We start from the raw sequence: 50763 nt of genomic DNA on the forward strand, positions 1-50763 counted from the left end.
CCCCGTAGGTCAAAACCCGCAAAGGTCCTGATATGGCGCCAGCTCGTTGGTCACAGCGATGCATTCTTCTTTACGATTCATGATAGGACTTTTGGCCGTGATATAAAACGCTTCCAATGTTTTTCGCGCTAGAACGTCTGATTCGCGTGCCAAGATAGTGACAGCTATCTTGAAAGGGGTGTTGTCATGACACTGTCTGCGATGAGCACCTAAAGGGGATGATGTTTTTGATTTTACGAGCCCGTCTAGGTGCTCCTTGACGCGGATACATAGTGATCTTCCTGTTTCGCCAATGTACTCAGCCCCACATAACTAACAGGTGATTAGGTAGATAACCCCCGATACCACGCAATCACCCTGCCTCCCGTTTGGACAAACGATGCAATTCGGTGTCTCACAAAGTCTGTCATATGCGCGATTGCGGACTAGCTGCTGCTTCAGGTTTACAGGTGGTATGTCCACTACTCTGACTGAGTCTTGCAGACCCGCCTGTCGTAAGCTTGCTCGCACTGCATTGCTCATGTCATCCGAAATAAAAGGAAGGCAGAAAAGGATCTTTGTTGCCTGTTCTACCCTGTGGCACCGCGGCTCAGTTGCATGGCTCCGATTTGAATGAGATACATTTGCTGGGTACCCATTGGACTGAGCAATGCGGTTAGCCATGTTTATGGAGGCAATGCGCCCTTGAGCTTCAGATGAAACCGTTGCCGCTGTCTTAAACATATTTTCAATGACTGACTTTTTGGTTCTCCAGGGGTGCGCCGATTGGTAGTGAATCAGAATGTTTTTACAACTTGGTTTTCGATTTTGATTCGAATCGAAAACGAATTTATCTTCGTTTCGTTGATAATCATTCTGATTACATTAAACATCAATAAACATCAGGAACAAGTGCTAGTCCAACTTGATGAAACGTGCAAAATCGATTTTCAGCTGAACTTGGACAAAACGATGTTCACGAGTGGACTGATTTCTGATGCACCGCTCAACGATACTTACTCCAGGTGCGCTTATCTGAGTCGGGAAATGAACATGACGAACGGCCTGACCCCGACCGGGCGGGAGACAACGGGCGGCTTGGGGAGCTTATAAGATTATCGCGAGCATAGAGGACTGAGAAAATCCTGCTCCGTATTCATTTATTCAACACCACAGTTCTTCTTGCTTTGACCTGAGCTCCAGGTAACCGGCTGTTTAGCAAACAAGGAGAAAATGTGATCAGCATCAAAGAACGCGCAACCGAAAGGCTGATGCAGGGGTATTCCGCTTTGCGCAAATGAAAGAAGGGATTTGCAAAACATTCCTCGATAGAAAATAAGGACCGCTCCCGCGTATGCTGAGGTATGTAAGTAAGATTAGGTGGGCCTGGTCCGCGATGCTTTTTGAAGGCAGTCGTTGGAGACGAACTGTGAGCGACTAGATACTATATCATATCGAACTCGCAACAGAAAAACCGCTTATCCGATAGCCAGACCTCTTCGCGAAGTCCTCCAAAGAAAGGAACAATATGCTTCGGGTAGACAAGCCTCTGAGCGAACCTTGCGCGAGATCGGGACAAATTAAAGTATTACTGATGCCCGTTAGAGCAAATCGACGAATAACGGAGGCATCGATGATACCAGTGTTCAGCGAAAATGAATCCAGTTCTTTCTAAGAGCATCTAGATGTGTGTCTCTGTTTTGTAGCAAAGTTGGACGTTGAGAGAGCACTGAAAAAGTTATCCTACTCTGCGGAGGGGCAGCAGAGCATTCCCATACTACTAATTAGTTCCAATCTCCTACTTTTTTTTTCTAAAATCCGATTTTTAAGAGTAGCCACGCTGCATGCTCACACGTTTTTTTCTTCATATGTGAAAATTCGGTTTTTAACAATCAATCTTCGACTCTTTTTAATTTTATCTTCCATTTGCTGAAACTTGTATGTAATTGTAGAAGAATTTTCTATTCTGACTCGCACAGAACGCCGTTAGATGATGGAAAATAACGATATTGGGATCAATTTGCAAATACATAGATGTGGGAAGGTTAATAAATAGATACGAATAAAGAGGACAAATAAATATTTGAGGAAAGAGGCCTGAACGAGATCTGGGTAGGGTTATATGTAGTTTGCAAAAATGACGTTCATATTCGTGGATTACACTCCTACCATCCCTATCTATTTGTGTAGAGATCCCAGTTACTTGATACGTTATCTTTAGTGAGGATTTTCGCGCTGACCTCCTCAGGTTTCGTTCCCGTTCCAAGAGATATCCGATATATCTCAGGAATGCGAGCCGTCTAAACGAATCGCACCTCGGCAAGTAGCGCTTTTTTCCGGAACAAAAGGTTCTGGCTACAAAAAAAAAACACATTCCACTGCTAGAGGGAGCCTATCAGCAGTATCTCAGAAATCTTGAGTAATTTATCTAAACTTGAAAGAAAAAATGTAATAAAAACTAGACAACGTTTACCAGAAATGCTTGAAATAAATCATGAAACCAAAACAAATTCCAACAGCTTATAGGGAGCAGATCAAATTTTTTTAAAAATAAATTTTAAAGAAAAAAATTAAATTAATTGAAGATTAGTGTTTGAAGGATAGTTATTTTTAGAGTAGGGTGCACCTTTATTCTGGAGGAAAATGACGGGAAAAAAGCTGTTCCAACACCATGTGTTAGCTGTTTAGAAACAATTTACGGATTCCCGAGCAATTTCTGCTCTTGTTCCCGGATCGGCTTCTTTTTTTCTTCTGCTGTGGTAGTGTCGTTCGGAATATGCATCCCCAATGACAAATGATATAGCCAGCCACCAAGCACAGCTCCAACTAATGGTCCGATGATAGGTGCGAGAAAATATGACGGATAGGGTCTACTGAAAAACGAATGTTTAACCTGGAGGAAGCCTTCAGGCAAGTTTGCGAAAACAATTATATATATATACATATATATATTAGTAACATATAATACTGGTCTGAACGTGATTTGAAAATATCTCTACGGCAGTGTATAGAAAAAATGCGAAACACTTCATACATATCCACAAATGAACCCCGGATGAAGAGGGCTGGACCGATCATTATGTCCAACGATGCAACTCTTTACACTCGTATGTACGACGTAATAAATCCGTGACACGATTTTAGCAATGAAAATATTTCATAAAATAACTCTTTGCATCTATCCGTGTGCATGGATCCAAGTTGTGCAATCCACTGTACAGCCACAAATCAACCCAGGATCAGGAGCGCCGCACCGATCATTTTGTCCAGCGATGCAACTCTTTACGCTCGTGTGTACGACAAATAACAATGCATGAAGACATTTTAGCAATGAAAAAATTTCAAAAAATAACACTCTGCATCGGTCTAAGTTGTGTCGGGTCCAAGTTGTGTCATCGACTTCACACCTTTTCATTTAATCGATCAATTCAATTGTTCGGGTGGTTGCCTCGTTGGATAAACTGATCGGATAAAACACCTTCTACAAGTCCACAAATCAACCCAGGATCAGGAGCGCCGCAGCGATCATTTTGCCCAACGATGCGACTCTTTACACTTGTGTGTGACGTAGTAAAAATAACGATTTTGACGCGATTTTAGCATTGAAAATATTTGAAATAAGTCATTGTATCTATCCGTGTACATGTCCAATCCACTATACAGGTTTTCATTTCATCAATCGGTTCAATTGTACGGGTGTAAGGGGTTGCTTCGTCGGATAAATTGATCGGATATAGCGCAGAGTGCAGTACATTTTTGTCTTTCTATGATCAAAGTGCTTAAAAATAAGCTATACGTGTGGAAAAAAAATCTGAAGTAATCATACTTACCTGAACACTTCTGAGCCATGTGTGAAGTATGAGAACAGGCGAGGTCCGAAATCACGTGCCGGATTGATAGGGTAGCCGAGATTCATTCCAAAGGCTGTACCAATCATCATCACAAGGAATCCGAAGATCATCGGATGCCATACCTAAAAATAATTCTAACAGCTCCGAGCAACCCTATTATCAATTTCATCTTCACCTTCGGCACTTTATTTTTCTCATCGATCACAACGCATAAGAAGAAGGCCAGTATCCCGGTTCCGATGATCTGAATCGTTCGATTATCGGAAAAATTAGAGAAAATTCGAATGTAGTCTTATCTGCCTGAATGCATCACTCGAACCTGATCAAGATAAGGACTGAACATGTTTAGATACGGAGCCGGATAACTACAAAAAACGCCAGCGGTTCCTGTAGGACCAGCAACAGCTCGGATCCCATTGTCGTACTGATCGAAAGATTCTGAATATTGAAGTGAAGTAATATAAGCTTCGTAATTTCCGCATCGGAACCGTACAACCAGGACAATCAAGTCTGACTTGAATTTTGCACTTAAGGGCGTCACCCCACGAATCTGAGATGGTACGGATTTCAGGTGGGGTATTCTTATAAGGGATAGTTGATCATGGAGAGGAGGGTGATTCCGTTAATTTCTTCCTAATTGCCGTAAAAAACGGCCCGGAAGATGCGGCGCCGCACAAGGCTGGTGCGCTTCAGTCGAACTCCTTGTAGAAAACAGTGCGTCAGAACGCCCAAAGCCGTATCTTCCGTACCGTTTTTTACAGCAATTATTAGAGAAATTAGAGAAGTCCGTACCACCTCAGATTCGTGGAGTGATGTCTTTAAACTGCTCATGTGGAGATTTAGAATGGTTAAAATACTAGAAAAAGTAAAGGTTTTAGAAAAGATTTTTTGAAAAGTCGGGGAGTGGGGAAAAAAGATGCAGAGACGGGTATCGATCAGCCAATTGGGTTTCCTTATTTATTTATTTATTTATTACGTTCAAAAGCGTGCCAAGATGACGATGTGACTTATGTGACTCTTTCCTCCAACCAACCATATAAAAATGAGTGTACGGTGCTAGAGAGCAACTTCCATGACATGGAACCATGGATAACAAAAGAAAAAAAAATCGAAACGATAGGTTTTTCTGTGGAAAATAATTGCACAGCTGTGATTTTTACGAAGTATCAACTTTTGCAAAATTTCCAAGGTTTTAGAGAAATTAGAAAAACCAATAAAAAACACCAAAAAGTAAAAAATGTATATAAAACAACGCTAATTAGGTAAGAATGAAAATATTTAAGATACCGTAATAGTAGTAATACATGCACATGGCTGCTACGAATGCTCCTGCCGTTTGAACAAATGAGTAGAGAATCATCCATAATCCAGGTAAATGTCCAAATGACCACATCAATAAAGAGACTGCAGGATTAAGATGACCTCCTTAAAAGGTTAAATTCAATTTAAATTCAGTTAATTATATAATTAATATTCTTCTAATTATAAAAAGTTTATATTAAAAAATTGGATGAAATAAATACCACGCCAAATAATGGATTAATAATTGAATAAATAATAATAAATAAATTTTTACCTGATAAATTTGCGGTTGCCATAACACAAAACATTATAGCAAAACCCCAACCAATATTAACTCCTATCCAAGTGGTTGTTTTCTCATGACCCAAATGAAATTGTGCAACATTACAGGTGCCTATAAACTTTAAAAGGAACAGTTTAAAAACTTCAAACCTCTGAAATATAAATTTTTAGAACTAATGAAACTTACCACAAGAAAAAATGTCCCCACAAATTCGGCGATTAAATTCCGACAGAGCACATTTTTTACACCACGAGATCGTACGCGGCTGAGTAGAGTCGTGGTGGTCATCCTGAAAACAAACCTAATTATTCAGGAAGATCAGAAAATCACCCTCAGTTTAGGGCAAAAAGTCGAAGTGTTAGTAGAAATATATTTCCTTAGCAGAATTACACTTACAAAATTACAATTATGAAGCTATCAAGAAGAAAAAGGAAAATATTTGCGAAAAACCTAAAATTAAAAAGTTCGTTACTCATAAAGGATGAAGATTAAAGTTTCTTTCATGTCGACCAATCTCTTTCTGATGTGTCAAGCTTTTTGCAAAAGCGCTGATAAAAATAAAACATTATTTGAAGGATAATTAGTGGGTCACAATCCAGAAAAATTCCAAAATCTAATTGGTGTGACGTCAGTCGTTGAAGTCAAAAACGTTTAGTGGTAAGTGTTGCAAATTACGCAAATTACGGAAGATGCATTCTGGATGTTCATCTTGCAGCAAAAAAAAAACTCCTGAGAGAAGGGAAAACGCATTATTTGTCGCTTAAAAAATTGCAAAAAAAATAATAGAAATTTTTAAAAGAATAAATGTATTGTTCATTCTGAACTGAAAAAAGAAAAACTATTTTGACCTTAAAAGTCAGACAGTCTAGTAAACACCAATCATTGAACATTGTAATGGAAATGGTTATGAGATAAAGTAAACAGTAAACTTTCTCGGGATGACGAAAAATTACACAAAAATTCCCCGAAGAGACATTGTAATGTCGCGTGTCACGTCGCCGCTGTTTGTCATCCGGGTATTTTATGTGGGAGAAAGAAGGTGCTATTAGGAGCTTTTTTGTTTGGAAAAGAAAAAAAAAACATGAAAAAGGATGTAAAGTTGTTGATTTTCCGACTAAATAAAAAATTTTGGAAAAAAGTACAAATTAACTGTAAGCATTCATAGATGATTCAATACTTTACGAGTAATTTCTTTTGATAGCTTGCTATAGCAAGGAAAAAGACATTAAAGACGTCTGGCGTAGTTGTCCTAAGTTTAATTATTTTATGACCATGTTGAGATAAACGACAGTGTCGCACTAAAACAAACAAATCAAGTCAAAGTCGTCCTTACGACGCCAATAAAATCATTTTGGTGATCACTGATCTCTATTCATTTCGGGAAATTTAGAAAATTGATTGTGACTGATAAAAATTTGTGTTCCAATTCTTCTACAGTAATTTGTGTCTGGATAGATTTTATTCTCTGTGCTAAGTAATGGATCCTGCTAAAGTCTGGATATGATTTTCTTCGATGTTACTAAGAATTATGAACAATAGTGGGGCCAAGAAGCGACAGTCAACTTCTATCACGACCCATCCGAAAACATGAGGATCCAATCCTCAAAAAAATAAAATTTCAGCAAGATAATGTCTTACTGCCATTTTTCTAAAAGTTGTGAGACTGCGTTATCTACGATCGTATGCTGCTTTTCTTCGAAAATAGGATCTAGGGGACCTACTGTCGTCGTTCATTGACAGAAAGCCGTTGCTGAATGAGTTTCAGACTGGTCACTCTCAAATAGAGGATAAAAGAGGTTGTTCTCCTAAAAGACTCAGAAAATATTCTATTTCGAGAAAAACTAGCGACGCCACACAGAAATTAGTTTCTCGACTATTAATTTGAAGATAAAAAAGACCGATTTAGCCGAGTTTGGACGCGAACATTACGAGATTTGAAGGGATTAGATAAAGTTGTTCATGAGAAAACCATGAGAAGCTCTCTGGATCGAAACGAGAAAAATTAGAAATTAAAGAACTGAAAAATTTTAAAAAATCGGAAATTATAGAGCTCAATAATCTCCATCATTTAAATCAAATTAGCCAAAAACTATCCCAGGAAAGAATTCCTGGAGATTAGAATATTAAACAGAAGCTGATATGTAACTAGATATGAAGACCTATTCGTGAGGCAAAGTGTCTACTGAAATGTCATAGAAAATCACATACGATTAGATTAGCACTGAATTCTGACATAAAAGGGAGTTTGCTGGACGATGACGTAGTATGGAAAATCCGAGAAAATTCCCGATTTATGGCGAACAAGTGTTTAGCTCGAAATCAACTCCAGTCGCTGCAGGAGCTTACAAAAAGAGATTTTTTCAAAGGATTAAAAAACTAAAACAAGTTTAATTCCATACGAGGACGTATATTATCAAGTTATCAAAAAACTTTACAGCATAAAAATTATTAAAACCTTCTATAGCTCAGTTAAAGTTACAAATTAAATTAATTAAATTAAAAATCTGAATATCGTATTTTCAGGCTCCCTTTAGTATTTGTACCTACGAATCCACTGTGCTAAGGGAAAAAAAGTAGCAACTGCTGTATCAGGAATTTAAGATGGTCAGTTCAAGGCGATTCAACTGATGATAACGGAAAAAAAAACTGATAGCATGATCAGAAATGATTTGTGACCCTGCTCGTCGACCCGACTCGCAAATGTTTGCTTAAACGTAAGTCCCCCATTGATAAAAGCAATGTAGAACTTTAACCTGATTTTCAATTTTTCCAACTATTTATTTTAGATTTGTCTCTACTTTTTTCATCGAATTCTCAGTATTTTTTTTGTGTTGGTCCTCATATATACATACTCGCATTATTCTCTTCATATCCATGAGATGCAAAGTTTTTTTTTCTTTGAAAGTACAGCCTCTACACACTGTTTATCCACCTCTCCAGAATAATTTACCGGAAATGATATAGGAAAAAGATTTGAAAAATCATGAAACAGCTAAAGCGTAGCACAGGATAGGATTTGCTCTAAATTTTCCCTTTTCGTAACTTTTTTTAAAATTTATTTTTCCTGCAGAAGTTGACCTCATAACTAATATCTAATAATAATAATTTAATAATAAGTACGCCGAAACGTTAGCCAGAATAAAGATCGACAACAATCTTGGTTCTGCTTTAAAAGTAGTACACAATCAAATTTAATAATAATTCCCAAGTTTTCTTTTTTTGAAGGACAGCTGCAACCCCTCGTTTCAGGCCATCCAGGAAATATTTCTGCCGTTGTTGCTGAGTCACATTTATGTACTAACTTTGCAGATGACTACTCCAAACAAGACCGGAACCGCATGCGTGATCGGCGCCGGAGTCTCTGGTCTCACAGCGATCAAGCATTTGTTGGAGTACGGTATAGAGGTGGTGTGTTTTGAGAAATCCCAGCATATTGGAGGACTTTGGAGGTACAATGATGGAAACAGAGAAGGTATGCGTGTGCAATGGATACGAAAGAGGAAAATGGGGAAAATGGTGGAAAAGAAATACTAATCTGGGCAGCATAGTGAATCCAGAGTTACTTTTCTAGGATAGAAAGAGAGAAAAAATATTGCGAAAAAGAGGACGTCTGGTCGATCTTAGATTTTTCCAGGTTACGGTTCCGTTATGAAAAACACAATTTTGAACACAAGCAAGGAGTTTGTGACTTTTTCCGACTTCGACATGGATCCAACTTTACCAAATTTCATGCCGAATCACCTCTTCTACGCCTATTTGCTTGGATATGCTGAACATTTCGACCTAGCAAAACATATTTGTTTCGGGACCGCTGTGAAAAGCGTGAGTGATACGATTTATAAGGAGAATTCATAGATTCTACATTGAAATGAATTTTATCATTGCTTTTTTATGCGCAGAAGTGTTTTTTTTTGCACCATAGCCGCTGTAATTATATACTCACAACTTTTTTTTCGCACTCTTGACTTTTAATTTTATTATTTTTTTTATTTTTTAAAATTGCGTTGAAACTCTTTTTATCTCATATCTGCCACGTTTTTATAATAATTTAGGTCAACTATGCTCCAAACTACGAAGAAACCGGTGAATGGAACGTTACGGTAGAACGGTATGGAGGAATCAAGTGAAGGCGTGGAAAACCAAAACTCCTCAAAAAAAATTTGATGATTTCAGGAATGGTAGCGTTCATATGGAAACTTTCTTGTATGTGATGGTTTGCGTAGGTCATCACGTCTATCCGTATATGCCGACGATCGATGGATCCGATTTGTTCAAGGGAACATTCTCGCATAGTCATGACTATAAGGCACATGTTTTCGGCTTTTTTTTGTTACTCTTTTCCCTTCTCTCTCTCTCTTTCTCTTTCTCTTCTTTTTTTTCTCGTTTTAGCACGTTTCTCCTAAAAAAAAGTGCTAGGTAGAAAAGAAATTTCTATTTTTAGCACGTTAGTTCTTCCGTTTTAGAGCGTACGCATTCATCTGTGCTTTTTTTCTCTTCCACGTAGAAAATTTTTAGCGTGGAACCTAATTAATTAACTACTAATTGACTAATTAACCTACCTAGTCTAATTCTTACATGGCTATACAGTAGGAAACCTTGAATTATCGTTCCGAATGATTCTGTTATATTCTTTCTTTGTGTTCTTTTCCACAGTACATAGGTGGTAAGTTTTGAGATGTGTGTAGTGTGCAATTGTTAGAAAAACACCCTTTCCAGTCCTGCATGAAATCCTAAAAATCAAAGTGGAAGCAATAATCCGTAAGAAGTTGCCATCTGCTCCGTTTTTCTAAATCTGTGGAATCTGGCGCACTGTACCGTTCTGTTGCCTAAACTCTTCTTTAGGAGTTCCTTTAGATTTGCGGTGATATTTAAGACTGAAAGATTTATTCTCACATGTGAGATTATTGAAAAAGTGAAGAAGGAGCCAAGAAGAGGAAAAGGTGAGGAAAAACAAAAGAAAAAGAGAAGAATTTAAGCGGACAATGTTGATCGATGAGGACGTGGGCAGTGAGTTGTATAGTCCCGACTGCTTGGGCCTTAGAGACCTTTAAAGGCAACGTATCAGGAAATTGAAGTAATACGGAAATCCTGGGGGAACTCGTAGAGTTCGTGTTGTAGATTGCGGAACCCAGTGTGACTCCGCTCAAATTCCTCTAATCGTCTTCAAAAAATTGCGTGGGAACGGTGTTTGCTCCTTCGAATTACGTTGGAGTACGTCCCTTTGTACTGGTTCCGGTTCCTTCAGCACCCTATTCATTGGTTTTTCCTGGAAGTGCTGATGAAAAGACCCCATTAAACTTCGACCGCTCGCTCTAGGACGTCGTTTTTCACGACAGGGGATGTTGAGCGAAGCCGTGCTATGTTCCGTAATCTTCAGCCTGAACTCTGCTGGTTCCCTGCGGTTTCCTTACTATGTCAATTTCGTGATGCGTGCCTTTAAAATTCCATTGAGCCGCTGTTTCTTTTTTTTGCGTTTTATTCTTTGACTAGTGGTATTCGGAAGGTCCACGTATCGCGGATACATCCCGACTTTCCCCTAAAAATCAATGTAGATCAGACCTGACCCTTTTGTTTTACAGAATTTTGCAGTCAACCAGTGAAATAGGAGCACAACCAGGTTCCAGTCAGAAATAACGAGCGCAGATTTTTCAAGCAGAAATACAAAACAGAGCTCTAGCTAATTTTTCATTATAATTGAGAAATTTGGGCGGGTGTAGTGTAGCTGTTAGAGACTTCGCTTCCTGTACGATCGATCGGAGTTTCGAATCCACCCTAGTGCTCACCAAGCCGTTCATGACTCCGAGGTCGATAAATTGGTACCAGACTTCTTTGGGAAGACAAAAACACTGATCTAACCTTTAGGCTAGCCACCGCAAGTCATTGTATAGGCCAGTTACAACTTCGTAAACCTCAAACGACTCTGAATTGGAGTGCATCCCTAGCGGATTGATTAACGCCAGAGATTTTATCCTTTTGAATTGAGAAATTGTTCCTTCAATTAGTCGTTCTCTGTTACGTTCACATAAGTTTTTATTTTTATGCTTAAGGATAATTCCGAAAGGTCAGAGTTTCCCTTCCTCTCCCTTTTTCTTTCTTTCTTCCTTTCTTCCTCTCCCTCTTTCTTTCTTTCTTTCTTTCTTCCTCTCCCTCTTTCCTTCTTTCTTTCTTTCTTTCTTCCTCTCCCTCTTTCTTCCTCTCCCTCTTTCTTTCTTTCTTTCTTTTTTCTCTCCCTCTCTTCAATTCCTGACTATCTGTACGGAAGAGTTAGGAGTGTGTGAATGAAAAATAGAAAATAAAATCTAAACATTTACAAGTTTGTTGCAAATCTTGCCACTTATTGCTGTAGTCATTGTGTGTAACCTCTGTACCACCTCCATATCTGATTTTTTTCTATATTTTTCGCATTCTTTCCTCATATTTTCAGTATACTGCTTTCATTAAGCTTTTTTTTACATTTGAGGACTTCACAAAGTTTATTGATCGAAATGTGTTGGTTGTCGGACTTGGGAACAGTGGCGGAGACATCGCGTGCGAATTGGCCAGGGTTGCTAAACAGGTAAGGGAAGCTTGGTAAATTGTTACTGTCAGTTTATTTCGTAAAAAAAATCCTGTAGACCAGTGTAGAGGGAGACGAATGCATTCTTTCACATAAATAATTGTCGTATCTTACTTTTGGACATGACTAAACAAAAACAAGACTCTGGATTTAAGGCAACGTTGTTTTGGGATCCAAGGGTTGCGAAAACGAACGTACAGTTGGCTTGGGTGGTGACAGAATTGAGATTGGATACGGTAGTTTGTGTGAAAAAGACTAACGTTTTTACCAGAAAACATTTGCCTTTGCTCCTCTGGTTGTTCTTGCGCACCGAAATAGGAAAGCAAGGTCCATTTTTGCCACAGCTCCTCGTAAGGACCTCAACGATAGCTTTATCCTGCATAACGACTGTGGAAGTAATCCTTAAAGGCATCACCCCATGAATCTGAGGTGGTACGGATTTCAAGTGGAGTATTCTTATAGGGGATAGTAGATTATGGAGAAGAAGGTGATTCCGTACATTTCTTCCTAATTGCCGTAAAAAACGGTCCGGAAGATGCGGCTCGTGCACAAGGCTGGCGCGCTCCAATCGAACTCGTTGTAGAAGATAGCGCGCCGGATCGCTCGAAGCCGTATCGTCCGGGCCGTTTTTTGCGGCAATTAGGAAGAAACGGACAGAATCATCCTTCTCTCCGTAATCTTTTTTCCTTCTATCCCGTATACGAATACTCCACCTTAAATCCGTACCACCTCAGATACGTGGTGCCTTTAACAAACGTTTTAAGGTATACTGCAGCACTCGTCACGGCACATGGGCAAATCGTAGGGTTGTCAATCAAGGATATCCCAGGGATGTGATCATGAGAACTCGGTACTTTGAAAAATTGCAGAAATTCTTGCCAGGTTCGTTATTTAATTTGGATACGTAATCAAAGGTAAGTGGGCGTGTTTGGCACAGTCGGTAAGAGGTTCCGCTGTCTTTCCACGATCGATCGCCGGTTCGAATCCGCCCTAGTGCTAGCCGACTATTTAATCCTTCTGAGTGGATAAAGTGGTATAGACTTGTCCTGGAGGATATAAAAACACTGACGTGACATATCGGTTAGCCCCCGCGAATCATTGTACAGGCCGGTTACACGTTTGTGAAACCTCATGCGATTCTGAATTGAAGTGAACGCGGTCCCGCATCCTGAAGATTGATTAACGCCAGACACTTTATCACTTTATCCATCATGTGAGCGTAAATTTAATGTCGGAAATTTCATTCAACGATTTGCACTGCAAACTGCTTGCGGCAATTCTGTGTAATATCTTTATGTTGTGTTTTATGTCTAGACGTATAAATTCTTGCACGCACCTATTATTCCTCTACCGCGTACGGCACAAAAAATATATTCTAGCCGCAAAAATGGATGATGACGTTGTTTAGCGAGACTACGGTCGTATCTATCTCTCCGAGAATACAACAATTTTATGGATCATAAATTATACGGACTTCGACCTCAGGAACTTCCCGGTCAAAGCCCTGTACTGCTGGCGGATGATCTTCCCTTGCATCTGTCTAGGTTAGTAGTTGAACAATTAAATTAAACTTAACAAACTTTGAAAAACTTTAACCTAAACCAAAAACAGAACTCAGAACTTAAGTTAATAATTGAACTTTGAGGGTGTGAGAGGAGCTTTTGGTTAAAATTTTCTCTGATGATTTAACGTTGACGTTTAACTCGCTAAATGAATCGATTTACATATGTCGAGCTAAATATGTTGTTGTTCAAAAGAAGAATTAACGCGAACAGATTCTCTTTAGAACAAACAACAAACAACAACACAAAAACACTCTTATAAAAGAAAATTTCAAAAAAAAAAACCATAATCTAACAAGTCCCTCGGAAAAACTATGCATAACTAGTTGAAATTCACCTCGTTTCCCAGATCTTTCTTTCCAGTGGATTCATCAAGATTCGTCCATGCGTGAGTCGTTTCACTGCTAGTTCAGCTTACTTTGATGATGGTCGCTCCGCGGTGAGATCTAGAATTAAAAAAAAAAACTGTCACGCTTTCTTTAGCCCTTCACTGATCTACATCATAAGCCTATCTCTCTATCCTTCCATTTCCAGGAAATTGACGATGTCATCTTCTGTACGGGCTATAACTTCGATTTCGGATTTATCGAAAAAGGAGAAGTGGTAGAGGCGGTGGACAACCAAGTTCATCTTTGGAAACGTATATTTCCACCGCGATTGAAGTGGAACTCGTTAGCAGTCCGTTTTGCACTGGAATCACATAGAAAGTCTTCAATTCCAGTCGAAAATGGTGAATTTTAAGGTGATTGGACTTGTTGATCCATTAGGTCCCACCACAACTATCTGTGAAATGCAAACGAGAACGGTTGCCCATATGTGGGCGAAGAAGGCTGATTGCCCGTCTGAAGACGAGATGCTGGAAGAAATTTTGGGTTAGGGATCACGAATCGTGGTTATATGCAGATAATTCATTCTTGAAAAAAGGTTAATTACACTGGTTATAGCTGAAAAGAAGGCAACAGCGGCGCGTTATCGTTGCTCAGCCAGGAAAGCTTCACTGCAAGTCGACTTTATAGCCTATATGGATCAGTTAGCGCTTCTAGCGGGTTGTATGCCTCCCTTACACTGGAAATTGTGGCTTCAAGACCCGAAATTGGCTTTTATGGCGAGTTATGATCGATATGGAAGAACACAACACATAGATAAGTTTTGACCTGAGTGAAATTTAGCTGCACTTTGGCCCTGTGACTCCGCTACACTACCGGTCGGATGGATATCGAAACAGACGTGGAACTCGTGAGAAGATTTTAGGTCAGTTATCTTTGTGTTTTACAACCTTTCAGAAGTGTATGGCAGGAAAACCTTCATCAAATTCCGCTTCAAAGCTTTTGATGTGGCGCCACTGCTTCTGGGCTTTGATGAAATATGCCAGAGAAAATCAGCGGGAAAAGCTGGATACGCTAAAGACAGTTCGGCATTCAACTCATTGATCAAGCTGTTGTGATTGCCAACGAAATCGTGCTGAGAGCCCACTTGTCCGTATTTGTCCACTAAATCATTTCACATAAGGATCATTCTTATGCGCGGTCGCTCGACCAACAGGGAAGAGCAATGAGCAGTTCTCCTTTACAGTACCACTAAGCAGTGAGCAGTGCCTTGGACGGTGATGGAGAAGCTTGACTGCATGGAGAGAAAAGCATATAGGCAACTGCTAGGCTACTTTTGGCTGATGGTATCCTATAACGATGGATTTTAATCGGAATTAGAAATGGTAAACAGGCGGGTGACACCTGGAAAGCATCAAAATCTTGCCCTGCCCTTTGAAGAAATCACAGAAAATCGTCTTCGCTCTTTTGGACACATTATGGGAAGATGCCTTGTCCAAGTTGCCCTGAAGATGCTCCAGGCTCAAATTGGAAAAGGCCTTATTGTCGTAAAAGAAAGTTCTGGACAGAGGTGGCAGAGGAAGATCTGAAGGGATTTGGCGTTGACAGGCAGTTCAGGCGAGAGGTAGAGTCTCGTCGATTATGGAGTAGCGACACAACATATTCTATCTGAACACTAGCTGAAGACCAAAAAGGATGGGCTCGGATATGTTTAAGGATGACACACATTGGCGAGGATGGGGGTTAGCCGCGATAGCCCGTAACCCACCCTCCCGCCGATTAAGTCAAGTAAATCAAACGTGTGTTTATCGTGCAGAGATGCTTGTTCGCTAAGATAAGAAGCTAATCAAACGGTCATTAAACGGTCGTTAAAAACATCTGCGCAGCCACAGGGGACGAAATCACTTTAATACCATTGATAAATGATCAATTTTCCGTAATACAACCATAATTGAGTAAAGGTGTTGCCAACCAATGTCTGGAAGCTATCCATAAAAACTAATAGAGATTGATAGAGAGAGAGAGAGTCAGAGTTCCATTTTCCACTACTTTGCTTTCAGAAACATTCGACCGTGTCCACTTGGCTATGGATCCGAACAATAATCATACGTCCAACGCTCCGCTCATCCTTCTCCTGTGCAATAGCTATTCTCTTAGCGTTTGCGCTCTTATATTTTCATTCTTTGTCCTCATATTACTTTTCTGAAACAATAATAGTTCTTATCGTATAGGATGAGGGAGTATTATAATCCTGAACTGCTTTCTAATACAACTAAATTACTTAAAAGTATAAGGTAGGACTTGAAAAGTATCTTGAAGACCGGTATATTCAATATTATCATATGCTTGGGATGTTTGTCGTGACTGCGTGGCTTGCGCGTCTTTCCTCACGATCTTGACCTGCTCGTAGCACTTTGCAAGTAGTATGTGCGTGATCGCCGTAGCGAATTGTTACGTCGGTTGCCTTTTCTGGTGTACCCGCCCGCCCGCTCCGTATTTATGTATATACATAGTATATAATGTATATGTATACTTTTCGTCGGTGTTTGCATTTTATGTTGTGAAATGAATGCTGTTGTGTTGTATCTCGAAAATGTTTGAATTGCTGTTTAAAGGCAGCTTGCCAGGAATCTGGAGTGGTACGGATTTCAGGTGGAGTATCCGTGTACGGGGTCGTAGATTATGAAGACCGGGGTGGTTCCGCTCATCTCTCTCTGAATCACTACAAGCAGCCGGTCCCTGAATGCTGCTTAGTACGATGCCTTCTATTGCAGCGCGCCACCCTTGCACGTGTAGCGTCCCCTACTGCCTATCGGGGCGGTCCGAGTTGATTTTCGACGAGGGCGGAGGCGACGCAAGGGCTGGAGTGTTGCAATAGATGACGTCGTACAAAACAGTATTCTGGAGGCGGCTGTTTGCAGTAATGCAGGAAGAGATAAGCGGAACTATCCCCGTCTCCATAATCTATGACCTATGCGGATACTCCACTTGAAATCCGTACCACTTCAGATTCCTGGGGTGATTCCATTAAACTAATGTACACGTGATCTTCATGTGCTGCGAATCTCCCAGAAGATGGAGGCCGAATGCAGTATGGGACGCTACGCGTGCAAAGGTGGCGCGCTGCAATAGAAGGCTTCGTACAAAACAGGATTCAAGGGCCGGCTGCTTGCAGTGATTCAGGGAAAGATGAACGGATCCACTCCGGTCTCCATAATCTACGATCTCGTATACGGATACTCCACCTGAAATCCTTACCACTCCAGATTCGTGGTATTCTGTCTTTAAGTATGCTGTGCGCAAGCGCATCTGTGTAATTAAAGCCTATACAGCACATATTCATAACTGCTTTGGTTGGATTCGATGAAGCAATCAAAACTGTCTGTGCAGTGATCAAGCTTTATGCAAATGATCACCAAGATGAGAATAGAAGTATTGTTTACTTGGGTTTTTGTCATCATGGAAAATAAAATCCTATCACGCTTTCCTCCAAAGTCATTTTTTATTCTATTATGCCATAGAAATTGAATAAAGACAGTGCCGTTTAATAGCATTTGACAATATTATAACAGTGTTCAGGGAACCATAAAATTGTTTCCTGGGAAAACGCTTTGTTGGGAACCATATTATCTGTTACCTCCGAATAGCATTCCACTTTCTTATTTGGATGCAGTTTTACGAACCTCCGGTCATAACTATGTAGCCCACAGTCCTTACTCGCTGCCGTTCTATTCTAGTCACAAGAAAATGAAATTAACATTTTTCGGTGCAATTTATTCTTCTGCTCTTTCTGGCATGTCTTCTATAGTCCCCATGGTAGTTTCTTTTCCCATCGTCATAGTTTTTATTAAATTATCTACGCTTACTACGTAAGACAAATAGTTTCTACTGTAAAAAATTGAGTGCTGGGCGCCGCCCACATTTTTGCACTGGAGGAGGTAATTCCTCGCTACACATCATTCATGCGCAAGCGCCATGTAATAAATGATCTCATATCTTTTCTTTTATTAGTTTGGAGAAAGCACTGTAGTATTACTTGTGTTCTTTAGTAAGTAAGTGTGATTGTTTATAACTATTTCTGGGTTACACTGTGGAATTCTCTCTCTCCCTCTCTCTGAAAAAAAAAACTTTTCCGAATCAGAAATTTTTAAGTGTCCAGAAGACTATTAAGCAAAAGTACCTAAGAGAATATTCCAACGATTTTTTGAAACTTTGAGGACATTTCAAGCACGGAGATTAACTAAACTGCCCGATGAAGTTTGGTGTTACAGGTATTTTTTTTAGAATAATTTATAATCAATTTTATAATTAAATAAAATCACAAAGAATAATTTGCTAATTAATTATTGAGCAAATTCACCAAAGTACTAATCACACGAAATATCACAACGATGAAAGTTTTACAAATTTTGTTATTTTTATTTATTTTCATGCGACAACGATGCAACGAAGCAAATATTTTAAACGTAGCATTATCAAGGCATAAAATAACAACATTTTTCTACATTTAAATTTAACCGAAATCATTTAATGCTCTTCAGAAAAAAACAAAATATCCCTTTAAAGATTCTGTAAGTAATGTAGTGTAAGTTCCTCCCGTTTCTTTCGTATAACATTTCGTTATTCTTTTCTTCTCCTCAGATATTAATTTTTTCCTTAAAGAAAAGATCAGACCAGAAAAAGCACTGATTTTCCAGATGATCTTGCAAGATCCGTTGTTCAGCCTCCAACTTCACGGTACCACCTATCATATCGTACTCTTTGTTACAGTAATCTACTGTATGCTAACAATATGTGGTCTGATCACCGTATCGCTTTTCATAGCGGTGCTTATCAAAGCAAGAGCAATATTCAGAGAGGTGTGTATTTTTAGACCGACGGATGTTTTGCAATTATGTTTTTTTTCTGTAAATTATATTGTCCTTGCGAGAATACGTTAAGTAATAATTGGGAAAGAAAAAAAAAATTTTCTTCTTGTGGTGCAAAATTATTGGTAGAATCTGAGCCAAAAAATGCATCAAAGTTGAGCTTTACCGTAATTTTCTCGTTTTTTTTCCAGTATCCTTTTTTCGTCATAGTCTGGCAGGTAACGATAGCGAATGCGCTGAATTTAATAATTCAAGCCATTTGTATTCTACCGTGCACATTTTTGGACTCCACAGAAGGTGGCTTGTCTGTGTGGTATGTAAGTTTAACTTTTTTTTATCTCTAAAAAAACTCGTATGACCACTGATGAAATTATAGGTAGTTTTCAGCTTGTTCCTGTAAATCCTAGTAGTGCACGATGAACTCTTCGACGAGTCTTTTTGAAAGAAAAACTTGATCCACACAAAAAAAGTTTTCCTTCTTTCTGAAAAATCCAAGAATCCGAGAATTACTTTTGTCTGAGGTGTAAACGAGTGCCTTTCTGGAGACTATTTGAAAAGAATCCGTCTAAGTATACATAGCTTCTGCTTTACTCTGGACTTTGCTAAATTCTGGAAGAGCTTACGGGGGGATTTACGAAAGCAAAGTACAGCTAGCTATACACGCAAATATTTCTCCAAGCAATTAGATTAGAAAGACTTAAACGAGGAAAGATTATAACTTAATTTTGCTCACTTTCTAAATTTGATTTTAACAGAAAAAATTATTCTGAAAATTTTGTGAAAATATTTGTTAAGGTAAGGTCTAATTCCATTTGTAGGATAGCGTTCTCAGAATTGAAAAAATGTACAAAACAAAAACAAATAACAATAAAATGCAAACTATTTCTTCTATCAATACCATTAACATCATATCATATCTGTGTTTACAAGTATATTAGAGGTTGATAGTGGTTTTTGAACGATTAATCAAATATTTTCAACGAAAACAACGTCTTAGGTACACAGTTGGTGCTTATATGATCGACTTAAGCGATATCTCAGTGATGTGCTTCATTTTTCTCATGGCGTTGAATCGTTTCGCGGTGTTTGTGCTGAAACCTCTTGAAAAAGCATTCACACAGTAAGTTTTTGTCGTGGTTTCTTGGCTAAGAGGTTCATCTGTTCGTTAGTACGTTTTTCCTACTATTAATATTAAATATTTCTTTTCCTAGAAAAAATGTCACCTATTCAATTTTGCTCACATGGTTGTTGGTCATCGCATTTTTCATTGTGAAAGTTGATTTTGGACCTATACGAATGAAGAAAAGCGCAAATTGGGGAATTAAGGATTTTTTTATCCGTAGACATGTGGGAATGACGGTAAGTTCAACCATTTCTACTTGTTACAATGGAATTTTAGTGAGAAAGGCGGTTCTATTAGGTTGAGTCGTAAATAACCTCCGCCCAAGTACATACGTGGTACTTATTGTTATTGTTTACGCCTAAAATGGATTATTCAAACAAGGGGTTTAGATTAGGTTTCCACAGATAGAAAATCTTTCAATATTTGTTAATAAAGCACAGAAATAGAATATTACATATGTTAGAAGGTGATAATGCCCTTGAATTCACGATGCTTCAATGTTTTTCCTTTTTCTAGCTTTTTTCCTGGGCCTTAATGGTTTTCACGGACGTTATTCCTGGAATATTAGGGTAATTATTCTTGATTGTTTGCAGAGTTATGTAGATATACAGTGCAATGAAAAAATGTAGGTGCATTTGTGGGCGCCGAGTAGATGCATAAATAACTAGTCATAAATAACTTCCGCCATGTTAAGTCGTACCTACAGTAATTGTTTAAGAATACAGTCGGTTATCCAAACAAGGGTTTTTTGTTATTGCTACGTAGGCAGAAATTCGCCTGGTTTTTAGACAGTAGTCTCCTTTTGTGAATTTTTTTCGCACATCTTGAAAATGGAGAATAAAAAAAAGCACTTATTTCATGTGATGCTTTGAGAATTTAAAGGCATCACCCCACGAATCTGAGGTGGTACGGATTTCAGGTGGAGTATTCATATACGGGATCGTAGATTATGGAGAGGAAGGTGATTGCGTTAATTTGTTCTTAATTGCCGTAAAAAACGGTCCGGAGGATTCGGCGCCGCAGAAGGCTGGCGTGCTCCAGTCGAACTCTTTAGTAGAAAATAGTGAGCCAGAACGCCCGAAGCCGTATCTTCCGGGCCGTTTTTTACCGCAATTAGGAAAGAGTGGACGGAATCACCCCCTCTCCATAATCTACTATGCCGTATACGAATACTCCACCTGAAATCCGTACCACCTCAGATTCCTGGAGTGATACCTTTAAACAAGGCAATAGTGCTACGGTCATGGTCGTCAAAAATGAAGCAGTGAGGAGGAGGAAAGAATGAAAATCGATCGGATGATTAGAAATCGACATCGCAAATTCCGTTCTGAAGATGTGACCTTGAAAAGACGAACTATGGTTGGGGATAGAGTTGCTCTACAGACGTTGGCGACGATATTTTGAAGTCAATACTGGAACGAAATCCACATCAACCAACGAAAGAGTCAGCGGAAAAAACTAATACATCAAAAACAATTTTTTATTCTTTATGTTGTTAAGAAGTAAATCTATGGAGAACGAAGTGGAAGTTATTTACCACTCAACCTAATAATGTTTTGGAGCATTGCCAACAGTTCCTTGAGACTCTTTTAGTTGCTGAATTTGAGTTACTCGCTAAAAATTTCCCGCACATCTCTTAGGATTACAGAGATGTGAAAATAAATAACGAAGGTTGCGGAAATTGTGGCTGTTCTCAAGCCATAAAACTTTGCCAAACCTAAATTCTTGAAGTATATTTAAAATCAGTTGCTCATTTGCTTTCGAATTGTATTTTCATGATTTAATTTCGCTCACTGCCAAGAATTCCGACGCTTTTCTACGGATTAATCCATCAGCGGTGGACTTTGGGATAGAAAGAAATTAGTAGCGGTGTTGTACACAATATTTTTCCTGTAACTACGAATTTATAGGTGATAATATTGATCGGATATATAGTACCTATCGCTATTCTCCTTATCTACATTGCCATCTATGCTTATATTCGAAAACGTCGCTCATCAGTGGAGTTAGCGAAAAGCGATAAAAACGACATTGCCTTACTTTGGCAGGGATTTATCCTAGCCGTTTCTTTATTTGTGAGTTTTAAAATCAGTTTTTTTTTCTTAACGCATGCAATCAACGCTTTCGAAGCTCTCTCTAGGACATTTCCTGAGCTTATCAATGGTTAAAGAGATTTTAAGATTAAAGAAAAAGAAAAAGATTATTTTCCAATCGTGAATCCTAGTGATCCAAACTGTATTTTTGATATTTCCAGTTTTTTCGTGCTATCAGCACCGTTGCGCCACGTATTCAAACAGTTCTTTGGCTCGCATGGCTCCTGAATCTTCTCAGAGGAATGAGTTCAGTTGGAAATCATATGCTTAACTCGATTCTTTTCCTAATTACAAATAGAACGGTACGTATTTCATAAGTTAATCATATGTTACAATAAAATTATTGTTAATATCCTATTGTATGTACTAAATACCAATCAGTGTATATTATTCTCTGAAAGCTGGAGAGTTTTCCTTATTCGAAGAACCTGAGGGACAAAGTGACATGAAATTGAGGATACTGCGATTTCTCCACTTATCGATAAAAAGAGATAGATCAAGATCTTCTGCATGATTGCTCTCAAATTCACTTGGTAATCCAGAGAAAATGCGTGGGAATCGAAATATTGTGTGACCTCGTCTTCAAACGATGCTACTTATTACGCCGCTATTAGAACGAGAACAATAGGCAACCCATCTATTAGAGATTTCCGTTTTGTTTGTTGCTGCTTATTTGACTCATATTAACTGACAGGAATTAATTGAATTGAATTAATTGAGTTACGCAGGATAGAAGATAGCAGTGTTGTCCTCTGTTTAGCGCGTAGTATATTTCATCGTTGGGAAAAAAGAGAAAGACCTAATCTGTTTTGCCCACCATTTTCTAGATCACTAAGAGGAACTGAGCGTTATCGCCTTCATTCCCGTAAATTCTGCTCCTTTCCATTCGTGGAGGGATCCCAGCACTCAGTGTCGATTCAGTGATGGATACGCTCTCATTGAGGGGAGAAAGAAAAGGAAAGAAGGAGAAACCCGTTGTTGAGCACGTGAAAACTACAAAATTCACATGTTACAGGTCAGGAGGGTCCTACGTAGAATGTGGCGCCGTCGAACCAAGAAATCTGCGCCGAAAGTTGAAAGCATTATTTTTTTTAATATGCGAGCCTAAGCTGTTTCCAGTATGTATTCAGTAACACTTATTTCTTGGAATGTTGTGCTAACGAATATATTTACAGAATTCATACTTTCTGAGGTGATCGCGGAGGTGATGGAGGACAGCTTGACCGTCAGAAAAAATCAAAGATCGATTTTCCTTCGTTTTCATTCATCGATCTCTTGCTCTGCGAACACCAATGAAAACTGCTAGGAGGAAAGCGAGCGAATGCGAGCAAAAATAATCCATGATTTTGTTGTGAACGGGTATTGAGTTATATGAATAAATTCATCCTCTTATTGGTGTTTATATTTATTTTTTATGCATACACAAACGGAACCGATATTACACCATCGTACAAAAGTCTTATTTGAAAAGTTTGTCCTTTCGCAAATTGTAAAAAATCCACAACGATAATGTTCAACCATAAAGGATCTCGTAAAATATCGAGTATTGGGCTACTAACCTATCAAGTAGAGAATAGGAGCTTGAATTTTATGAAAAATATAAAAATACACAGTTTATGTTTTGAATAGTAAAAGTTTTAGTAGTTTAGTTTCAATTGTAGTACATGAACCCTAAACAAAAACTACACAGTGGTTTTAGTTTTCGTCCGTAAGATGAAGAACAGGGCGTGTGTAGCGCAGTCGGTAAGTGTGATTCCGCTTCCTGCACGATCGATCCGTGGTTCGAATCCGCCTTAGAGCTCACCAAGCATTTCATCCTTCCTGGATCGATAAATCGGTACCAGACTTGTCTAGGAGGTTAAAAACACTGGCTTCACACATCGGCTGACCTCCACAAGTCATTGCATGAGAGCCAACACGGGTCGCAGAACCTCAACGATTACGAATTCCAGTAAAACGGGTTGGCACCATCCCAAATGGATTGATACGTCAGTAGGTTTATCCTTTATCCTTTAATTTTTTGAAATCTAGCGAGGAATCAGTCATTGATACAAAACTGTTAAAAATGCTGAAGATCTGTTAAAAATGCTGAAGTTTGTGGCAAAAATTCGTCAAGATGATCTCATTTCTCTTTCCTGGATTTTTCGTTCTTACAACGAGCGTTCCCCCTATTCTCTTAACTAAACCAATGAATCCACTTTTTCTTCGTTTGGTCTGTTTTCATTGAAAAAGATTATAAATAATTTACGTTCTTTACACTTGTTTACGTCAAACACTACCCCATTATCCCATATTAAATATTACTTTATCCTATGTTTATGAACAAAAAGGCAGAACAATCCGATTTGAGTCCATAACCACAACCATTGTTCTCTGCAATTCCAGCCTTTCATTTTCCATTTCAAATTTAAAACATTTGCGACAATCAATGCTTTTCATTATTTTCGTCCGGAGGACACCAGCACTTTTTCACCTTCTTATAATGTCCAGAAATTGTTGGTTACAATGTAATAAATCTTTTTTTTTCATATCGACGTCTAGGTTTATTATAACATTATCGAATGTTATTCGAATGAACTTTCACGGTAAACGGCTTTGGAAAATTACATTTACGTAAATAATATTACATCCTTATTAAAGCGTAATCTACTGTAGGTCACATTTTTTGTGGTAGTTGAAAAAATATGGACCATGTAGATCAAAAGCAATCAAATTCTCATAAATGCATCAAATGCTGCTATGAGAGCCACCTTCATAATCGGTCAACACATAAACGGTGTGGCTTTTCTAACGATACCTAAAGAGTTTTTTTTTTTGTTGTTTTGAAAGTAAAAGTGTGAAATTTGGAATTTGGATGAAATGATGGAAAGAATTTGGAAAAGGGAGTCACTAAGAGTCTACTGGAAGGATTGGACAGGATCGTAGAAATTAGAGGGGAGTTTTTATATTTAGTATTTTAAAGTTAGTGAGTATTTTGAAGTTGAAAAATGAAAGTTCGGTTTATTCTAAATTTTAAAAATAGAGGAAGTATAGAATAATATTTCATGTATACAAAATTGCTTAAATTGTTTAAATCTTCATGGAACGACGAAACATGCAGAAGTTACCCTATCATATTATAATTAATTTATATTTGTAAATAGTATATCACTTCTTTTACGTCTAGAATTCAGGATTCATGTGGACGATTTCCGTGATTTTATTGGTGTGCGTAGTCGAACAAGGAACGGCAAATTGTTTCGGCAGTCTTTCCGATTTGCCGAATTTGGAAGAGGTGAGTAAAACTCATAATTGAATTATCAAACTGTACAATGCAACATCTTTTTGCAACCTTCGTTTAACGATATTAGCTTTTCTTTCGTTATCTCCTAATTAGATTTTAAGGTAGTTTAGGGTCCCTACCTTGATAATTTAAGTGCATTTTGGGGTTGATCTGACAATTCTTCCCCGCCCTCTTAACACCTGATCAGCCATTAAAGATAGTGATGCCACGAAATTGACGATATTGGATTCTGTTCAAGAAAAAATAATGGTCCTGAGTATGAAAGCAATCACGCTGATTCCTCTCAAATTGTCCTCAAAGACAGCGTGGGAAAAGGCATTGTGGATCCAATCTTCCTACGATGTACCTAAGAACACAGTTTGTGTGCGAGCGTAGGAACACGCGCAGCGTTGGCCAGAGGCGGGGGGGGGACTGTGTCAGCATCGCATTGATTGTTCGCTCAGACGCGGTGCGTATGCCTGCTCCGTCATACGAGTTGTTAGGTGCCTCGTAGGAGAAATCGATCGACAACGCCGCTTCCTACGTTTTTCTCAGAATAATAAGGAAGAAATTAGCGTAGCGCGCTCATAACAATTATCTGCACTCGCAACCCTCTTGTTTCGTGGAGAAATCCCAACATCGTCAATTTTTTGGAATGCTGATTTTCACTTAATGAAATGCGACAGTGTCCCAGCTTTTATGTTCAGTATATCACTTACGCTTAAACAGCTTAAGTTCTAAACAATTAGATAACTTCTTTTTTTTGGCATTCAAAAGTAAAGCGTGATAAATTGATATAAATCTAATTAGCGTGATCTTAAAGAGCGTAGAATCTCTTTAAATTGTAATACTTGAAATATCTGGAAGATTATAATTCGCCCTTGGACTTCATGGATAGAAAACACTTGTAGCATTCGCACCGTATCACGGATTTGACGTGGCGCGGAAACCGCAGCGAAGGCTTCGTCCTCGTCGTCGCAAAAGAAAGGCGTGGAAAACGGTGTCCCTTCCTACAAAATCAGTTTCCCCTTTGTAGCACGCGCCGTGTCCACGATCGAATCCATCTATCGAGCAGTACAAGATCTATGAGATCACTTAACTGGGCTATTCAAGTGAAACTAATGAAAAGGCTGCTGAGGGGAGCGGAGCGTGCGATGAAGGTGCATGTCCTAACGTGTCTCGTAGGGAATAAAGCGGTTCCCACGTTGTTTTTCATGACGACTATGGAAAGATGAGAGAAACTTCGCTGATCTCCATAATCCACAACCCAAAATCTAGGCTTTCCCTAACTCAACCTTGAGCAGTTTCTGCACCACTCTAAATTCGTGATACGTTGTCTCAATAATGCGCTAAAGGTTTTTCGATACGAGCTAATGAAAATAAAAAATTCCCAAAGCGGACACATGGGTACAATAACCAACCAAAACAACCCAAATAATTGTTCCATTTTTTAAATCTCTTTTTTTCTGACAACATGAACAAATATTAGTCGTTGGACCCTGGAGCGGTATTAAGAACTATGTGGATTTTAGCTGGAAGCGTGTGCCAATGTTCCGGCGGCCGATATCCGTTCTTGTGTCGACGATTATATGGAAGTCGTTTCAGCAAATCCAACTACTGGTATCGGGGTAAGTGTACATGCATATTTTATTCCCAAAAAAAAAAACGAAAGTGTGGATTGAATTTGAATCGCATTTCCGGAAAAATTAATTCTAGAACATTTACTCAGTTCATTTTCCAATGAATCAGAAAAAAATTTAGAATCCATCGTCTTCGTTGTAGTTCGGAGTCCGAACTTTGTACTGATCCAAGTTGTGTTTGTGTTGTGTTTATCCGGTTTGTGTTCTTTTTTAAATCCTTCATCTTTCAGCCATTACTCGATCCTGACGTCTTGGAGGCAGCGGTGAAATGTCGCGTGAAATATAGTGCTAAGCATGGCTAGGAGCACACAGAAGCGAAAAAAAATCCGAAAAAAATTGTGTTTAAAATGTAGAAGTGGATGAATGTCGACGATAATTCTGTATTCCTTCTGTTTTTTTTTCTTCTTCTCTTCTTTTTTCCCAAGAAAATGTCAATTGCGATTACATACACAGATATATACATTGCAGACATATACATATACATATACATATACATAAACACATACAAATACATATGCATACATATTAGTAAATACATACATATTTGTTCTTGTGGGTAATTTTTGTTCTATTTGAGATTTCTTTTAATGAACAAGACGTTTCCAACTATGAAGCCGAAGTAGTAATATTAGATTCCGAACCCCTCTGAGCGATTTTCCTCGATGTACCAACCTCCTTAAACACTCGTATTTATTTTGCTTAAAGTCATCACCCCACGAAGTCTGGAGTGGGACGGATTTTCGGTCAAGTATTCGTAACGGGGTCGTGGATTATGGAGAGGGGGTGATTCCCTCCATTTGTTCCTAATTGCCGTAGAAAACGATTCGGAAGATACGGCTTCGAGCGTTCCGGCGCACTATTTTCCACAAGGAGTTCGATTGAAGCGCGCCAGCCCTGTGTAGCGCCGCATCTTCCGGGCCATTTTTTACGGCAATTAGGGAGAAATGGACGGAATCACACCCCTCTCCATAATCTACGACGCCGTATACGAATACTCGACTTGAAATCCGTACCACCTCAGATTTGTGGAGTAATGCCTTTAGTACACTTCCTGTTTTGTGAAGGAACCGTTGTAGTGTTTCACTTGATTTTCCATTTCTTTTCCTTGAATGGTTTCAGGAATGTTCTTGCTTGTGTATGTGATGATCGCAAGCAAAAAAGAGAGAAAAAAATATGTATAATGATTTATCTGAATTTATAATACGTGACACATATTTGAGATAATACATATTACATTGCACCGAATAAAAAATACAAAGCAAACTATTTCAAATATTACCCGTTCTCTTTGTGTGCACATTTGATAAATCCTAAAGCAGAACGCTATGGGAACAGTTCTTAACATTTATAAAATATAGGAAATCAACTGAAATAAAGGTGCGGTGAAAAAAAAAGAATTGAAATTCTGAGAGGAAAGACATCGACTGTTTTAAAATTCCCGTCGCTAAAAAGAGCACGATTATGAATGGATATTGAAATTTTAGCAAAAGCTCTGATTGGCCAGGAACAACGGCAGCTAACGGTAGCAAAAAGAGCAGCACCCGTAGAAATTCTCATTTTCGGGGTTCTTTTTTTGTGGTCCTTCAGAAATTCGTATCATTTTATTACCAGGGAAAAATGAATTTGTTCAAATAAATGAAGCTATTTCTATAGTTTTCGGGATGGTTTGAATGACGTAAGGATTTTTAGCATTTATGGGAATGGATGGAATTAAAATAAGATCCTCGGCTAACGATGACCTAAAGACGATGATCCACCACCACTAATCCAGCCACCTAGTAAATGCTGCAAATTTCGTGTTCGTGTTCTGCCTATCAAATTAAAATTTTTAATTTCGACAACTTTAATATATTCTTTGAACCTCAAAAATTAACTTCAAAATGAGTTTTTTTTTTCTTTTGAAGTTACTGACTCGCTCAAAAATTGGATGTTTCACTCATAATTGTGCAGAATTTCTGCAGAAACTCAGAAATTCTCATGATATAATTCTCCTTGTTGATATTCAACACATCCAGCACTGAAGAAAATACATTTTGGTGCCGTGTATGTAGAAAATCAATCAAGCAGATTACAGAGAACACCAAGAGGTTGCGAATATGTCAAGCAATTACGGAACAAGAGATCAATATGTCTTTTACAGCACAATTATTTTTTAATAAGGTAATAAAATCAACAAAAAGTGCAGTTTACTGTTTAAGAAAAATCAATTTCTAGTGATAAAGAATTTGCGGAATTGAAAACGACAGTTTAGAAAAAGTGAAAAAGATCAGCCTCTGCAACTAGAAACATGAGTTTCTAAATGGTTTGAGAAACACGCAAAAATTTAAAAAAAAAGATTATCGAGTATAACTTTAATTTGGATATCTGTTATTTTCCGCTGTTTAGCTGTTGTTCAAACAAAGGTTGTTTTACGCAGCCTCGAAGAATTTCATGACATCGGACATGAAGTAATTTCCGCGGATGCTGACCACCCTCATCAAACCCCTACGTTTGTAATCTTTTTTAATTTGTAATTGTAATAATAGTAACAATTTGTTTAATTAGGACTAACTTTGTGATCAAATTTTTCTGAAAAGAATCGAGTGAAGAATTTTTAAACAGACAAAGTCTTCCTCTTTTCAAAACAATAAGAATTTTAGCTATGTAAAGAAGTATATAATCGAAACAATCAAAACGATCCATCCTTTTCTAAATTTTTGCTAATTTCTATCTTTGCTTTGAGAATATTACTTTGAAAAAAGTCTGCACATGCGAAGTTCAAGGTGAAACCGATGAGTGAAGACATAAGAAGCAAAAAAAAAACGAAAAGAAAAACAAAGAGGGGATAACCGTAATGCCATACAATTCAGCCTACTCGAATTGCATTATCACATAATCAATCTTGATTGATAAATCAAACGATGATTAATCCTTGACGTTAGTTCCGTTCCCTGCTCAAATAGTACCACCAATAAAAGACTGAAACAACGAATAAAGACTTCAATTAGCAAAAAAAAACCATTTATTTCTTAAAGGCCACATATCACGAAACTGATGAAAGAGTTGGGATCCCTCCATAAATAGGTAGGGAGCCTGGTTCACGAGCATCAGAATAATCACGCTGAATTCCCTCAGTAGTTCAGAAAAAGGCGAGAGACAAAGCCTTGTGTGATTTCGTCTATCCAACGATGCAACTTATTACGGGCAATAGGACGAAGGCAAACCGCAGGGCGCGCACGGTTTTGCGGCAGAGACAGTGTCTGCTGTCTATTTGAAGTAGGTTAGTTGAACAGAGGACGTTGGACGGTGACGGAATTGCCAGCGTTCTATCGAACAAAAAGTTGCGTCATTGTTCACAGAGATTCGCACGAAACATTTTTTTCTGGATTATCGCACGAATTGAGTGTGATCCACGTTTTATTCGTAAACCCCCAGCGCTGTGTATTCACTTAATGATACTCAATATTCTCAATTTCGTGATACGCCGCTTTTAAATAATGTCCGCAGGAACACTTGATGAAATTCCTGCAAGCATGCACTTACCGTTGAACGCTGCAAACATTGCCGGGAATGCTTTCGCAGCCATTGCATCCACTCTAGCTCCCATATCGATATCAGCATATGTGGAATATCCTTGACTATAACCATTCAAGCAACCATTCTCACCACCACTGAAGTAGGGTAATTAAAAATAATAATATAATAAAATTAAAATAATAAAATTAATAATTAATTAAAGCATGGTGAAGAATAGAGTTCAATTTATAAGTATATGGAGCAGAGTATATTTTACATATTTTATATTTATATTTATTTGTATTTTTAAATTTTTTAAATATTTGTTTATTTCTAGTTATATAAAAGGATAAAAAAGACTTGACTCAAGTTTTTTTCTAATTATATATTTTTGATAATTTGTTAATTTTTGAGCAATTTTTTTTAAAGCAATTTTTTTCGAACATTTTGAGCCTACTTTTCTCGAAAACTCAGCATTGAGAAATGGATTTACGTTTTCTTGCTGTGCCGACCAAATTTTGCTAAAACTTTGAGGCTTGACGTTTCGACCTCCTCCTATTTATTAAAGGCCTTAAAATGACTCGAAGTTTCCGGTTTTTTGCATATTCCATCGAACTCCTCCTTTTTTCGTTTTCGTCAGGAATCGATCCATGAATAACAAAAATGAGTGGTTATTCACTACTTTAATGACTCTATGCCGTTCGTAACATTTTGTGAGCTATAAGATTGTCCCACATGCAATTCCTTAACGCTATCCAGGCGCCAATAGTTAAGGATACTGCCCAGTGTGTAGATCTCATTCCCCTTGAGTGAAAATCCATAAGAATGCGATGGCTCACCAGCCCCGCTCGTCGATGAGACTGGTTGGTGTACTTGGAACGATATCCTGGCTAGGCAAGAAGAGGCATAGAGCTTTACAGGATATACATAGCACCCAAGAACCTTTTATTTATATTTACTATTTATAGTATTATTTATATCATTTATTTACATTTTTACATAGAAATTTTAGGGTATGAATAACGTTTCACCGAAACCTCTTAGCTAGAATAGAAAAATAAAAATTCCATTTTTAATTTCTATTCTCTTTTTCTAGTTTTGTTCTGTTGTGGTGCCTTGCTGCTGGCGAAACTCACTTCATATGGTACCATGCTTCGTCTCCATTGTTATTCACCGGATACCGTAAACCACGCATTGATCCAGTTGGAGATTTCGGCCTGAAATAAGCTGTTAATGTTTAGTCAAAAGCCATCAGAAGCTTTTAGGCAGAACTCCGGTAAAAATCCTCGTTCCCTTTCCTTTGAGATAATTAAATAATTTGTCTGACAGAGAATTTAAATAATAATTCTATTTTGAATAACATTTTGTCTAAGCCTCTGCCTCTATCTTTGCTGAGCCTCTGCCAGATAGTTTTTTTTTTTTACGATCGAGTGGGATCTTACGCAACACTATGCCATTTTTTTTTCTCAAATTTGCTTCGTTTCTCCCTATGAGCCTTTAAGGATTGACTAGTCTCATAATTAGGAGCAAATTTTAAGGTTTTTCCAAATTTACACTCAATTCTCGAATCAATAGGAACCTTTTAAAATGAAAAGTGGGCACGAGAGCTTCCAAGTAAGTACTCGAATACACAAAATAATCTATGAAATAATGAATTTTACATTAAATATAACATTATTCGCCCACTCGCTCACTGATGGCCTCTATGTATTTGCATCAAAGTTGCAGCTTTCCCAATTCGCAAGCAAAAACATTCGAGGGTTACCCTCTATTCACGTGGAGCAACTATCGTGATCCTCAAGGACAAAAATCTTTTTTAAACAAATTGTTAAATTTTAAACAAATTTTAAACAAACAAACAATTTGTTCTTTTTCATTCTTGCCTACTACTTTATTTCTTTCCATAGAAGTAAAGAATAAAATATAAATCAGAAATACGAAAAATAGGATAACACAGAGGAATAGTAAACTGTAAATAAACACATATATAAAAAATATACAACATAAAAAAGAAAAATGTAGTTTTTTTTTTCGCTCTTTTCTCTTTTCGCTTTCGTATCGGTACAGTGTTCCGAAAAGTGTTTCGCCTTCACAATTTATCTTTTCCAAAATTTTGACAACTTTTGCAGAAAATAACTCTGGACCTGGGAGAATTTATAAGCTGAATTTTTCTTATTTCGATGGTGCCTTGAGCAAGGCATCTACCCATCTTTCCTTTGGGACTAATTAAACTAATTAAACCACGTTAAAAAATTGAAATAATGTGCTTTTATTTCTAAAAAAAATCCACCCTTCCTACGGAAGGTAAGTGTACAGATTTTTGACGGAGCCAAGCTATTACCAGCGAAAACTCCTGCTACCCTACTAGCTTAGTCAAAAAAGAGCAATTTTGAATAACTTCAGCTTCAAACATTTAATTTTCTTGAAAATACTGATTGACGCAAACAGCGTGGACAGCAAAAGTGTCACCTCCATCGAAAACTCACTTTTTCACCGCATATCCGCTATGCATTGCTCGTTGCAGCCGCAATCGTTTCGATCGTCGTTTAATCTCCGATATTTTGTCCACAAATCCTACCACAGCCAACTCAACCAATGAGAAAAAAATAAAGGCAACACACACGAAAAACCACAGATCAATAGCCTAAATTTAGAAAAAAAATTGCCTAAAGTATAAATTCACGGAGAAAATCTGCTAATCATTCCTAACCTTTACAAATGAGACTCGAGGTAGATTTTTGACAATATTACCAAATTGAAATGTGAGGGCCATAAGTGAGGAGACACCTAGTGTGATTCGAGCCGGTAACGCCCGTGTGTCGATCCAGAATGCAATCCACGATATGAACACCGATAAGTATGTTGGGAGGTACATTTGTAGCACATAGTACCCGTATAGTCGTTTAAATCTGAAAAAGAAAACATTTCAGAGATCAAAAAACGCAAGAAAAGGAATGGGATTGGAGAAAAAAAAACAGAATTGTTTTCTTTTTTTTTGCGAAGCTGAACCTGGACACATCCCCTTGGTTACTTCTTTTTTTTTCAAAATTTCAAGTACTCACAGGCTGCTTTTTCACTGACAATTTCACATAATGTTTGCGGTTATACCTACCATAAAAACTGTTCATAATAACCGTTCATAGTAAGCGGAGCAAATCAATAAGTCGAAAAAAATAGTGGTTAAGGATTCTCTACGGAAAGTTCGTATTCCACAAAAGAGAAATTGAGAGAAATCGCTTTTATTCAAAACTTCCAGATCGCAAAAGATTCAATCTTACAAAAAAAAAGGAAACAAAAAATTCCAGAAACTGTCCCATTAGTTATCAGTTTACGCGCCACAAGAGGGACTACGACAGGTTTTTTTTTTCAGGAAAAATTGGATTTTTTTCTTTTTTTTTTCCTCTTTTTTCTTTTCTTGATTTTTTTCTTTCAGTTTTGACTCGAGCAAAATATGGTCTCTTTTTCTAAGTGCACCATTGGTGTATGCGAAGAAATATATAAGTAAACAAGTCAATAATTGAATTAGAACATATTTTTTATTATCACTATCATATTTTTATTATCATTATCATATTTTTTTTCTACAAAAAGTGTATGATCTTGAACAAAGCCTCATAACTCACAACCAATCGATGCTATGCAGATTCCCTTCCAGCATTCTTCTTTACTGCGCTCAAACACCTCTACCCTGAGAGAATTCCCAAGATTGCAGAATTTTTAGAAATTTAGCAACAAAAAAAAAAATTGTAGCAGTGCGCAGGCGTGATCGAACCAGAGAAAGTCTCCCGTTTCATCGCTCATTCATCAGAAAATCATTTTGAAAAAACAACGGCCGGGCAGTGTAGCTCAAAAATGCGATTTTTTATTGAGCAAGCGTCCGGCCGAAGCGGAACTGCTGCAGTGAGCTGAGCGCTCAAATCCAACCTCAGTTCTCTGCACTCACCTGAACGTCACCTTCAACTGATCCCACATCCCAGCCGTGTATTCATTCACCACTTTTCCCCATGTAACGTTATAAAATTGAAAATCTGGTAAACGGAAATCCTCTGACGGTGGCATTGTCACCGGAGCCCATTCCTGCCAATTTAATCGTACCTAAAAATTGTTAGTGTTAGTTTTTTTTTTCACCAGTAGAAGTTTCTGGAATTTTTTTCTCACTCATACCTCTGCTATATTATAAGAGTAAGACTCGAATACTAATGTACATTCTTGTGCATCTATAGGGAACCGTGAAAGCTCGAAACTGCAAGGTGCGGATACTTGTACACGGTAGTTCAGCCATACAGTCCCTAAAAAAAGACAAAAATTTCAGTAGGTGAAGAACTAAGCAAGAACAAACACAAGGAGAAGTGACTAGTTAGAAAAAAAGGTGAAAAAAAGAAGGAAGAAAAAGAAAAGCGCTCGATCGATCAATATTTTGTGTGCATAGTCGGCTCCGAGTGTGTTCAACAAGGTGGGCGCACTGCGCCTTTCATCGAGATAACGCACAGAGAAGCGGAAGATGAGTTAAAGGCATTACCCCACGGATCCGAGGTATTCGTATACGGCGCAGTAGATTATGGAGAGGGGGGGGGGGTGATTCCGTCCATTTCTTCCTAATTGCCGTGGAAAACGGTTCGGAAGATGCGGATCATGCAGAAGGCTGGTGTGCTCCAATCGAACTCGTTGAAGAAAATGGCGCGCCGGAACACCCGAAGACGTATCTCCAGGGCCATTTTTTCTACGGCAATCAGGGAGAAACGGACGGAATCACCCCCCTCTCCATAGTCCCTCATCCCGTATACGAATACTCCAACTGAAATCCGTATTACCTCAGACTCGTGCGGTGATGCCTTTAAGCAAAATAAATAGGAATGTTTAAGGAAGTTGGTACATCGAGAAAAGTCGCTCAAAGAGGTTCGGAATCTACTGTTACTATTTCGGCTTCATAGTTGTAAATCTATTGCTAATTTAAAAAATCTCAAATAGAACAAAAATTAACCTAATAAACTAATCTAATTAAACAGTTATCATGCCATAAAAACAAAATATAACAAAATATAACAATATAAAAACAAATATAACAAAATATTGATTGATTGACCTCAAGAGACAACGGAAAATATTCATTCCTGATGGAACCTAGAAATTATTGTGCTTACCATTCGGATAAATGATCAGCAATATATTCGATGCAGGTGATCGATGTACTTGCGTGCTTTTACTATTAACAAAGCATACATTCGGTGTCCATAGTCGTTCACTGACGTAACTGTCCAACGAAAGGTTGGATTTACATGAAATGTTCCTGAAAACAGTGACAATAACAGCTTTTTCGTTGATACGTTGAAAACTACTTTTTTTATTTTTTAAATTTTTTTTGGAACAAACATTTAGCAGAAACATCAAGATGAGCGGACCCGAGAACCACAAACATGTCATTTAATTCGTTTTTTTTTCTGAGGTAAAAAAAATATGATGAGGATTAAATTCTACAAGCGTCTCAAGCCTGCATCACTGGGATCATCTGGGAAGCGTTAAGATCCCGAACTTACTTGTACTGCAATCGTGGATCTATCCACACCTGGCTAAACCACACGTCCGCTATGAATGAGCTCGAGATTTCGGATATTGATGATATATCCTAGAAATATTCCCGGTTAGAAAACCTGCATTTACTTTTCATTTTATTTCATTATTATTTACCTTTTTATTTTTTTAAAATATTATTATTATTTATTTTTTAAATTTTTTTAATATTATTATTATTTATTTTTTCATTTATTTTTAGGTGGATGTGATAAGGATCGTTTGAAACTATTTAGACCTACAAAAGTAAAATAAAAATAAGAAAGTATAGTAAAGAAAATAAAAGTGTAATAAAAAAAAGGTAGAGTAAACGCAAACTCCAACTACAAAGTAGCCAGTTTTCCAGTTTTTCTTTGTTTTCTCCTTTCCAAAACCAAATTTTTCACCTAAGATGAGCTAAGATGAGGCTTCCTGAAGCCAAATACATACGCCAATAAGATCCAGTGTCGTGCTGATCCCAAAATGCGTCCAGCTGAGGAAATAAAGTGCATTCAAATAAATGAATGATGTGTTATTAAAGTGGAGTGTGAGAGTATTTCTGAAAAGAAATTTTTTCAACCTCATATTTTCCTCTTATTCCTCAGATTGAATGAATTTGCTTGTAGGACATTACGTTTTGCAGAATATTGAGTTAAACCCTATATTTCTATTAAAATAAGGAAAAACCAGTAGATGCGCTTAGTTGGAAATTCGTTTGTAGTTGAAGTTTTAGAACTATTTCATGTGCCGGTGAATTTCTTGAGCAGTAAAAATAAAGCGACTAACATTTTGAAATTGAAATGCAGGCAACGGTTTTGTGGTTTTACACCATGAGAAAATACGGTAGTCATATGTAAAATTAACCGCTGATAATCTTTGAGTTTTTGTTTGATGACTGTTTGACGCAGAATATACATAAATATGTCATGCGCCTACATATCTTGAACGTTCTATGCATTTGGGAAACGACTTCAAATGAAAAAGATCATCCGTTCAATATGAATAGACGAAAGGATACCTGACTCGTGGAGACACGCTATCATAATTCCCCTCCAGTTATAGTTAAGAAGTTATATGCATTTGGGAAATGTCTTCAAGAAAAAAGTGAATAGAAGGATGATAGCAGCGTGTGATAGAAGGATTTAGAGCATTTGCGTCCTTCAGGGAAGCTATGGGCTAACTAACGGACCAAAATCTTCTTGCCCATCAGTTTGACTCCACAGTTCTTCCAGTGCTCTGATACGCAGCGGAGACTTGGTCAGATACCGCTGCCACGTCTAGGAAGCTAATCCTCAGCCAAAGAGCACTTGAGAGATCTCTTCTCAACTTTAACCGGCGCGCACAACAGCTAGCCGGTCTTCGCAGCTCCAATGAGCTCTTACGAGCAATGTGCCATTTTCGCGGTTCAGCAAAATATATATCGAAAGCAAAGCATAGATGTCTCAGTCACATTATGAGATGAATCGACGATAGATGGACTAAAAGAACGCTGGAGTGCATAGGTGCCGCACAAAGGATCCGGACACTCCTCAGGTGAAGAGGGTCTAGCTCACGGAGTGCAGCTCATGTGATGAAGCTAGAGTGGATCCCAAGAGTTGCTAAGAGCTCAAAAGATGCCCTCATAGAGGCCACCAACACCAACAACATGTGATGTACTACTGGCACGGATGGATGGATCAGCTGAGAGCTCAACTGGAAACGGCTCAAGGACCTTATCAACGTCATTCACGATACTTTAGGACACCTTGGATGACCTCGGCGAGGGAAAGAAAGTACTGGAAAAGATCCTGGAGCTCTCACTCTCATTGAAGACAGACTATTTCAGGACCCAACGTAGGTTTTTTTGCGGTAGTTGTAAAAAAAGATATTAGACATTAGATATTTTTTGTCTGTAAATATTTTATTATTCATTATTCTACCTCATTTTTTTAAAAATTTATTCCAGATGTTTCCTAGAGAATTAAACATTTAACGTAGGTTTAAGTATGTTAGGTAGTCAGAAAGTCACAAAACTGCTTCCCATTTTATTTAACGAACTAAAATAATTATAATAATTATAAATAATTATTTCAGACGCCTTCGGAAGCTCAGTGAGCATCTGTTCCTGACTCTTTCCATTATTTTCCTCTTATTCTAATCTTCCAGTTAATCTAACATCTATTTACAATTTGCGCTACTTAACTTATAAAAAGTTTTTCATTATGAAAGGATAAAATTAATATCATTGCGAAATATTGCTTCTTTTGAGAAAAAAAAAACAATTACCCACTCTACCAGGAACCTTAAAAATAAGTAATTCCCCTTATTTGTATTGTAATACAAGAAAAAGAAAGATCAAATTTCGGAATAAGTTTAAGTCACCTGCACTGTTAGCTCAACGCTAACTTTAACGGAATCATTTGATGGGACCATAGTTTTGTCGTAATCCTCGAGAAGATCCTGGAATAAGATTCATTTCCGTTGAATGGATTATTCTAGAGAAATTGTTTCCTTGAAGAAATTGATTTGAAAGAAAAAAGTAGCGTCATTACACATTCCTTCCTTCTTTCTTTCTTTTTCTTTTCTTTCTTTCTCTCTTCTCTTCTCAAAGATGGTAGGTACTTTCTGTATATTTTTTTTTGTGGACAATAATCAAAGTTGAACTGCTCCAGTTACGTTGTGGATAGATGTGTTATGCAGGAAACAAAAGCGTTCAAAATCCCTGTAGCTTTCCTTGATCCCGAGAAATTTCCGAAAGAAAAAAGTTAGCGTTTCTTCCTAAACGCTGCATTTAAAACTCGAACAGATGTAAGTAATTTATCCTCGCTCCTCTATGCATATTTTTCCAATTTTCTGCTTAACTACGACCATCCGTTTCTCAGTCAGTTATTCTTTTCAGAAGAAATTCAAAACCAATGGAGGTCCCGGCGTTTTTGCAGCTGACGCATCAAGCAGTGTAAGTTAAAGGTGGTAAAAAAAAAGAAATGGTAATGTTTAACGATGCTGGCATTCTCCAGAAGCGATAAATCATTGACGAATTGTCGTTAAGACAGTAAAAAAACTGAAACTCCTAAGATTCTCCTCGAGTCTTCGTGACAAACAACAGAAAATTACTGTAAAATTTTTTCTCCGCTCCTATTTAAACTAAAATTTCAACATTATTTTTTGTAAAAATTGTAAACTTACTCGTAATATACTTTTTCGTTGATTAGCGTTATATTCACACACTGGTTCCGCAAATACGGCCTTTCCCGAGATCACTAACATTAATAACAGATCATGCAGCATGACATACGAACTGAAAAATCTTAGAAAAAAATTTAAATAATTCATAAATGTAATCAGCAAAACGAAATACAGTATCGATCGAAATAACGTGAACGGCGACAGATATTAGAGAAAACGGGGAAAAAATTAAATGAAGGTGATGTGACGACAAGGACATAAAACGGAAAAAAAGAGCTAACGATATTGCAGAGAACGACGGAAAAAAATGGGAATCAGTGGAGAATACAATTCATTCCACGACTAGAGCCAGAAAGATTCCTGCGGCAGTTAATCAATTTTTCTGATATAAACAGGTAATAATAAAGAGATAAAAATAATTTAAAAAAATCCGAGGCTAATCGCACCATAACTTGGCGAAATGATATGAAAATTAAACTTCCTAAACTAAATGTCAGGGAAATTTTCAACTTGTGGAAAAATTGTGCGATACGTCAATTTAGGCAATGTAGGCACTTTCATTCATATATCATTTTCTTGACTGTTTTTCTTCTTTTTTCAAACGCTAAAAATTTAAAAACATGTTTTAAAAGGGGCAAAAAAAGTAAAAATAACAGGGTGAAAGTCGAAAATTGAGATCCACGGATAGGGATGGAGAATTTTATTTTATTTTTTCGTTTTCTCTCGAATCACTACTAACATATGCAAAGATATGAAACTTGATGATGTTATGCACTTTTATTTTCACACATAATTCCCGATGCCACCGTGAAGGAATTCCTGGTATCAGTTCACATACATAGTTTCATATCTAGCTGGATGCTATTACATCGAGCACACAAAATTGCCGTTTTTTCAAGGTGTCTGGAGAGAATGCGCTACTTGAAAATTGCATTTCTTTCACAGCACTTCGTAAGAGACGTTTATGAATACAGAATTGGCAATAACATAAGGATGTTCAGGAGGAAATGTAGCCGACCGGGCGAAAAAAAAAACAGCTGTGTGACAATTGTGAAACGAGCAGGAGAAGTGCAGTAGAAGCGCAGTAGGTTCAGCAAAAATTTCAAGGATTGAAGGATTGACACGAATTGAAATATGTTCAAAGTAGAAAAAATTTTGTAGAATCGATAGAGTATGATAGAAGATCGATAAAAGAAATGTTTTCTACAATTTTGTAGAAAGCTGATAAATTTATAAGGAAAATCAATTTTTATGAAAACACTAATATTTGTATACATTTTTATTCCCACTTACAATAACGTTGTCAATTTTTTTCTTTTTTTTTTCTGACTTAGACAAATGTATTTTGTCTATGGTATTGAAATACCGATATCATAAATTTATTTATTTATTTATTTATTTACGAACAACAGGGGTGGAGCGAAGGAGAAAAAAGAAAAAGAAACACATTTCTCTTTTTTTCTGACTCAGACAAATGTGTTTTCTTTTTGTTTCTCTTTTGCTGCACCACTGTTGTTTGTAAATAAATAAATAAATAAATGAATAAATAAATCAAAAAATTTATAATATCAGTATTTCAATGCCATAGACACCTTTCTCAGTTCATTTGTAGAGTATAGATCAGCGAATACTCGCTGACATTCGAGAAAATTCGACATTCAACCTTAACGGCACCGTCGCCCCGGAGATCATATCATAAAAATTGTAAGAATTGTAGCACAAATCCCTGGCTCAATGCAAATTTCTGGAACACTGGCCAACTGAGAAAATAGGAAAAATAGGAATGGATTTTATTGGGAAGGAAGCACAGATGACGTGAGCACAGTATTGTTCTAGAGTGAATAATGTGGATTTTTTTCCGCCCCGTATGGATTCTTTCTCATTTCCGCTGCATTTGCATCCACAATTCGATAAAACCACTAACGTTCCATTCCATCGAATCCCATTTATTGAATCTGTCATAAAGTACCCAGTAAAAGGTGATAATGAAGCGATCCGTTTAAATGGAAACGGAAAATGTGGACGCGAATTTCCCGTTTTGCTGGATTTTCGCATGCAGTTCATGAGAAAATAAAGTGCAAATTACTTTGAAACTTCGAATTATGGAACTAATTTCTGAACTAACTACATTTTTGCAGTTTTTATGGGTTGTTTGCTTGCAACTCGTTTCATATTCATGGGGAAAATGATATCATACACAGCACCTGCGCCGATTTCTTGATTCCACATTAATCTAAGCGGTTTTTGCAATGCATAAATAAATAATTAATTTAATTAAGTGAGCAATGGTCTGATAAGTAGTCACGTCACAGTATCGAATCGAAATCGCTGGCTCTTTTTCTAAGCACTGTCTTAAAATGAAAAATTTCAAAAATAAAATAATTAATTTGAATTATTTTAAATTATAAACAATCTCTAACCACGTTCTGCTATAAAATAAATGAATTAAAATAAATAAATTGGTTCATATTATTCTAAGCAAGAAAAAGTGAAGCAGGAGATGCTGGATTATTAAAAGAGAGTTCGAGAAATTCTAGCGAAAAAATGGAAGAAAGAGAAAATTAGTAGTGCATAGAGAAAAAAACTAACATCGAAAGAATGTCCATATGTCAAACTGGTAATCGATTACGAGGAAAAAAAAATGGAAAAGCGGAGAAATGGGAAACGGGACACAGGAAATGTGCAAATACTCGGTAAGAATATGGAGGAGGGCGGAGTTCTCCCCGTACGAGTTTACTCGTTCGGAATGATATAGTGTCATGAGCAGAACTTGGGGAATAGATTAGTAGATTATATTGAAGGATTATGTACACGATCGGTACGGTGTGGATGTATTAAGAGGTTCGACGCTCTCTTAGTGCAGCTACGGATATAAATAGATACAGTAATCATATTAATTTACAAGGAATATGCTGAGAAATCAAAACAATCATCTTTTTTGTGAACGTTGCCGACTTATCCAGGTTGGTGTCGCAGTTTTTAAGTCTGGATTCTGCTTGCGGCACCTAACGGGACTGCTCTGAACGAAGAAAACAGAAATCCCGAAATTTTAACAGAACTAATGACGTACTTGAACTGATCGTATCGCTACTGTAGATTACTGTAGATGAGAATCCCTGAAACACCGTACACCTTAGTGAGTCTTAAGCTGATCTGATACTGTAATCAAATTCGCTATCGTCACCGATGACACTAGGCAAGAATACCGATTCGTCCGCGCATACGGTAGCTACACGTGCACGTATCGTAGTACAGCACGAAAGCCTAACTCTCCTAACTATCACCACTTCGACTTAAATTCAATGTTAAAGAAGAAAGAAGAAAGAAAAAAAGAATAGAGTATGAATAAGAAAAATACCAAAGGGTTATTTCAAGGTGATGTAGGACCTAGCGAAAAAGGTAAACATAAACTTTTGTTTGCACGGTGATTAAGTTTTGGCAAATCATTTACCTCAATTTTGAGTAATTAAATCCCAAATATAAATAACAATGCATTACGTATTAAAGCAATAATTGTTACATAATCGAGGAAACGTATATAACAAACAAACGAACGAACAAATAAACAAACAAGAGCGTTGAGAGCGTAAGAGAAAAATAATAAGGAATAGAAACTGTAAATATACAGCGTACTCACAATCGTGTCCCTTAAGCGTTAAGAACATAAAAGAATGGATTACAAAAAAAATCGATGAGTTTCAATGGCGTCTGAAGATTCGCTGCATCTCCTGCTCTTATAAGAGGGATAGTACTTCATAAGGGGTTTATGTGTTTTTTTTTTGTTTTCTCTTTGATGAAAAAATAGATAATATTGAATGTTGTGAAGAATTGCGCTCTTTTAGCGATGATAGGGGTGTTTCACCTAAACCTTCATTTAAAAAAAACCTCTAAAAATGACAGCGAGCCCGAAACGTCGAGCATTCGTAGAGTTTTTAAAAGCACCACTCCACGAATCTGAGGTGGTACGGATTTCAGGTGGAGCATTCATATACGGGATCGTAGGTTAAGGAGAGGGGGGGGGGGGGTGATTCCGTCAATTTCCTCCTAATTGCCGTAAAAAACGGCCCGGAAGATACGTCTTCGGCTGCTCTGGCGCACTATTTTCTACAAGGAGTTCGACTGGAGCGCGCCAGCCTTGTGCGGCGCCGCATCTTCCGGGCCGTTTTTTTGCGGCAATTAGGAAGAAGTGGACGGAATCACCCTCCTCTCCATAATCTATTATCCCTTATAAGAATACTCCACCTGAAATCTGCACCACCTCAGATTCGTGGGGTGATGCCTTTAAGTAGAAAACACGTAGGCATAGTCATGAAAAAACGCATAGAGTATACCGTTTGGGTAAAGCGGTCATAAATCCACGTCGATTCGGACGAAGCTCGCGCATGACGACGCAAGGTCTGCCATTGACACATCATTTCTTGCACAATTTCTGCCAGACAAATGAGTTATATTCTCAGCGTCCGATTTATGTAGGAAGTACATAACTCATATATGTAGGCACAAGAAGTAGCTACCGCAATTAGTTCAGAGTTTAAACACCTGCCCTCTTTTAGTTGCAAATTCTGCAATTTTCATACATATATCATTAGAATCATTACTGTTTAAACATTTACACTAAGCCAATATTTCCAGCCGGAACTTGTCTCGGATCCTGCATGGAAGCGGATAAAAAGAATTATTAAAAATTCAAAAGAAATAAAAGAAAAAAAAAGGAAAAAACAAAGAAAAAATTAATTAATTAAAAAGAATTGAATTATTTTACTACATACAATACAAGAACCGCATACTATAAGCGGCTAGTAACATTTCCAGTAATTGTTTAGAATAAGTAAAAGTTTAGTAGTAATAATATTGTATAATAAGCAATATTTTAGATAAGTAATTTGAAATTATAGTAGCTCAATAGGAAATTAACTATTCAATTAAAATTTAAATAATGAAAATAATTAATTAAATTGAAATAATTAATTAAAATCAATTAAAATAAGTGTGTGTGTGTGTCGTAAAGGATAAAGTGTCTGGCGTTAATCAATCCGTTTGGGATTCGCCACCACGTTCACTTAAATTAAGAATCGTCTGAGATTCACGAGCGTGTAACTGGCCTATACAATGACTTGCAGGGGAGAGGGAGTCTGGTACTAATTTTTTGACCCCAGAGGTATGAAAGGTTTGGTAAGAGCTCGGGCGGAGAATCGAACTTCCGATCGATCATGCAAAGACAGCCCAATCTCTTACCGACTGCGCTACAAACGCCCTATCAAAATAAGTATACAGTAAATAAGCATCATTGGAATAAATAAGTGTAATAATAAATAATAATAACAGAGAAAAAGTAATAGTTTACTATAAGTAGTAGTTTGAAGTTATAATGGTTCTATGAGAAAAAAAATTAATAAACAGATGCAAATAAACAATAATATCCTAATGATACAGTAGTAGTAAAAGGCCTATAACGACCTAAATTTTGCGGAACAGCAGCACTATTTCTTAACTGTTGGAATGGACCACGTAAAAGGACCTTCACAACAGTTTTTCGTCTGATCAACTATATTTTCTGCTTCTTCACGGCACTTCCGCCCCATTGATCTACGAGGAGTACTGACGGAGGGCTCAGAATAGGCGAATGCAAAGGTAAGCGGGCTCGTTGTAACTATTAAAACCAAAAATTTTTAGCAAGTAATTACTAGCAGACATCAAACATAGAGTATGCTAGGGAAACAGGGGAATATTCTCAGTTTCTTCCGCATACTGTATATTACATTATATGCCTGCTAGAAATTATTCTTCTATTTCTTCTAAAACATTTTCCTACTATTGATTATTATTGAAAATTCCTATCATTATTGAAATGTTTTATCGTTAAATTGAATATATTTATTTCTGAACGGTTGCAATAAGGTATCTTGCATTTTTTTTAAATGGATGCTACATAAGCAAAAAGCTCAGGAGTAACTGCTGTGATACTCGCCACTCGTTTGCTACTTCAAATTTGGTTCTAATCTGTGTTTAATTTCAAAAAAAAATATCAAAAAATATCAAAAAAGATATCATTTAAAAAGTATCTACTTTTAAAAAATATGTATGTAATGATTTGCTTACAGTAGGTGCAAGTAACCAAAGAAAGAGCTCCACCCGGACAAAAGTCACCACATATCAGCGACACTTTGATGAATTAAAAATATTATTAAATTATCGTATATATTAGTGGTGATCTATTTATTTATTTATTGAATTATTGAATTATTGAAAACAGTTACAGGTGTACCATAAAACAAAAATAAGATGGACAGTGCTCACTAGAATCAAATTTAAAATTATTTTTAATCAAGGAATTTTTTTTTGTTTCAAATTTTTTAGAACTAAATTTTACGGGACGAGACTTTTACAAGAATTTTACACAACAACTACTAGAATAAGTAGAAAAATTCTTGAATTTTTCTCCCTCTATTTTTCCTGAGTCGTTCTAGCTACAGCTTAGAGAAGTAACGAATCCAATATAGAGCAAAATTTAAAAAAAACTATGTTGTTCGACCAAAGCTGAAATACTAAAGCTTCGCCAACGCTAACCTTTAAAACTACTACGGCTGTTCCTCCAGCTGTTAAGTTTAAGTTCATACTTAACGCAAGATAATGGAACGGTGGGAAGAATATGTGATGCGACCAACTCATGTGACGAATAAGAAATTTTCTCCTCAGCTTTTCGGGCATCCTGTAAAGTGCAATCAGCTTAACGAAATTCTCTTGTATGAAAATTTACCCCGCCTTGAAAAAATTTCAACCGTATATGATTAGCCTACAATCAATGCAATTTCTAATCATTTCTGTGATTTTTTGTTTTTCTCAATAATAGAAAAAAATTATTACAACTGGTTCGAATGAGTTATGAGCGGATTAGGCCGATCTGTTATCGGTAGCAGTATTTGCTTACCACTACGTGGGGAGAATAATCGTTCGGCTAAAGTAAGGTCATTCAGTTCGGAGTCTCGGAACTAAGCAAATATCCACGAAAAGATAAATGAGAAAGAATTATTGAGTGAGAGAGAGAGAACAGAAAATAATGTTTTCCGCTGTGTAGCAAATAAAAAAAACTATGGAATATGATACGAAATGGTATGGAGCGACTACTGGACGCCAACTGGATACCGTAGTTGGATATTGATGCGAGACGCAAAGACGTATTTTGCGGTAATTCCACTTCCACTAAAAACATTCTTTTAACGAGAGAAATATGAAGAAAGAAAGAGATTAGAATGAAACCAAGGGGATTCTTTAAAATATGAGAAAATATCCAAAATACAAATAAAAAATAAGTTAGAAATAATTATTATAAAAATTATAAGTTGAATACCAATATATTATCCTAGTTAAAATGGACCCTTCATTTTTGCGATATGAATTGAACGAATAAATTGTTCGAATAAGTGATGACTGCTTTTTTTAAAATAATATTTTACTTCACAAAATGTAACGCCTTGCATTCGGTCCTTCAATCTTCGTTTGTTTTTTTCTTTTCTATCATTTTTTTTTATTTTCCAAGTTTTGCTGTGCTACCAACATTTCAATTTTAAAGAATTTCAATTTAGTGTGGCCATATCCTCCGATTTCTTTTCTGCATCCAACTGAAAAGTTGAGTCATACATGGGATTAGCCGACATAAGAAGAACAAGATGAGGAAAAAAAAATCCACGAAAAAATAGACGCGAAAGGAGAAAAGGAAAGAACGAACAAATAAAAAAAGGATTATGAAAATAATTCCTTAGAACACCATTGGATATCAAACAATCAGTTAACAGAACAAAAATGTGCCCCTTGACTGGTTTTAAAATTTTCCCAGATCAAAGTTTCTCTAGCCTAATAAGCCATATAAATAAATTCTCTGCGCAAGATCTTAAAAAATTGTCATGTCATCCTGTGAGATGTGGTCAATTTTTCTCTGCCCACTGACAATAATTACGGATAATTTTCACATCATATTGAAGAAAGCCGGAAAATCACACAAGGGCTTCGTTTTTAGCCCTGAATTTCCGATGATTCCGAATTTATGCGCAATAATTTATGCTATTTAGGCGATTTCTTTTTCGAAATAAGAAAACCACAAAAATAGACGCTGGAAAAACCTGGAAGAATTGAAATGATTGTGATGAGAATGGTTCGAGTCCTTAGCTCCGCATTCCTCAAAAAACTTGGAAGCGAGAAATTGTGTTAGACGATAAATTCCAGTAGTAACTTGTATAACTCTGTATACCTCTATTTGCTGAGTAAGAGAGTTACGGAATATTATTTGAATAATGTCCGAAAAATAATAGATATTATTATGGAAATATTATAAAAATAAATAAAAGTATAAAAGTAATATATAAATATTATCATAAATATTATAAAAATATTTGGAAATGTCCGGTGTAGAAATGATGGTTCTGTTGGTTTGTAGCAAACCAGCCTATCCAGTAGAATGAGCGCTTTTCACCTCTGTGCTTTCCCTGCGGGGAACAATTTCAATCCACTGCATACATATTGCTACCCAATTTTATTCGCTGAGTCTGCACTTGACAAGTTTCTGAGAAAAACGGAATTAGTAAAGCTTGGATGATTCTCTTGTGAGGTCCACATTAAAAAGAGCATTTTTGAGTTGGAATTTGTTAAAAATTTGTTAAATTTCCAAACGATTCAACGGGGCGAATAGAATTTTTAAGAAGTGAAATTGCTGAACGGAAGATTTTTTTTCTGGAAAAAAGAAGAGAGAATATATTGGAATACGAGAGAAGGAAAGAAAAGAGGAATAACATATTGGATAATGAATAATACTAAAAATGAAATGAAAATGAAATAAAATGAAAAAAATGAAATTAAAAAATTGAATGAAAAATAACCTTGGTCTTGGGAGGAACAGTACTCGTCATGGATATTTCGAAGGAGGAAAAAAATACACGCTCTTATAGTTTGGAAGAACAGATGGAAAAAAGAATTGCTGACCAGACGTGCAGACTACAGACCAATATCATTTTTACGAATATAAATATTCGTAGTTGGAATTGTAAACAACTAACGAAACAAGATAAAAATCGAAAAAAATTGCTAAATTCCTTTTCAGATGTGGAAAAAATATAACAAATAAAGAAAAATAAAGAGAATAGTAGTGAAATGAACAGCAGAAAAAATACAAAAAAAGTACAAAAATAAATAAAATAAGAATAGAATATAAAATATGTAAATAAAAATCCTAAGTTTAAAAATCAGTAAATAATAATACCAAATTTGGTTAGGTTTTGCTTAGACTTAGAACAAAATACACTTCACATTATGACTTGATGTTACTTTGAAAAAAAAAAAGGAGAACACTTTAGAGCTTCAATAACTTTTCGAGGCAGAAATCTGCTAAAATCGTGAATCGTAAAATGAAGTCTAAATTTTTTCGAAATGAATAGAAAAACAGAAAAATTTACGATTTCTATGAAATTTTTATGATTTTGGATCTCCTACGCGCTCTTCATGGTGCATAGGTTACGTGGATAGCACGCTGACTGGCGGCTATTTTGAAGCGCTCAAGCATGACAAATGAAAATAGGAGGGGAGAACTGGGGATGTTTATGGAATAAGTGGCATGTGAAGGATTGGCACCGCAAAATTCTCGCAGAAGGAAGAAATTTATTTGGAAAATAGGCAAAGGGGAGATCACTTTCACTCTAACGATCACTCGTGATGTAATTTGCTTGCCGTTTACATGTTGTTCCTTAACCTCTCCTTTATATTATAATTATTACTGCTATTAATAATATTAATACTATTATTATCATTACTATTATTACCATTATTATTATTATTATTATTATTATTATTATTATTATTATTATTATTATTATTATTATTATTATTATTATTATTATTATATTATTATTATTATTATTATTATTATTATTATTATTATTATTATATTATTATTTTTCGACCATTATTCATATAAACACTCGACCTTATCACTTCCGTTTTGAAAATGTCTGCAGACCAAAAAATTTGAAAATTTCCTAAGATCGAAAAAGCGAGTTCGAGGCAGCCCTCGGCATCGGTGACGCTGAATAGATGACCAGAAATGAAATGCACTTTTGTTTTCTTCTGCTATTCTGTGGATATTCAAGGGATCCCAGGATAGTCGCTACGCAGTGGAATTATCTGAAATGATGTTTCCTGACTAAACTATCGTATGGAACGTAAATGCAAGAAACCGCACGGATATTTTTTGTGGAATAGGGCAACAACTTTCCTGTTTACATGGATGAACTTTGAGTAAGATGAGTTCGGAGCACAATTATCCAGAAAACGGGAACTGAACCAAGCAATAACATACCCTAGGAACCCGAAGCGATAGAAAAAAAGAGTTCATAGTTCTTAGCCACGAAAAAAAACGTCTACTACGAAGAAAATAAGGAGAAGAAAGAAAGGAGAGGATAAGAATAGGTAGGAAACAGAGGAGAACGATAGAAGATAAAAGTTATGGAAATAACGACTATAACTACACCATTTCTGCAGAAAAGTTCACTTCAGGAGCAATAAACGTTTTCAAGATCGCATCGTTATCGCAACATCGCCCTAACATTTGTCGACTAGCGTTTTAAGATACAAAAACATTTTTTAATCATGTTATTTTAATTCTTCACTTTCATTTTTATTCTTCTCATTCTTCTTATTTTATTTACTTCTCAAATTTCAATGCTGAGATTTATTACGGAAGAAATTTAGGTCAGCGATCCACTTAAAGACTTAATATGAAATAGTAGCAATTTATCCGTAAATAAGAGTGCGGGTTTATTTAGAATTACGGTAGAAATGTGTCGAGCAATCACGATGCAGAAATGAAAGCGAACTTATCCATGAGATTTTAAGGGCAATTATTCCTGAAAGTTTGCAGAATTATGCAGTTAAACAGTGCAATGAAGGAATGGAAGGAGCATTTGGGAGCGCGCCGACCGAGATGCAGCCGGATGTAATTTTTCGGCCTACATAACTCGCATGCATCTGTCCTATAGACCTAAATGATTGCATGTATAGAACAATCCCATTAGACTATGGATAGAAGAAAAATTCAAGCAAAAAATTCTCCTCATATTATCATAAAAATATTTGAACAAAAGGCTTCCAGGAAAATTGTCTACAGGAACATGTATTGCACGTGCACGTGATCATCACGTGAAACGTTAAATAATTCCGTTAGTATTAGTATTCATCCCTTATTCCACGTAATGATAGGCAGGAAAATATAAAAAGTCCGAACAAGAAAAGAAAAGTTTTCCAAGTACTGTAAAGGCATGGTTTAAATTTTAATTTTTTTTTAATTTCAACTAAATCTTTGATTTTTTTTTTGAAAATTTAATTGTGTCAAATCTAACGTAGACACAAAATAATTGAACATTTTTGAAAAAAAAACCACTACGGTCCCTTCAGGAACTGTAGATGTACCCGACCGCGCTCGCGAGCCACTACAATCAAATTCCCATATAAGAAAAATGTGAAAATAGAAAAAGAACCAAAAGCGAAGGAAAGCAGAAATAAAAAGATTATTCAGGAAAAGTGGGAGAATAAGAGTAAAACAGAAAGGAAACCTTTCGATATTCGTGGTTAATCCACAGAAATGGGGTTAAGGAAGCCAGAAAAATATGATGTCCTTGAATTCCCAATACATCAACGTTTTCCCTTTTTTCTATCTCCAATGCTTTAAT

The 50763-nt window shown here is 36.9% G+C and overlaps 4 protein-coding genes across 7 annotated transcripts; 2 read left to right on the forward strand and 2 right to left on the reverse strand.

Annotated features, from left to right (window-relative positions):
• Positions 1 to 2674: 2674 nt before the first annotated feature.
• RB195_016917 (uncharacterized protein) lies at positions 2675 to 5703 on the reverse strand (the record flags this gene model as incomplete). The annotated part of the gene is made up of 7 exons (XM_064183666.1): positions 2675 to 2852; positions 3810 to 3952; positions 4006 to 4074; positions 4150 to 4268; positions 5118 to 5255; positions 5407 to 5533; positions 5602 to 5703. The coding sequence occupies 7 exons, from the start codon at positions 5701 to 5703 to the stop codon at positions 2675 to 2677; spliced, it is 876 nt and encodes a 291-aa protein (XP_064039547.1).
• A 3021-nt stretch (positions 5704 to 8724) lies between these two features.
• On the forward strand, positions 8725 to 16065 carry RB195_016918 (uncharacterized protein; the record flags this gene model as incomplete). Of its 2 annotated transcripts, XM_064183668.1 has the most annotated exons (13): positions 8725 to 8887; positions 9050 to 9237; positions 9468 to 9523; positions 9589 to 9727; positions 11876 to 11971; positions 12736 to 12853; positions 13380 to 13515; positions 13897 to 13972; positions 14068 to 14211; positions 14276 to 14405; positions 14478 to 14638; positions 14703 to 14784; positions 15920 to 16065. In XM_064183668.1, the coding sequence occupies 13 exons, from the start codon at positions 8725 to 8727 to the stop codon at positions 16063 to 16065; spliced, it is 1635 nt and encodes a 544-aa protein (XP_064039548.1). The 2 variants fall into 2 exon arrangements, with proteins under 2 accessions (XP_064039548.1, XP_064039549.1); XM_064183667.1 differs by lacking the exons at positions 9468 to 9523; positions 9589 to 9727.
• A 363-nt stretch (positions 16066 to 16428) lies between these two features.
• Positions 16429 to 27147, forward strand: RB195_016919 (uncharacterized protein; the record flags this gene model as incomplete). 2 transcript variants are annotated; one of them, XM_064183669.1, is made up of 10 exons in its annotated part: positions 16429 to 16511; positions 18583 to 18718; positions 18919 to 19040; positions 19725 to 19847; positions 19939 to 20086; positions 21761 to 21925; positions 22105 to 22245; positions 25110 to 25217; positions 26738 to 26833; positions 27076 to 27147. In XM_064183669.1, 10 exons carry the CDS (start codon positions 16429 to 16431, stop codon positions 27145 to 27147), a joined length of 1194 nt encoding a protein of 397 aa, XP_064039550.1. The 2 variants fall into 2 exon arrangements, with proteins under 2 accessions (XP_064039550.1, XP_013291859.2); XM_013436405.2 differs by lacking the exons at positions 16429 to 16511; positions 18583 to 18718; positions 18919 to 19040; ... (2 more) ...; positions 21761 to 21925; positions 22105 to 22245 and having other exon boundaries at positions 25122 to 25217.
• Positions 27148 to 29762: 2615 nt separating this feature from the next.
• On the reverse strand, positions 29763 to 39154 carry RB195_016920 (uncharacterized protein; the record flags this gene model as incomplete). Of its 2 annotated transcripts, XM_064183671.1 has the most annotated exons (11): positions 29763 to 29803; positions 30368 to 30495; positions 31477 to 31557; positions 32827 to 32984; positions 33051 to 33249; positions 34284 to 34435; positions 34505 to 34629; positions 35482 to 35627; positions 35875 to 35963; positions 38249 to 38326; positions 39053 to 39133. In XM_064183671.1, 11 exons carry the CDS (start codon positions 39131 to 39133, stop codon positions 29763 to 29765), a joined length of 1278 nt encoding a protein of 425 aa, XP_064039551.1. The 2 variants fall into 2 exon arrangements, with proteins under 2 accessions (XP_064039551.1, XP_064039552.1); XM_064183670.1 differs by lacking the exon at positions 29763 to 29803 and having other exon boundaries at positions 30315 to 30495; positions 39053 to 39154.
• Between the last annotated feature and the right edge of the window lie 11609 nt (positions 39155 to 50763).

This window comes from Necator americanus, chromosome II, assembly GCF_031761385.1.
Source record: "Necator americanus strain Aroian chromosome II, whole genome shotgun sequence".
Taxonomy (NCBI): Eukaryota; Metazoa; Nematoda; class Chromadorea; order Rhabditida; family Ancylostomatidae; genus Necator; species Necator americanus.